Source organism: Spinacia oleracea, chromosome 2 (assembly GCF_020520425.1).
Source record: "Spinacia oleracea cultivar Varoflay chromosome 2, BTI_SOV_V1, whole genome shotgun sequence".
NCBI classification, from domain to species: Eukaryota; Viridiplantae; Streptophyta; class Magnoliopsida; order Caryophyllales; family Amaranthaceae; genus Spinacia; species Spinacia oleracea.
Genome location: NC_079488.1, coordinates 75836593 through 75906546, shown reverse-complemented (window position 1 = coordinate 75906546; position 69954 = coordinate 75836593). Strand labels below are relative to the sequence as shown.

Genomic DNA, 69954 nt, shown 5'->3' with positions numbered 1-69954 from the left:
ATAGTGGTTGGGGGAAGTGGAACAAAAGCGTCCAACACTAAATCAAAAACCTATTTCCTTGAAAATTATAAAGTGCAAAATTTGAGTGGTAAGTGCAATGTGATGAAAACTATGATGTTGGGATTAAAAGAAGGGGAGCACGTTAAGGTACATTGCACTAAAAGGACATTCAATATGGAAAAGGACTTTGAAATTAGTGTCACCGTTGAAGACACCGATCAACTTCTCTCGGGAGCATGGCTCAATATATCAATAATACAAGTTTTTGTTACGTGAGTTACCTAAATTCATATTTTGCCCCTAAATTTGATTTTTATGATTGTCTTAACGTTCTTACACTCTATATTATAGGGCTTTGAGTGAGTTGTGTTTTCACGATGATTGTCACCCCAATAGTATTGGATTCATGTGCCCGGAGATGATCTCGGCCACCATGTTAAAGTCCGATGCAGATCGAATTCTATTGTACATGACGAGGTCCATGAGTGCACTTAGTTCTAAGACATTCATCTTATGTCCATACTACGAAAAGTATGAAAATTACTTTGAACTTCGTTTTTAATTGATTGTTATAAATTTAACTTTTTTTTTTCTAACTACATACGTTTATTGTTTGTATGTAGGAGTCACTGGATGCTTTTAGTTCTTTGCTTGTCTAAACGTGAGGTCTACATATTTGATTCTCAACAGAAGAAGAGAAATTTGATGATTAAGGAGCCACTAAACAAGTAAGTAAAGTATGCATATGAAAATGCCATTTTTGCCTAAATTTTTGCCTAAGGTTCTTTAGTTCAAAGTTGGGTTCGAAAACATCATTTTTGCCTAAAAATGACCTAGGACGACCCAAATAGCCTTGAATGTGAAATAATAGATTGTAAAGGGCCTTAGAAAGTTATAACTATGCATATGAGACGTGTAATAAGTTTGAAAACATTCCTTAGGTTCTTTGGTTCAAAGTTGGGTTCGAAAACATCATTTTTGCCTAAAAATGACCTAGGACGACCCAAATAGCCTTAAATGTGAAATAATAGATTGTAAAGGGCCTTAGAAAGTTATAACTATGCATATGAGACGTGTAATAAGTTTGAAAACATTCCTTAGGTTCTTTGGTTCAAAGTTGGGTTCGAAAACATCATTTTTGCCTAAAAATGACCTAGAACGACCCAATTAGCCTTAAATGTGAAATAATAGATTGTAAAGGGCCTTAGAAAGTTATAACTATGCATATGAGACGTGTAATAAGTTTGAAAACATTCCTTAGGTTCTTTGGTTCAAAGTTGGGTTCGAAAACATCATTTTTGCCTAAAAATGACCTAGGACGACCCAATTAGCCTTAAATGTGAAATAATAGATTGTAAAGGGCCTTAGAAAGTTATAACTATGCATATGAGACGTGTAATAAGTTTGAAAACATTCCTTAGGTTCTTTGGTTCAAAGTTGGGTTCGAAAACATCATTTTTGCCTAAAAATGACCTAGGACGACCCAAATAGCCTTGAATGTGAAATAATAGATTGTAAAGGGCCTTAGAAAGTTATAACTATGCATATGAGACGTGTAATAAGTTTGAAAACATTCCTTAGGTTCTTTGGTTCAAAGTTGGGTTCGAAAACATCATTTTTGCCTAAAAATGACCTAGGACGACCCAATTAGCCTTAAATGTGAAATAATAGATTGTAAAGGGCCTTAGAAAGTTATAACTATGCATATGAGACGTGTAATAAGTTTGAAAACATTCCTTAGGTTCTTTGGTTCAAAGTTGGGTTCGAAAACATCATTTTTGCCTAAAAATGACCTAGGACGACCCAAATAGTCTTGAATGTGAAATAATAGATTGTAAAGGGCCTTAGAAAGTTATAACTATGCATATGAGACGTGTAATAAGTTTGAAAACATTCCTTAGGTTCTTTGGTTCAAAGTTGGGTTCGAAAACATCATTTTTGCCTAAAAATGACCTAGGACGACCCAAATAGCCTTAAATGTGAAATAATAGATTGTAAAGGGCCTTAGAAAGTTATAACTATGCATATGAGACGTGTAATAAGTTTGAAAACATTCCTTAGGTTCTTTGGTTCAAAGTTGGGTTCGAAAACATCATTTTTGCCTAAAAATGACCTAGAACGACCCAATTAGCCTTAAATGTGACTACTACGTATATAATTGCATTTACATGTGTAAATAAAGTATATAATTGCACTTACATGTAAAATATTCTTTGCATTTACATGTGTAAACAAAGTATATATAATTGCATATTTTATCGAATGTGTAGTGCTTTTCGGAGTTACAAGAGACTAGGTGGACAATCTAAGGGAACTAAATTAACATGGATTCCAGCACAGGTATATATATATATATAATTAGTTTATTATTTACCTAAGAAATAAGTTTTTCAAAATTATAACATACAATGTGATAGAAATTTTACTTGTGTTATTTATTTTAATGCATTTAGTGTGCTCAACAACCGGGATCACTAGATTGTGGCTACTACGTCATGCGTTTTATGTACGACATAATAATGAATCATGGTAATAGTCAAGATCTTACTAAGGTATGTTCTCATAAACTACGTACTTTATATAATAAATTGAAGTACACAAAACTATTATATTGATCAATCGTTGATAAATTGAATTATTTACACTTTTTTAGGATTTTTCAAGAACATTGCCCTATTCACCGGAGGAGATTAATGAGGTGAAAGATTTTTGGGCAGATTACTTCATGAACAATGTCGAATTTTTAGCTTAATTTGTAATATGAACTTGATCTCTAGCTAGCTACGTACCTTTGTTGTAATAATTTTATGTTTGTTGTAACATGTTGGTTGATCGATCTATGACGAATTTAATTGCCTTTTATTGGGAGCGTTAATTACGTTGTAAACTTTAGTGACAGGTATTAATTATAAATGTATTCCCGGTATTGGGAATGAAGCGTCTAATTTCAAAGACGATCATGTCGGAATTTCCAACTAAAATATTAAAAAACGAATATTTTTTTTTAAAAAATAAGTCATTTGCAACGCACGTTAGCTCAATATGCGAGGCAAATGACTTAATTTTTTGGCGCTAAAATTGTCATTTGCAACGCACATTTAGCTAATGTGCGTTGCAAATGACTTTTCAGCACCATGCCTAAAAAGTTATTTGCGTCGCACATTTAGCTAATGTGCGACGCAAATAACTTTTCAGGCATGGTGCTGAAAAGTCATTTGCAACGCACATTAGCTAAATGTGCGTTGCAAATGAACCTTATTTGCGTCGCACATTTAGCTAATGTGCGTTGCAAATGACTTTCAGCACCATGCCTGAAAAGTTATTTGCGTCGCACATTAGCTAAATGTGCGACGCAAATAAGGTTCATTTGCGTCGCACATTTGACTTTTAGTCATTTGCGTCGAGAGCTTTTGCCACGCACGATGTGCGACGCAAATGTGCTTAAAAGTGCGATGCAAATGACCCTTTTTCCACTAGTGTTGGGAACAACAAGAGACTAGAGAGTCTCGATGTAGATACATTAGCTAACTACTGCAAATACATCCACTAGCCCTTATAGGTACATCAATTATACATCACAGATACATCAACCATAATTAAAGTTCCGATCAACTATTGAAGCTATGGACGTGAAATGGAGAACAGTGGTGGGTAATTGAGCAACGACAATGGTGATTTGGCCGTTTGGGTTAGTTGTCTGGTATGGACTATAGAGGAGAGAGTTGGGTGAAAGAGAGAGAGGGGAGGAAGAAGAATGCGTACACCTGACTTTGGAGACAACAAACCCACGCACGCATATCTTCCAGTTTACAAACGATACCAACAATTACTATCCTGCCATTAATGAGGAACGTGGATTTTTAGCCACCAGATCTATTAAATCAAACGGTGTACGGTACTTCTCACGCTTCTCACACAACTTCCCCTTCTCACGTGAGCCTAAACCTATATATATATATATATATATATATATATATATATATATATATATATATATATTTCAATAAAAAATATGCTAATGTAATAAATTGTATGCCAACTAGGCTGTCATTAAAGCGGTATTTTCTGTAAGACCGTCTTAAATAAAAGTTTGTATTAGTTTAGATATGTTGTGATAAGTTCTCCTTGAATAACTCATTATTCCAAAAAGATTATCCAGGGTCGTCCTTAGAATTTGTTTGTTTCAACATGTTTTAACTTATATTTTGATTTATTTCATAAAAATAGTAATAAGTTAATAGAAGTTCAGATAAATTTACATAAGTTCAGTTCAGCAAAATTAAGTATTTTAAGACAATTTACACACAAATACTTGTAATTTTTTATCAATAAGAAAATAGTTTAGATAAATTGATTTCAGTTGAATTCAGTTGAATCAATCAAAGCTACCGTCCATTCAAAAAAATATATATCAAAGGTATAGGAGGGTTTCTCAGCCCATAATGGCTTGCGTCCAAAATGGACACAAGTACCATTATAAAAATATAAACTGCTTAAAATTTAAAGGAGAAGTGTCCAAAATGAGCTGGAATGGTACTTTTGCACCGTAACGGGGAACGGGATGTGCTGAAATTTGAGGGGGGAAATCATGGTGGGAAAATTTCGCCAAATTGCAGGAAAGATTTTCGCGAAAAGTTGGAGGGAAATATTTCCACGAAATTCCTTCGAAGGCAAGCGTTCCTCTGTTGCTTCAACAGGAGAGAGAAAGAAACCAGAACAAAATCAGAGAGAAAGATAAGGGGAGATGGAGATAAGGGAGTACCAACTTATAGAGAACCCCAATACTCCCAATTTTCAACTGATTGAAAATGTATTTGAAGTTTGGTTCTTCATTGAAATTAAAGTCGAAATTCAAAGAGTATTAACTTGAAGATGAAAATGTATTCATAAATGGAAATGTATCGATTTATGAAAGACAAAATATACTACATTTGGACGTAACAAGTACCATTGATTAACTGGTAAAAAAAAGAATATACTGTATGTGTACCAATATAGATATTGGTACTATATATGTACCATACTTTAGATATGTAACAAAGAAGTTAACATATGATACTAAAAACTTAGGTTGGTACTTCAGTTGTACCATTCCGTACCAGATTTTAGGGAACGGTATGATATATGTACCAAATTTACGACCCGACATAAATTCAGGTATTTTATTTATACCAAATGTGAAATGAACTATATTTGGTATTAAAATAATACTATATTCAAAAAAAATTATATTTGGTACGTATTATGTACCATAATAATTTTACGAAGAAAGTCAATAAGATAATACGAAATCTTGAGAATATTTTTTACCTTTTCAAGGTCCTATTGTCAGAGGAGATTGGTTCCCCTTATTCCGACACGTTATTGGCCTGCCAAAATATCCCAAAAAAAGGGGGGAAATTATGGAAATAGAAGGGCGGGAAAATAGAAAGTACAGTGTAAAAAGAATTTTAGGGGTTTATTGTTTTAGGAGAGATAAAGAAAGCAGAGTTGAATTTGGTATTCCTACAAAAATCAACAGTTGGTCGCACATCATTGAGCAAGTTTAAGGTATGTGCTTGTCTTAATTATGTAAATCAATATATGAATTTTGCATATTCAATTAATGAATTAGGGTAATCAGTTATTGATAAATTGCAATTAAGTTTTGTAATTGAGCAAAACAAATTATGAGCAAAACAAATTATTGGTAATTTGTAAGAATTGAGGCATGATTATTAATTAAGTGTGAATTATAATAATCTGTATTGATAATTAAATAAGTGGGAATGTATAAGCCTTGAGAATAGATAATGATTTTTAGGTACTGAAATAATCTTTGTTAGGGTTTTGAAAGGGGTTTTTACTTAATTGAAATGTAAAATGTTGCAGAAATATGGTTGAATTTGTTGGGAATGATAATGAGGATGTAATTGAGGATGTAATTGAGGAAGTACACATTACGGATGATGAAGAAGAAAATGGAGCCGATGATGATGTAGTGAGTCCTCCATTTGTTGGGATGGTATTCCAGAGTTGGGAAGAAGTGGATACGTACTACAAAAGGTATGGGAGACAACAAGGATTTGGCATACTCCGTGCTGCAGGGTCGTATGTGCAAAAGGGGGGGGGGGGCAAAATCTAAGGAACTGAGGGGATACTTGTGGAAGTGTGAATGTTATGGTCGTGCAGTGTATAGGCGTCGGGTTGAGGGGAAAAGGGTTTACTCAACTAGGGATGAGCTTGGCACCAAAAGGTCAAAGAAATGTGATTGCCCTGTTCTAATGTATTGCAACAGGACCAAGGATGGGGAATGGGTGGTTAAAAGGGCAGTTAATGAGCATAAGAACCATTGTCCAACACCGAGGAAATCTAGGTATGTTCCTAGGTATCGACAGGAAGACATCACCTCTCTTGTAAAGAGGAAGTTGTTTAATGACTACAACTCGGGTGCTAACGTTCCTCAGATATTTAACTGTCTAGCTAGCGAGAGGAATGGAGTTGAGAACGTGACATTCACCAAAAAAGATCTTCAAAACATCATTGCTAGGGATAAGGCAGAAAAGATGAAGGAGGGAGATTGGAATGCAATGTGGAAGTACTTTAAAGCGATGTCTACTGACAATGAAAATTTCTTTCACAAGCATAGGGTGGGTGAGGATAACATATTAAAGGATGTGATGTGGGTAGATGCTAGGAGTAGAGCTGCTTACGAAGAGTTTGGAGATGTTGTAGTGTTTGACTCCACCTACTTAACAAACGAGTATGACTTGCCATTTTCTAACTTTGTTGGGGTTAATCACCATGGTCAAACCATTCTGCTTGGGTGTGCATTGTTATCCCATGAAGATTCAGAGACCTTTGAATGGTTATTTACCGAGTGGTTGTCATGTATGTCTAACAAAAAACCCATTGGTTTTCTTACTGACCAAGACGCTGCCATGAGGAAGGCCCTACGAGAAGTAATGCCTGATGTCCGACATCGATGGTGCTTGTGGCACATACTTACCAAGTTCAGTCACAAACTTGGAAAATACAATGACTATGAGCTGTTCAAAGTTGAGCTTCATAATGTGATTTACAACAGCCTTACCAAGAATGAATTTGAAGTGCAATGGACTGATGTAATCAAGAAGTATAAACTGGAGGGTGAGATTTGGCTTGCAGGTAATTCCATAATTATACTTTTCATTATTTCATATATGGTACATTAATTAAAAAACCATATGGTACATTTTCATGTAGACACACATTTTCCTGCAGAAAAAACAGACCTTAAGATGTTCAAGACTTGTTTATGTTGATTTCCTTTTGCTACTATTTCAGGATTATACCATGGAAGGGAAATGTGGGTGCCTGCATTTATGAACGGGATGTTTTGGGCTGGAATGAAGAGCACTCAAAGATCCGAAAGCATAAACAGGTTCTTTGATGGGTTCGTTGATAAGCACACACGATTGTTTGAGTTTGCTCCATTTTATATTAAAGCAGTGGAATCTAGAGCTAACGATGAGCAACAGGCTGATGCAGCTGACCAAAGGGCAGTTCGCCCGTTGGCCACCCAATTTAGTGTTGAGAGAGCCTTTAGAAAGGTGTACACAGATGCAAAATTCCTCGAGGTTCAAGAGCAGTGCAATCGTGTACTGTACCTTACTTCTCTTGAGACTACTATGGTGTCAGCTGAAGTTGCACATCATAAGCTGGAGGACAGAGTGTGGGTGTTGTGTAAGGAAACCCGCAAGGAATTTTCAACAAAGTACAGGCGGAATTATATTGTGCAGTTCAATTTGGAGACTAAATTGGCGGAGTGCGAATGCAAGCTGTTTGGAAGTGACGGTATACTTTGCAGGCACATTATAAAAGTGTATGACATGCATGACATTCAAGATGTCCCAGATGTTTATATTCTTCGTAGATGGAGGAAAGATGTGTCAAGGAAGCACTCGCGCGTGAAGGTGGTGTACCATGATCCAAGTAAGACCGAAGATGTCATGAAGCATGATAAATTAATGCTAGCATACGAGCCAATCAGTTTGAAGGCGTCAACGAATCCCGAGTGCATTAAAATTGTGATGGATACATTGAAGGTGTTGGAGAAGCGGTTGGATCAACAGTTGATTGGTGTGGAAGATATGGATGCTGATGAGACACAGGATGATGTTGGTACTCCTGGTTTGTCTCAAACCAACAAGAAGAGGGCAACTACTCCAAAATCTGTTACCAATGGGTGCAGTCAAACCAAAAACAAGAGGACCACCAAAAGTACCCCTAAGTCTGTGAACAAACGAAACAAATGTGCAACACCTCCTGATAACGTCAAGGTGAATGATCCTGTGGCAAGAAATAAACCACATAGGACACCAAGTTGTAGGCACCGTTCTTGTGTTGAGCCAAAAAAGAAAACACCCATAAGGAGAAGGAGAAGCAAAACAAATGATGTTGCTGGTTGCTCACAGGAACCTCCCACGCAGGTATTACAAATGTATTTATAGTACTTGTTTCGTTGCAGTTCATATGTCCAAACCATTAACTTTGATTTGACTTATTCTTATTCAGGGCGCTGATGATGTTGAGTTGACACACACTTCTGCTGGGGGTATTGAGATGTTATCTCAAGATGGGTCAGTTGGGTATTTCACCAGCATAGTTGGAGGAGATGATGTTGGTGATGTTGGTGATGTTGGTGATGATGGACTTGGACTTGACAATGTTGATGATCTTTTATGCCGAAATTCTCTTGGGTGGGATAAGTGATTTTCGAAGTCAAAACTATGAAGAGGAAAATAGGTTTAACAATGAAATTGTTTATGTGTTGTTGTTCATTTCAGATATTTGAATGATCTATATGTATGTGTTTCTGTGTATGTGTTTGAATGGGATAGAATCTATATTTATGTGTTGTTATTACCACAACTTTGCGATCCTTACTGTCATTCTTCAAGACTTAAAAAGTACTAATAAACCTAATTTGGTACAAATACTGTACCAAATACAGCACACATAACCCAATTTGGTACAAAAATTCCAAAATCTTTAACAAAGATACCCTAATTTGGTACAACAAATGTAACAAATTCAACATGCGTGGGCTGTATTTGAATAACTAGGGTACCAATTTTTAAAAGTCCCTAATCCATACTTAATTTTTAAAAGTCCCTAATTAGTGTGCAGTAATCCATACTTAATTTTGTTGTATTAAATCTATGCCCTTCCATTACGTTTAATGTGTAGAACCGACATGTACAAATGAAATACCTAACCCTAACCCTAAACCCTCAAACCCTAAAGTAATTACCTATAACCGATATGTACAAATGACAACGGATCTATATCGATTTTCTTTTGTAAGCAATTCGGTTGGTGATGCGGGAATTCATTTCCGATTGATTGGGAGAATATTTAATAATTCCCAATTCATTTCCGTTTTCGAACAAATTTGTAATGTATCCGATTTTGACAATATATTTCTATTTCTGAATAAATTTCAATTTCCGGAAATATTTCCGAGGACTCCGGCAATATTTCAATTTTCAAAAATATTATCTGATACGTACCATGTTTCCGTTTCCGGCAACATCTACGTCTTTGATAGGATACGATCCATATTTCCGTTTTCTGGAATACAACCGGCCTCTAGCTAGGCATACGGTTCACCAACACTTATTAGACTACTTAACCTTAAATGGATACTTGGGCATTATTTCCTTCACATAACCCTTAGTAGTTTCGAAGCATTAGGGTGCGTTATGTTCAACTTATTTGACCTGAATTTATCTGAACTTATCTGAACTTACACGTTTCCACACCATTTTCGCACTTTTCTATAAATCATTAATTAAGGTTCAAATAGTAAATAATAAGTAATAATAAATTAATAATATTTAATAATTAATAATTAAAAAATAATAAATAAGTCGTTGAATATTGAATAAATAAGTCGTGCAAATAGTAAGTGTAAAGAACATTAAGGAATGTAGGTAGTAATAAATAATTATTAATACATAATAAATAATTATGTAGTGAATAATTGTTATTAATTATTAATTATTAAGTATTAATTAGTACTTAATAATCAGTAATTATTAAGTAATTAATAATTACTAATAAATAATTAATACTTATTTATTAATAATTAATAATTAATTGGAACTAATTGGAATTTATCTAAAGTTATTGGAACTTATTGAAACATATTGAAACTTATCTGAATTTATCTGAACGAACTTATTGGACTTGAAACTTATTTTTATAAGGTACCCTTAGTGAATTTATCTATGTACTGTTCTCTATGTCGAACGAACTTATTGGACTTGAAACTTATTTTTATAAGGTACCCTTAGTGAACATCTATGTACTGTTCTCTATGTCCTTTATTGTAATGGTACCTAGCGTTTGTATAGTTTTGTTAGATACTATCGTCATTTGGTACTTATACTTTTATAAATATGATAGATACTGGTGAATTTGGTACGTTAAATTTTACAAATATGTCAAGTTCGTACTTTGCCCTTAAAAAATGATCCAACCATTGGGGCTTAAAATTGTCCTTATAGTGTTTTTTTTTATGGGCGGGATATTTGACTAACACTTAAATTTCAAAAAAGTTATTATTCAAAACAAAGACACTTGTCGATTCGACAGTACAAATAACTTAATATTAAACCCATATTTTAATTTAAAAATAAAATTATTATAGGAAAATCCTTTCTCTCTCCTGTCATTTCTACTTGTGTATTTTCTCTCTCCTGAAGTGTCGCAGTTCTTCGACTTCCCCACTCCGACTTGCCTTGTCGACGGCGTTCACCAAATCCACCACCCAGGTATCAAAGTCGAAATTTTCTTTACAATTTCAGTATTTCAATTTGAATCACTACTTGTTCCCAATTCAATTGTTCCCAATTTCCATTTAGGGTTCCCTAAATAGAATTAACAAATCCATATTGAATTTTGTATGAGTTTTTGTCGTTGGTTGTATGGTGATTTGACAGTAGTACATAGTAATTGTAGTAAAGTTTATGAGAAGACCCAATTCAAAAGATGTTGTTTATAAATTAGGGTTCCTAAATTAGGGTTCTTACAAATTGAGTAATGTATGGTTAGTTTTTGCGTTCTTTGTTGGGGAATTGACATCAGTATTGAGTAGTTGTACTCAACTATTTCTAAAGGCCCAGTTGTACATTTCTCGTTTCTAAATTGGGTTTGGTAAAACTGAAGTGCTGTAGTCAAATTGATTACTGTATGGTACTTTTTGTGTCCGTTGTTGGTGATTTGAGATGCATATATAAAGTACTTGTAGTTACCCATTTTGCGTAATGTTTGGTTTTTTTGTGTGTTTGTTGTTGGTAATTTGAGATGAGTATAAGTATTTGATTTTGTGTCCCTATTTATTATTTTCACAGTGTCATGAGGAAGGGACTAGTTCATAGGCATACGAAGAGAAAAATGGGGAATAATGTCATTGAATATGAGGGAACTTCAAAGTCCAAATACAAAAAACATAAATCCTTCGAGGACTTTGGGGATGATGAACTGTGTAAGTACTTCACCAGTGACTTGAGTGTACTTCCTATTCATAAACCGCCAACGAAAAAGAGTAGGGCGGTCGTAGATGAAGATTCGTACGAAGACGAAAGTCAAGATGAGGGTGATGAAGACTATGAAGCTGAGGAGACTAACTATGATGAAGTTGAGAATTCTGATGAGGAGTACGATGAAGTGCCAGAGCGAGAGACACATCCAATTAAGAGGGGATACAAACAACAAGTGTCTCGGAAAGTATTACCCAAGCAAGGTCTGAAAAGGAGACGACTTCCTACCCCAAAGCCACGGCCACAGGTAAAGCAATGCAGCAGGAGTGAGTCATTGTAATTGGTTCCCCTGTTGATTGGTGAATTCTAAATATATCTGTTATTGGTATTCAGGAGCAGCAATACGTTGTGAGAAGAACCAAAGGTCTGTCAGGTCTGTCAAACGGGGAACAAGTTAAGAGGGAAGAGTTATGTGTTGCGACGCAACTACAAAAATGTCGCAACAAGGTTAGTCAGTGAACTTTATCTAAATGATGAAACTGTATTCATTAAAACTAAGTGTCCCATTATTCATTTCTAGTTGTACAGGAATGTTTTTTATATGACCATACGCTTTTCATGTTTACAGCAACCAGCGGTCATTTGCCGTGTTGATGCATTTTCGAAGTTGATCAAAAGGTTTGATGCTTCTAGAATTGAAGTTGTTAAACAAATGGGTTTTGGTGGGATGCTAATGTTGAAGTTGACCCAACTCTCGCGACAGTTCTGCTATTGGTTAATGACTAGGGTGGATGGAGTTGCCCAGACCTTGGTTGCAGGTGATGGCAGAGTCTTACCGTTGTCTCCAACACAATGGAAATGCATATTTGATCTCCCAATGGGAGGTAAGACGGTTCCCTTCGACGTGGTTGATAGTCCGGCGTTGGTTGTTAAGGCTGCGAAGGTGGCTCGGAAATTCACAATGGTGAATGGGGAGGGAAAGGAAATGGTTTCTTTACGTTCAGTCATCGATGCGTTAGTCGAAGAGGATGAAGATGGCAACGTCACCCAGCTAGAAACCGAATCGGCCCGTAGCGAATTCCGTACTGCTTTCTTGATGGCGCTCTTGGGTCTGGTCATATGTCCTTCGACTGATGGATCATATATGTCTAAGCCCTTGATGCAAGCGTGTACTGTGGCAGACATGTCAATTGAATATGATTGGTGTACGTTTGCCCATGAGTGGCTTATGACTAAGTCTTCTGAGTTTGCTGAGAAGTTTGACAAAGCTGGGTTCGTGGCGGGATGTGGTGGTTGTACCCTGTTCCTCTTGGTACTTTTCCAAACCTTTTTTCCCCATAGTGAATGTTACTTTTCGTATTATTTAAATAATTTTTGATTAAACATTTTGGTGAACAGATATTCTACCTAGATCATTTGAACAGGCCTCCTCTGTCGTGGAACGAGTTCCCAAGGATAGGAGTTTGGACAACTGAGCATGTCTTCCTGGCTAGGGATTTGGACAAGAAGGAAACTGACGACTACGGAAAGCTATCAGTAAGTTGATCCTTTTACAATGAATCACAACACAACATTAAAATCATGTGTAGCAAACTTATTCTGGTTATTGGTTATTATTTATGGAAATGTTTAATGTTTATTGTGGCAGTCACTGGACATTGCATATGGGGAACCACATCCCCGACTCGCCAGAGACAAAATTACACCCATCTCGCAGGAAGATGAAGATGAGGATTGCGAGGATACAAGGCTAGTAAATAATGTATGTAATTCATCTACGCATTTATATTTTTACATTGTATAAATCGTTCGAGTATACACACTAAAATTTGGTCATCTTCCATATATGGTACAGATTATGAAGTTGATCACACCTTACCTAGAGAGGCTGGAGGAGAAGATTGATAAGTTGCAAACGGCACGGGACAACACAAGACCCTTTGGCTTTCCCATACATGACCAGTTCCATATCCATTCTCCGGCTCATCATTTTGCTGACGATATACAAGATCTTGATCTTGGTTTGAATCAACCATTCACGTCTCTTGAGCAACTGGGAAGTCCAAGGATAATCAATCCAACCTCACAAAGAACCCAAACAGAGCAACAAGAGATCAACAAGAAGATGGCCGCTGTCGACGATATGTTGCACATTGACAATCACCATCAAGTATCAGGTACTGATGTCATTGGCAAAGTTGCAAATGAATCTCTTCAATCCGTATTAGCACAACGTCATGAAGAGTATCATGCCAATAACGAGAATGATCCTGGGAACAATAAGGAGTTGAATCAGGACGACCCATTGACTAGTAAGGAGTTGAATGAGGATGCGCGTGACAATGATGAGGAGTTGAATGAGGATGCGCGTGACAATGAAGAGGCCGCTGCTGGAGGAGGAGGACCAAGGAGGAGGAGGAGTTTAGGACACCGAACTCATATTCCATCTGCAACAGTATTTTCGGGAGATTTCGTGTCTGGTACAAACCAAAGGGTCACAGGTCCGGTTAATGACATCACTGCGTTCGTTAAGAGATGGAAAGATTTGAGAGACGAGGCTAAGTAAGTTAATCAACTTATAAGAATATGATCCCATTTCATTTAATACCTTAACTAAAGCAGTCCTGTTTTGCAGTCCAGGACAAGTCATGATTACCTACGATGGCAGGAGTGCAACCCAAAGAGAATGCTATGGGGTCTTGCATACAAGAGCGAGGGTCAGTGCTGACTATGTAAGGATGGCTTCGGAGATGTATATGAAAAAGTGGGCAATGGATTACGAAGGCAAGAGTCGGAGAATTATGCTTGACCCAACATTTGCGGTAATTACGCCTTGAATTGAATTATTACGCCTTAAATCACATTTTTTATTATTTAAATCACACTTTTAAGTTTGAATTCGTAAATCACATTTTTAATTATTAAAATCACATTTTTAAGTTTTAGGTGTTTAGGGTTTACACCAGAATATATTTATTGAACATCATTTTATATTACAGATGAGGGTAATTACGAATAAGGATCCTTTTGAACATCTGGCAAAGAAGCACGGCCAACCTCTTCGTGACATAACTGCATCCCAGATTTGTGTGGTATTTTTCCTAGTTTTAACATTCTCCTTTCACATGTTCTCTGAATAAACAAATAACTAATAATTCCTGTGGTAATATGATGGAATCAGATTTTTGTTCCTGTATTGGACGATGACCATTGGTGGTGTGCTGCATTTGAGTTGAAGGAGAAGACCATATGGTTCATGGATACTATGTACCCCAACCCCGAAGAGAAGCATAAGTCTATTCTGAAAAATATGGTATGTTTTGCTTCCAAAGTTTTTACGCCGATTGTCATTTACAAACTACAATTTCTGGGGTTGATGTGAATGCTTTACATCACAGATCCCGGCCATCGACACGATGTTAAATGTCCATGACCCCCAGTGGGAACTAGGCACAATGGGTAGTTGGGGAAGACAACTAGTCGAGCTTATGAACAACACCGACAAGTATGTGAACCAGAGGATTTAAATCATTCTGTGTGTCATTTAAAATTTATTCCCCCGTTTAATCACAACTAGTTTTCTTGCAGTCATAGCTGCGGCGTACTAATGTTGGGATGGATAAAGTCATCGGCCGCTCGTATCGTATCAAGATATGGAATGGTAAGTGGCTTTGTATTTAGCCCTCATATATATTGCTCCTTATTACCATTCATTCATCGTTGTAGGAAAATATTGTTGTGGCTCGAAAAGCGCTACTAATGGAAGACTTTCTCTCGGAATTTAATGAAGCAAAGGAGGAAGCATTGTCAGCAATCACCTGTACTTGAAAGGCATCTGATGATTCTCGTAGTAATATTATGTAACTCTTGGAAACTGTTTATTAGCCGGATTATCTAATGTTTAAGATTTGTGTCGGATTTTTTGGTGGTAATGTTTACTGCTGCTTTTGGATAATTCACTTTACTGCTATGCGGATAATTTATATCTAAGGGTCTTGTTAGTTGATTTTGGATTATTATCGTTTACTTAACTCTTTTCTTTGTAAGTGTTTTATTATTTGCCTATTATGTGTACGAAGTTTGGCAACTTTAAAATCTTATTATCACCACCAAAAGTGGGTCAAATGAAAGTCAAGTGTTTTATTATTTGCCTAAGTGGTGGTACCAAATAAGAAGTGTACGAAGTTTGGCAACTTTAAAATCTTATTATCACCACCAAAAGTGTAGCAAATATAATGGGTTTACTTGAAGTCGAAGTTCTTGGTACATCTAATGTACCAAATTCGATGTTCTGGCTACATTTAATGTACCAAATCGTGTTACGACATGAAAACGTACCAAAGTCAAAGTTCTGGTTAAATGTATTGTACCAAACTTGAATTTAGGACTACATGAACTGTACCAAAGCCAAGTTGGCAAATGTCATACTCATACCAAAGTTGACAAATGACATATACCAAAGTTGACAAATGTCGTATACCAAAGTTGACCTGCATTTCACTACCTGTGTGCATTTCACTACTTGTGTTCATTTATCTGATTGATTTCATACATAACTACAAATCAGGGATCTTAATTGGCGCATAAATATCTTATTTCTACCTGGATTCCTTTAAAACAAAAGACCCCTTAGTTCACAGTAGAAATATAAACATACAACATCAAATGTTTGGTCATAAACTAACTTCCACACAAACTTCCAAACTAACTTCCAAACTAAGTACCAGAATTCAAATGCAACAGAGTTGCCGAAATACATCCAAAATACATCCAAATTACATCCAAAAACTTAAGTTCAAGCACGTAAACACGGTCTACACACGGACTTGCCTCCCAGAAATAAGGTCGTACACCTCATGTCTCCTCACATTCAACTCGCACAAGATGTCATCAACAGCAAGTGATACCCTTGCATCCTCTATTGCACCCTGATGATGATAGCAAATAAATATGATAGCATTACTACAGGACTATTGTTTTCAAGAACACACACAACTAAACACATGGAACTAAATGAACGTACCGGTTGGAATGTGGGAGAAATTTTGTTGCGTTGGACTATGTCCTTTATCCATGCTAGCATTACAACACAACTTGACACACTGCATTACAGTGATCAAACCATATAATCCTTATATAAACAAACCAACTTATATTTACGCGAAGCGATTGCGTTGGGTTACTTACTCATCGCTTGGTGGGACAGAAACAAGGTCAACCCCCCATCCACTCAGTCCATCCTTTACCCATGACTCGTCTTTAGAGTAAAACAGGGTGTCCAAGTACTTGAACTACAAGAATAACAAGTCAATCATATGTATGAAATGTATGCGATAATTATTAAATGTTTTTAGATACAATCATTACCATGTGGCTAATCAGACGACCGTGCTCAGACAAAGGCTCGTCTGATGTAGGATCAAGGACCCAAATCCGCTTATCCTTCATGGATAATGCAACACAATACCAATGTGTGTGCGGTGGAAGTGTGAAGTACATGTGCAACACGGGTACTACAACCTGGCATGAATTGCAAAATAGATACGATAAGTTAAATGGTAAATTAAAAATTTACCAATAATTATCACAAATGTATTTAATTTAGAATGTGATGTTATCTCACATACCACAAACATTTCCCGAATGACGAGGTTTTCAAAGGGGGCACCGAATGGGGCTACAAGAGACTGAGGGGGTTCGTTTGTTTGTACCTTAACCTGCCACAATTAGAAGGTGTACTAATTACCTCAAGATACGTTTACAAAAAAATTATCAGATCATGATAACATAGATGAGAAATACGTCTGAAAACTAACCCCGAAACCAGGTTCAAGCATTACACTTCGTCCTCTACCGGCACCCAATTCTGCCTTCCACCTGCTAGTATACATCTTACTAGCCACCTTGACGTATTCTATCCCCGTATACTCATCCATTGCTACCATTCGATACATCTGATATTTGCTTAGACATAAACCATCGAACTCAATCAACTCTGGTCCTTCATCCCTGCATATATTGATCAATTGAAGGATAATCAACTGTCGTATTCCAAGTTAAAACTTGTAAACATTAACAAAATACAAATACATTAATAATCATAATTTACTAAAAAGTTTGACATTTACTTGCTATTTCCCTGGCACTCCTTGATGAAAGCAACCAATTCCTTCTCCATATCAGTACGACTCTTCCGGGAGCTCCTAAGAGGTGAAACTCCCTTTAAAATTTCAGTGGTGATTACCTGTGCAATTTGGATATGTATATAACCCAACATTAAAATTATCTAAGATAAGTATATCTTGGATTGTTCATTCACAGTAGTGTAAGAAAATGTACCGGCTTCTGAGCAGGAGATTGTACTTCAGTCTGTAGCGTGGTCATAGATTTCGTAGGGACAGAACAATCAGAGGAAGAGGGAGCCATAAATCCAAGAACATCTGAGGTAACCGCAGAAGAAGGACCAGGGGTTATAGGATCACTCACCAAAACTGGAGAGACTGAAGTGGAAGGAGGAGGGAACCCAAAGCCTCGGGTGCCAATACCCCGAGCTGAACCAAAGGCCGGTGCAAAACCCACCGGCGACGGAACTCCAAACTGCTGTGCAGTGGCCGTAGGAATTGTGGTCGGCCTCATTGTCTGCGTACCTCCGAGAGCAGGGCAAACAGCCACACCACCCACACTACCACCACTTGTACCTCCACTTTGAGTGTCCTTCAACCCACTATCTTGTTCCCTCACCCCTACTATTCTTGACAAATCAAGTTTCATACTTCTTAAAACCTCTCCTTGGTTGTGCATTTGCTCCTCGATTCTCTCAAATCGGCTTGTTAAAACATTCAGAACCTATATACAAATTTCAATCACACAATCAGAATATCTAGTGCGCGCGCGGGACAGAAGCCAGAAACTTATAAACTAATCAACTAATAATCTAATTAAACCAAATTGGATTAGAAACAATAGATTAAACCTCTTTTGCAATGTAGGAACCCCGCATATCTCTTGGCAATCGAGGATGGTGTCTCTCGCCGTAAGCAACATCAACAGACTGGTTGTGGAACATCAAAATAAAACATCAGTCCATATATGAATGAATCATTATACTGCTGAATCACTACTAACACAACAGAAATTTTTGGTATTCCATCTCATCTGAGTTCTTCCATAGTCACCTCCAGCTTTCTTGTCTGCCTCTATCAGGGCATCCACATCAGATTGGGACCACACAGCCACCCTCGGCATAACACACCATTGCCTAGGAACAACATTCAGGTGGTCCAGGTAGAACACCTACAACATTAACCAACTTGCTTCAGAATCAAATAAGAGCTTTGCAAAATTATACACAATAAATAAAAATATTTTCAGTTATACCAACCGTCAAAAATAGGCTGCAGCCCCCCAATCCAGAAACAACTCCATGCTGATCAAACTGATGTGCAAACATTTTGCACCATATCTTTAGCCACTCTAAACAGAACGTGCACCAATCATATGAATTTGACTCCGGTGCTACCGATGCGGCAGGTAACAACCTTCCCGCCAAGGTAAACCCGTCTGTGCTTGGGCACAACACCAGCTCCAGTATAACAATCATAAAGGCTATTCTAAATTCAAATTCCTCCTCTCTTGTTACAATTGGGACAATAGTAGCCACCGCCTTACCCTGTCCATCCCTCATTCCAACTGCAAATTCCCAAGCTTTCTGAACAGAAACCCCACCACTATCCCCATACATCTGAACAATATGGTCTGCTATATTCCTATGGCGTGTGTCTAGGTTTCCATTAAGAGATGGTACAGGCTGAGTACCCATAGGCAGCCCCAAAACACAGTTAAATTGGATGGGATCCAGGCTGAATTCCATATCGCCCCCACCATAAAACACCCCATTAGCACCATCTACCCTGGTCACTAACCAGTAGGCAAATTCTGGGGACAGGTTGCGCAGTTTCACGGTGAGGAGGGCTCCAAACCCCATTTTTCTAACTAAATCCCTTCGACTGTCATCCAACAGTGACACCAACTTTGAAAACACCTCAATCCTATCATTCTCATGCATGCCTTTCCTCAGCCTGGTGGACACAACAGTCTCCGATTTCTTCACCTGAGCACCTACACTCAACTAAGATGCATACAACAATGCCCACTAAATCAAAACCATGTAAGAATTGATCATAAACATTTGTTCTGATTAATTTTCAATCACAAAATAGATATCCATGAAATAGGTAGTTAACAATTCAACAAACCATCGGTCTAATAGTAGTGGTTAAGTTATGAATACTAACGACGTCCTCGTCATCGTTGCTCTCTGTACGTGGCTCCTCCTCTCCACTAATCTCCGCATCATAGACTTTTCTCTTATTTCCACTGGAAGAACCTTCCACTGCCTTTAGTCCACATGCAGTTGTTCTCTACACACACAACACAACAAGTTTACTTATGTCTGAATATTAAAAATAGAATTGGATTAGAATTGGATTCTTCTATTTAATACAATAGCATTCTTAATTACCGTTCGTGCTCCTGCCCTTGTAGACACGCCCTTTCTCTTAACAACGCCTTCCTCTGTTTTTTTCTCCTTTGGAAGTGGAGCATTACGTTTACCCATTTTCCTAAAAAATTATAAAACTTAATGACTACAATAACAACGTAAACTAAACACAAGAAATTCACAACATTCCAAAACTTCACACTGCAATTACTTTTAAAATGCACACATATAAACATCCACACATAATTAGACCAGTAATTAGACCTAGTTTGGTACAAATCTACCAATCCAAATCTCATTTGCGATACCAAACTGTCAAACACTTTCAGTACCATTTTAGGATCAATATAAAATTATGATCCTTTTTAAAAATAATTCTATATTTTAAGTACTATTCTCCATATTATCAACACTATTTTTAACAAATTTCCAAAATTTAGGCGACATCAAATATACCAAATTTGTTCAAATATCAAAACCCAGTTACAAAACAACCATTATTCATACTCCTAATTCCACCAACAGCCTACAAAACCCTAAACAAATATTAAAAAACGATTATTAATAAACGAACTAAAACATGCAGCAATTAAACCAGAAACCCTAACTAACTGAAACCCAGAAATTCTTAAAATTAGACGACTTTAACAATTAGGATTACAACCCTAAACCCTCCAATAAGCCTAAATACAATAACTTTTTAAATTTTCGATTTGGGTTTTAGGGTTTTACCTCTTGATGACAAATAATTCTTCCTCCAGCGCAATTGCTTTTCACGAATTCACCAAATTAACGAACAATCCTAGCTCGTCTTGAAAATGGAGGTGTGAATTTTTTAGCTCGTCTTGAAAATGGAGGTGTGAATTTTTTGCCCAAAATTCCCGAAATCTGAATTTCTTGCTCGTCTTCACTGCAGGAGGAGCACGAGGAAGAAGGACTGCTTTGAAGGAGGAGAGAGAATAACAAGGAGGAGAGAGACAATGTGAGTATTAAATACCTCAAATTCAAAAATTTTGAAATCTGAAATTTTTGCCAGCAATGAATAACGGAGTCCGTTATTTCCAAGTGGGCCTCTCTCTTTTTACGGTGAAAATACCATAATGCCCCCACTTGTGTCCAGATTGGACACAAGCCATTATGGAGCAAGACTTCCTCAAAGGTATAGTGATACTCTCATCATAGAGGATAAAAGTGTCATTTCAGCCCTGAGCACCATCTTTGATAACTCAACACTATAAAATGAAAACTAGGGTTTTACAGCACAAAACTATCATTAGTTTAAGAATGAGGCAGGGAGAGGCCTTGGGAGTTTTCCGAGGACCGTTTTGCCACTCTTCCGTGATAACCGCCGTAACTGGTGGTTCATCTTTAGCCGGTGATTTCTCCGACCACCATCAAAACGGCCCTCTGAGATATCGTAGAGCTTAATTTCACAGTTTCGCTCTCTTTCTCTGATACCCTTTTCTTTCTTTTTTTTCCTTTTCTGGGTGCTGAATGTCTGATCTTTGGCTCTGTTCTTGCTAATGAGCTATTGGATTCACCCTACCAAACTACGTACTCCGTACATATATATATACACACACAAATAATACTACGTACTCCCTATGAATGAGGCAGTGATGAGTTTAATTGCTAAATTAGTCGAACAATTTGGTTTCTGGAGCGTTTTACGAGGTGGGTGAGTTTTACCATTTGGCCTGGCAGCAATCCGTTGGGATTAAGGCTTTGTTTGTTTGATAGAAACCCTAATTTGTTAGGGGTGTTTGAGTTTGTGAGTGTGATTTTTGATTGATTTGCCGCCATGGTAGATCTTTCCCCACCTCGAATGTACCGCCAAATTGTTTGATGAAATGCAGATCTGAGCCTCCTCCTCCCTACCCCCAACCAATCAAACAAAACCCCAGATTCAATGCATGAAATTATTAGTTGCTTGTGATTTTTATTCAACATTAGTTGCTCATTAAACTGTGTTTTTTTTAATGAATTAGTGAATTTTAGTGGTAGTGAAGTAGTAATTTTTTTGGTTCTTTGAATTGTTTGATTAGGATGGAAAAAGAGTGGTTCTTTTTTGCTTGAAATTGGCAATGTAGCTGCTTAGTTTTAGGGAATATTATGTTGAATAGTGTGATACTTTTGGTATTACTTGTATGCAGTTGTTTCACAGATAGTCTTGCAAGATGAAAATTTTGATATCTGGTTGAGAAAGAACTATTGAATAGATGTAGAGGTTATTTGTATCCTTGTATGTGTCTACCTTGTTGAATTGGCAAGGAAGTAATAGTGATTCACTGATTTGATTGCTGAAGCTTTAATTTGCTGAACCGTGTGTTTCAAAACACCCAGTCGTAGTGTATTCATGTAATTGTTAATTGCTTGAAGCTTGGTGGGTTTAGTGTTGGAGGGATTATTTACATTTTGTTGTTTCTAATGTGAAAATTCACATTTTAGGTGGAGATATATTTATCTGCATAGTGCATAATATGAAATGTGAATAAATTTCTTGCCTTTTGCTGTTCTGGATAAGTGGATAGTACCTTTTTCCATGTTACAAGCTTAAGTGAACCAAGTAAGCCATCTGGGGTGATCTTTCTCCTGGAGCATGCCATTCTGTTTCACCAGCATCAATATTACCTGCTTTTATGGGTAGTCAGTCATAAGAATGATGTTCAGATAGAGTAAGAGTGTTTAAAGGGCTGCTGCAGTGCTGGCCTGTTCTCTGAGGTCTTGTGTGTGTCCTTTGGTATCTTCTCATGGCTTCTGTTTTCATGCCAAAGATAACTGCTGACTGTTCATTTCAGGAAGTATCGAGTTCTTCTATTACCTTTGGTATCCCCAGGTGTTTGTAGTTTGTAGTTTGGGTGACATACAATTTCCTGCTGTCTAGATACAGCAAACAAATGAATATCACCTAGTTGTTTCAGTTCATGGTTCAAACATCAGAACTTCAGAAGCTGTAAAAATGATCATGGACCTTCGACTGAGGGTCAGTTGTCTCTTTTGTATCCGCTACATATACTAGATCGTTTTGTACAACATGAGGAGATCATCAGGTGTATTTTGTATTTTGGTTTCATTTCAACTTAGTTATATACTGGATCAGTAGTTGCTTTCATTGGTTGTGTGTATACTGACTACTTTCAAAGTCTGTATTTCTTCAATAAAGACGGGGCTGGAAATCTAAAAAGTAGTTATCTTTGTGGATTATGTTGTTACTTATTTGTTCAATTATTATTATTATTGTAATTCTTTTTTAAGAAAGAGATTTCTTTAGTTAGTTTATCAAGCATGATTATGTTTTATCATAAACCATTTTCGATTGATGAAAGCTGCTCTCAAATGTTGATAACTTGATATTGCCAACATTTAATCCTTTGTAGTGTTGTTACATTACATTATCAATTCAAATTACTCCCACCATTATTGTCAAGCAAATATCCAATAGAGGGCACCATGAGTCAATTTGCACATTCTTAGATACACCGGTATTTGGAGTACACTACCTGGGTTTAGGTGCAAATTCTTAGACGCACCGGTGTTCGGAGTAAGACTAGTTGCTCAACCGGTGTTCCGAGTACGATTGCACTATTTATCATGCTAAATACTTTGTATCCAAAAGAGGGAATCACGAGTCAAGTTTTACATTCTTAGACGATGCACCTGAAGTACACTATCCGAGTCAAGGTGCATATTCTTATGTGCATTGGTGCCACGGTCTGAATGTTTTGACACCGAATTCGTGCTACATTCTTGCTTTTTAGTAGCAAGGATATGTCCTTCATAAAAGATTAATTTGAATTAGCTATAAACTATAATAAACACTTGATTGATAGTAACATCGTAATTCTATCTAAAGCTAGAAAACTACTCCTAGGTTGGATCTTAACAACTCGTGTCCAGAATACGATTACATTACACTACAAGTCTACTCACACTCTCACAGTTTTTCTTTGCCAGGTGAGCTAGGTGCTATAGACGTTATTGCCCTTAGAGCATCTCCAATGGTTGTAGCTAGGGACTAGCTTGAAATTTATAAAAGTTTCAAGCTAATAGCTAAACCATTGGAGTGAAAATAACAAATTAGCTTTGCCAAGTAAATTAGCTTAAACAAGCTAATTTGCTTGACAACTAGCTCTCAAAATTGCCAAATGAAGTAATTAATTGACAAGTGGACAAGTGGAATAAATTTAAATAACAAGCTAGTTGCTAGCCATTGGGGCACAAATTAGCTAGACAATAAAATAGCTTGAAATCTTATGTGGCATAATAAGCTAATTGTCAAATTAGCTTACCATTGTGGATGCTCTTATGGCCTTAGTCCAGTGTCCCTCCTAAAGCCAAATTTAAAGGGTAAAGAATGTCAAATTCACAAGCACCACCTTCCCGTCTTTCCCAAGTAGTCAGCACTATAAAAGGAGCAAAAGGGCAGAGATGATGGTTTACGGTTGAATGAGGCAGGGAGAGGCCTTGGGAGTTTTCCTAGGACCGTTTTGCCCCTCTACCTAGATGATCGCCTCCCCCGGCGGTCATCTTTAGCCGGTGATTTCTCCGACCACCGTCAAAACGGCCTCTCTAAAGGAGATTAAGCTAAGCTCAAATCTCTGCACCTTCATTTTCTCTCTCCTCCTCAGTCCACAACTCCACACTCTGTCTTTTTCTATGCATGCATCTATCTATCTACTTACCTCACAAGTCACTACATAACATCAGACATTTGGAAATTGATCAATAGCTGTTATTTAGAGGCTGTGATGAGTTTAAACCGTTCAAAGTAGTCAATTTCAATTTGGGTTTGGAGAATTATTCCGAGGTGTGTGGTAATTTTCCCTTTGGCCTGGTAGAAATCAAATGATGGGAGCTGTAAAGGGCAGTGATGTATACGGGATTCGGCCCCGGGTCTCGTGTACATTAGCTAGCTATCAAATTGAACTCTGTTTGGTTCAGGGTTAGGGTTTAGGGTTTTGGTTTTTGCCTCCAATTTGATTGTTTGCCGCCATGGTAGAATACCCACCTCGAAGTTCTTCACTCAATTGTTTGATGAAATGTGGGTCTGAGCCTCCTAAAAAGAAAAAGAAAACAAAACCCAGATTCAATTTCAGGGGAAATAAAATTGGAAGCTAGCAATGGTGAGATTGCTGACAAGGTAATATTTGTAAAATTTTACCCTTTTTGTTTGTAGTTTGAATTTTGTGAATATTATTGTTAAATAGACATGAAATATTTGTTTGCATGTGATTTTTAAAGTTTGATTTGAGATAGTTTTAAGGGGTTTCTTGTTCTTCGGTATGAAAGTTTCAAGTTTGTCGCTGGATTCCTAAATTGGCGAATTCAGGATATTATTTAATCAGTTTAAGATGAATAGAATTGAAGTTGAAGTTGTTGGATTCTGCATTATTGATTACATAAATGGTAAAGGTTGGTTCTTTTATAATTGAAATTGGGAATGTCATTTGTATCAAAGGTATAAGAACTAGACTAAATTGTAGCAACTAGTTGAGTAATAATAGTGGTAGTTTTGATGTTTATCGCTTTTGCATTTCAGGATGTTTGTTCAGCAACATGGAAGGGCATATGATGTACGAGTAACGACTAGTTGAGTAATAAACATGGTTAGTTTTAAGAATGAGGTTTGGAGAGGCCATGGGAGTTTCCGAGGACCGTTTTGCCCTTCTCCTTTGATGACCACCTTCACAGGCGGTCATCAATGGTCTATGATTTCTCAGAACACTCAAAATGGTCCTCAAAGAGAATGTGAGGAGTTCAATGATCGATATCATTAATTTGAGCTATGTGTTATACTTTTATGCAGCTTCTCTGGAATGTTATATTGCTGTTCGGACCAGAACCTTAATCTGGCGCATTAGACCAACTCGGCCATCTCAACTTAATCAAAATTCTGTTTTTTTTGGGGTGTCAGTTGAGCTCACTGAACCACCACTGGGAGAGGATGTGGGAGTTTTGTGGACCGTTTCCCCCCTCTCCTTTGATGGTTGCTCCATATTCACTTTTACCGGCAGTCATCTGTTGCCGATGATTGCTCCAAACACTCAGAAAACGGTCCTCTTAGAGAATGTGCTAAGCTGAATATCTTCAATCAAGTTCTTTCTTATGCAGCTTTGGTAGACTCTCTACATTACCCCCATAACAAATAATTCATACGAGGCTGTGATGATTGTATGTCGTTCTACATAGTCATAATCAAATTAGGTTCGGAGCTTCTTTGAGGTGTGGATAATTTACCATTTGGCTTGGCAGCAATTAAATGATGGGAGCCACAAAGGGAAGCAATAAACATTAAACACCACCCATTGAGAGCTATCCCCGCTGCATGTTGTGGTTAATTTGTTATGACTGCTGGCACCCTCTTAATTGATTTGCCGCCATGGTAGTTTCTCCACCTTAAATTCTCCACCAAATTGTATGATGAACCGTAGATCTGAGCCTCCGTAATACCTCCCTCCTGAAAGAAAGAAAAACAGCGGTTTAAGAAAAAAAGAATGGGAAGCTAGCAATGTTGACAACTGACAAGGTAATAGTATACTCCGTATTACATTATTTTTTGTGTGGCTTTATTTTGGGAGAATATGCCATTTAAGTTACCCATATGAGTAAATATTTGAAATTGATTCGAGCATTTCTTGTTTTTTTTGGATGTGAAAGTTCCTTGCTTAGGAGTATATCATAAATTGTTGAAAGAAATCGATTCTGTATTTGTTTACACTTAACTGATCGTGAAGAAGATATTAAGGTGGACAGAATTGAAGTTGTTGGATGTCTGAATTGCTGGTTTCAGGTGGTGAGATTGAATTAAGCTGGTAAAAATTGGCTCTTTAATGGTTGAAATCGACATATCAGCTGTATCTAAAGGTCCAGTATAAGAACTAGATTAATTATGCGTAATTGAGTGCAGACACACTTAAAACTATGATGGGTAAGATATGTCATGTTTTATGGAACAGTACGTGTATCGGTACATCTATAAAGTCCATCGTGGTCTTAAATTTGAGGTTCTTGTTTGGGGGAATCCTGGGTCTAAAAGGAAAAGGTAGCCCAATTTAATGTGTATACTTATTTGTGTTGTTTTTCTTCATTAGTTTGAAAAAATGTTTTGAATATGGGAACATTTTGAATTATTTGCAGGTTTTCCCAGTACTAATGCATCCACTGAAGAAGGCCTCCATGAGCCTGCTTTTGAGCTAAGCTTCAATACGAGGTCTCTCCTTTGTGCTTTTTAAATTCTCATATCGATGTATCCTTCTGGCTAATGTTGCAAGATATGAATTTCAGGTATTTGCTCTCACCAACTGAGCTATATCAGGGGAATCAGGAGTCGTAGGCTCATAGTAGTATTCGATCTACATTGGGTTTATTTGTGGATGAGATGATTATGTAAAAGGCTGTGATGATTCCATTTTTTTACTTCATTTATTCGCTTACCCCCCTGTCCTGCCCAGGATTGCTAAAGATTTACCTTTTGCTTTTTCCAAAGTCAAACATCTCAAGCTTTGACCATAAATTCTCACCAACAAAAAAAGAACATAATCATGTGGGATCTTGTTAGATTCGTCCGAGAGTATATTATTTAGAATATCAACTTTTAGTTGTGTGACTAAAGAATTAATGGTCAAAGGTTTGTCTTGAATTGTTGACCGTGAATGAAGCAAATGGGGAATCTGTTGGGAGCATCCTTTGGGGGTGGTATGAGTAGTAAATGAAGGGGAACAAGCTTTTGCCATTGGCTTGGCAGCGTGAGCTTTGCTTACTTTGCCGCCATGGTATTAAACTTATGCCCAATTAAAGGTGTTTCTGAGCCTGTCAACTCGTGTAAAATGTGTATGCATGCAATTGATGGATGATTCACACATTCGAATTAAAGCTATCCCTCCTTTCCGCTTGTCTATATCAAGGCTAGACCTTTTATTTTTTTTATATAGAAAAGGCTAGACTGTGTTACTGATAACACTAATGGCGTTGCTGTTTTCAACTGTGTTTTGTGAAATAAACCCAATAGAAGTGAAATGTAGGTAGAAGAAAGATTGGTCTGTTGAAGTGTGCTTGGCATCGGCATATTGCAGTTTTATTATAGGAGAGTCGCAAATGCTAGATAATAATCGGTATCTGAGCATGGAGGACCTTATAGGTTTTGGTTGATTTTCGCCATGGCTCGACTTTGGGTCCCTTCCCGATTCCTATAACAGTATAACTAATGAAGGGTGTATCCCTTTCTCTCTCATGCACATTTGAATTTTGTATGAATGCATTGCAGATATTTGATGAATGTTGATTGAAATATCTAATCACAGAATTGGGGAGGTGCAACACCAGCAGGAAGGGGCAAAAGGTATGAACCAGACTGTACCTTGCTTCTGTTAATTATGTTTGTTTGTTTGTTGTTTCTGGTCATGAAAGATCCCTGAGGTCCCTTGTTGAAATTGCGTATTTTATTCTGGAACTCCTTATATAGGATTATGCTGCTGCTATAAACAAAGACAACAGACCACCAGCGTAGGTAGTAACATGGTGCGTTGAGTAGATAGCATAAACATTAAGCTTAAAACATAAGATTTTCGAGGTTTGGAAATTTCATTATTAAAGCTGTACCATAATAATGGTGCCTACCATTATCATCACTCTCCTCTTTGTACTCAATTCTGACATTTCAATGTGCTTTCTGCTGACTTCCTGATTTTTTTATTCAAATGACTCCTTTATTTGGGGGGCGCATTTGGACTTGATGCTGATCAAAACTTTGCAGGTTGGCTTACATACTTCTTGCAATCAAAATAGCTGCATCAAGTATTTTGTTGGTTCAGAGGCAACTTCGTATTTTGTAAGGGTACTAGTTGCAACTTACAACTCTAGTACGTAGTGATTGTTGATTGTTCTTTCATGTGTATAACGTCAAAGAGGGTAGAAATGTGTAAACCCTCCTAGGCATTATGTTGATTAGTAGATATATAGCGATGTTGTGCTTGTTGAAACAAACGGAGCCTACATTGCAAAAATGTTGTATTTTGGTTTACATAGTTAAAAATTAATGGTTAGCTAAAACGCTTTCCATATTTAGGTATGTAAACTCTCCTATCATGGTCCTTCCAAGCAGTTTTCTCTTAGGACTAGGGCAAGCTGAGCCATTGCTACTATGTTTACTTGTATTCAAAGGTGATACAACAGAGCTATTATCCCATAAGTACTTATGCTTGCCCGAATGCTGCGTGTAAATGTGTAGTAGAGTATTGTTGTGTGATATTTCAAGGGATTTTTAAATTCTCCGATCACTAAAAACAATCTACGTACGTCGTTCAAATATGGTTCACTGCTACTCCTTCAATAGAAACATCGTGGTGGGAATAGAGATCCGTAATGCTTAAGTAGATCACCTTTTAGAACTTTCATGTAGAGCTATTAGAGCTTGGCATGCAAACACACGGGCTAGCTGATCCCGACACGGCATGATGATGAGTCGTCGGTCGTGTATGAACATCATGAGCACGACGGATCGTCCCGTAAGTTGACATAACTCAGGAGCAACATGTGTCTTAATTAGGGACTATCTGGGAACACAATATAGCTAGCCGCTCCTACAATACGTGGGCTACTCCCTTTCTAGCAGAAGTTATTGCACTCAGCAATGGATTATTATTGGCAATGGAAAACAATATTCAAAATTTTCATCGAGGGTGATAACTTACTAATTCATATTTGGCAGCAACGTGTTCAATGTCCGTGAAAAATACAATTGCTTATGGATGACAACAAACAACTTCTTTTTAATTTCGATAGTCATATTTTGCTGAATGTATATCGAAAAGTTAACCGCTTTGTTGGTTACGTTGCATCTATTGGCCACCGGCACCGCACTGAGTATAACTTATGTGTACTTTTCCTGTTGTTTTAAAATAAAAAATTACTCCGTATTTGCTTCGAGAATTTGCTAGTTTACCGAGGAAGAAAGGTTTGTAAGGGAGATGCAAAGACATTAATGCCCTCAGTTCGTTCAACAGATCAAAGGGGCTAATGGGCTATCCAAAACAATGAGGGCAAAAACGACAATTTTGGTGCGAATGAGCTACAAAGGCAATATAAATTACAAATGAGGGCGGGGGATTCGAACCTGAGACATATCGTACACAGGCCTTCAATCTTAACCATTGGGCCAACACATCATTGGTAGGGCAAATACGACAATAGACAAACAAGAGAAAGACAACTCCATAAAAGATCAAATTGGGGGAAAATTAAGGGTTCTAACGATAGAATGAGGCCCGGAGAGGCTATGGGAGTTTCCCGAGGGCCGTTTTGCCCCTCTCCGTGATGACCACCTTAACCGGTGGTTCATCTTTAGCCGGTGATTTCTCCGTCCACCGTAAAACGGTCCTCAATCAAACATCCTTAACCATGAACCCAAAACCCTAAAGAGAAAAGAAATAACAAAAATGAACATGCAGTAGCAGCAACCGCAGTAGTAGTACTCGTAGTACCAATAATGAGGCAGTGATGATAAAGAATCGTTTCACAGTATTCAAACTTTCAATTTTGGGTTTGTGGGCATTTCTTATCTTGGGTGGTTTGCCATTTGGCTTGGCAGCAATTTGATGGGTGTTTTGCATGTTGGTGGGTTGAGATTTTTCTCTCTCCTCAAATGTGCCCCTTTTCAGTTTTGCTTTGCCGCCATGGTAGATTTCCCCTTGCTTGATTTGCCTCACCAAATTGTTTGTTTGATGCTATGCCGATCTGAGCCTCCTTTCCTTAGAAAGATTTTTAATTGTTTTTCCTCCCACCCCCCCTCTTTTTTGGATGATTTGACGTGGAACAAAATTGAGATGATTTGAATGCGGGGAAGATTGAGGTTACAGTTGGGTTTTTGAATTGTTGAAAGTTTGATGGTAAAGTTTAGTTCTTCTTTAAGCTTGAATTTGGTGAACAGAACTAGAGTAGACCACTGAAAAATGGAGCTAATTCTTCTTACAATAATAGGATTTAGGTCTTTTGTTATGCTTGAATTTGGTGAATAGAACTTGAGTAGACTATTGCAGTGACGAATGGACTAAATTCTTCTTATAATCATAGGATTTAATGAGAATTATATTGTTTATGGTTGTTTAGGCTCTGAATGTGGGGTTTAATGGTGACTATGTTGTTGGGGTTCTGAATTGTTGATTCTTGTATATGATTGAAGTGTGCATGCCATTTGCTTCAGTTTGGTGTATAATTGGAGTAGAAAATGGATGTTATCACAATATGAAAATGATATTTTGACATGATTTTGCATTACTATCTGCTATTAACAATGAATTACTAAGAATTTTTCAATCCTTTTGGTTGATTGCAGATGTTATTTTATATTCGACCAGTAGAACGAGACTTCACTGCGAATTTTTTATGATGAGTATGTTCCTGCCTTGTAAGTTTTCATGTAGAGGTATCTGTGTATTATGCTTCGTTATGCTTGATGTTCTTATTTTACGGTCTTTGTGTATTATTGTGGGACAAACTCTTTGCTTGTAATTGCGGATATTAAGCTGCAAACCAACTGCTTTTCTGACCATCTTATCATCCCGTACACTAATAGTTTAAATCTTTCCTAATAAGCAATCTCCAACTCCAGTAGCGTGTTCATGTATGAAGCTTGTGTCACTTGTAAATTATGCCCTATAGCTCTACTTTAACTAATAAGATAAAAGGTTGTATATATTACATTACCAGCATTTCTTTCTTTTTTCTTGCATTACTTTCTCACCATCCTTTGTTGCTACCTACAATGTTTTAGTTGTCAAGGACAAGTATACAAATGGGAATCTGAGGGTTTTGTGTACAGTGAGTCAGTGATCTGGTTCAAGTACCAACATAAACCACCGTCAAAGTACTATACTACTGAGTACTGAAGTCCTGTCTTATTTAGCTTCTTATCCCATTTTGAGAAACTAAGGATTTAGCAAAAAAAATTACCAGAAAGGGGTAAAGGATGTGATCAAGAAGTTCCAATTGGATTTCTCGCATATTCTCACATAAGTAGCAGCTACAACTTCTGCAAAACTAGTTATTGAAATAAATATAGAGCCAGGATATCACCTCAGTGGTTAAATGCATCTAAGAAGCAAGAACGGTAAAATTTTACTCAAATCATTTCTTTTATCGTTGACCTTTTAAGATTTAGATCAACAACATACGGGCTTGACGTTGGGGCTTTATGAAAAGTTGTGTTTATTTTATTCCATCCGAAAATAAAAAGTTGACATACATTGTATTTTCCCTCTTACAATCTTACATATTGAGGGAGAGAGCTAAAACAATATAAGAAAAAGATAACTCGTCCTTAATTTGGAGCTTCAGATTATAGGTTATACTATTATAGGTTCATCTTATAATTTGCAAAAGAAAAGCCAGCGTTCTCAAGTTTTTCTTGGATTTCATTAACACGCTTTGCCATTGGAAGAGTCAAGTAATTGGTCCAGTCTCCAACCTCCCCTTTCCTAAAATAAGCCTTGTTCTCATACCATTGATTGACCCTTCCACTCTTATTGACCTCCATTTCTTTCAAATTCTTAAGGCTGCACAGCTTTATTATCTCATCTATAGCATCTCCTTTTGCTTCCTCTTCCGAAAAAGGGCAGTTCAAAAATTCAGCTAACCTTATTATATGTGCTTTTGTGTCCTTCTTCAGCCCTTCAAATTCCAAGAATAACACCTTTTGTGGGTTTTTCATGCTCTCGTTCCAGTACCCCAACAAGTGATCTTCATAAGGCCCATATGGTAATACCCCCTTGCAATACTTATCTAGATGTTCCTCTATCATTTCCGTATCCAGCTTAATGCCCTTGTTTCTGTCAAACTCAAGCCAAAAATGACATGCTGAGACAAAATTGTCTAAAGGATTTCGACAAACATAAACGATTCGACATTTTGAAGACTTAATTGATTCAGGCAATGCCAGATATGGTATGTGGGTAGCAAAGAGCCGAGGCGAAGGTATTTCATCTACGTCTTGCTGACTTTCTTTGTAAACTTTAAACTCAAGGTGAGGGATTAGTTCATGAGGGTTTTTGGAATGCAAAGGGTGTTGAGAAATATGAGATATATTTTTCCGATTGATAATGGTGAATATGAGGGATTTTAACCATGTTGTACCAGCTTTGGGAAGACTGGCTAACATTATATCTGTATCTTGGGCATTAAAGTGGGTTTGAGATGCAATTATGCCCTCGAAGATAGGATCAACACACCAAAAACCCTGATATAGGTGCATTGGAAAACCAAACCATTTATCTTTAGGGAGGGAGAGTAGTAGCTGTTGTAACTCACCTTCCAATTGATCATGATGAGGTTTTGTGTTTTGGGATGAGGTTGCCATTGTAATGAAGTGGATACGTTAACTAGAGAGAGCATAAAAACAAGGGTGTACATTGTAGGCTACAAGCTTACAAAATATATATAGTTGGTTGTGGTAGTTTTGGATATCTGATCTGATAATGATTCTGGATATCTGATTTAATAATGATTCTGGATATCTAATCTAATAATGATTTTGGATATCTGATCTGATATTTATTTTGGAAATCCGATGAGATATTGATTTTGGATTGGATATCGGATATCCAATCTTTAAAAGTTGAGTATTTGATATCAATTCAGTTATCGCTTTTGGAATTTTGTACTTAGGATGTTGGATATTCTTTACATGAAAGTATACAGAAACGCAAAATTATACTCCGCCGTGCTTGCGAAGCTTAATGTCTTATCTTTCTTATTACTCCGTATTACTATTACTACTAATAATCTTGTTAATTTTCTCTCCCCCCCCCCCCCCCCCCCGATAAATAAACTGGGATCCTTTGAGGCTGTGATGAGTGGGAATCTTCAGGGCAATCAAATTTAATTTGGTTTTGTGGGGTTTTTGAGAAGTGGGGTTGTTTTGCAGATGGTTTTGCAGCAACTTTAGCGTTTAGTTTGCCATCAATGGGTATATATTTTCCCTTTCAAGTTCTTCCCCGATTTGTCTTGGTGAAATGCGGATATGAGCTTCCTTTGCTTCCACCCTTTTTTTTGGATTTTCAGTTAGTTTGACTTTGGAAGCTAGCATTGTTGATATGGTAATAAAATATATGACATGTTTTTTGTCCTGTTTACTTTTTGGAGCTCACTTGTGATCTTACACCTTGCTCACAACACTTTGCTCACTTACACACTTCCTTGCTTACAACATAATATTCTACACACCTATGAAACTGCATGTCGGCTAACAATATCGTGCACGATATTACTAGAGGGGAGAAAGTGGGCTTTGATAATTTCAGCATGGATAAGCTATAAAACTTTTAAGGTAGGATTGTTGCCCCTTCATCAAGGTGATCATCATCAATTTTGGTCACTAATGCTTGTGCTTTATCTAATAGTTGATTAGTTGAGCAACTTCTTGTGCTTTTCATGAAGCTTTTATTGCGTTGGTTGAGTCTCTCTATTGATAGGATTAAGGTTTTTTTTTTGGGAATTCTTTTTTCCCTTTTTACTAGCTTAGGTGTCATTAACTTAAGATAGGAAATGGAGAGGATCCCCCTGTTGGTCCGGCATCATTTGATGGTGTTGCCTTTTCAGTTTTCTTGTTTCCTTCAGCCTTTGCTTGATTTGCTGTAATGGTCCTCTTGGTGTCCCCTAATTGTTTGTGAAATGCTTGTCCGATCTTTCCCCTCTCGTCATCCCTCTCCTTGAAATTATATTTGACAATTCAATGTTTTTGTTTTGCTGGAAGATTAAGCACCCTTGAATGCCTATGGTGGTGGTGCTTTTGCGCGATCTGTTGTGAGCTTGGGGGGAACAGAGTTTGCTATTGATGGGCTGCATCAAGTATTACAGACTCGGGATTTAAGAGCTAGAAGCATTGTTTTTATCCGAAGTCACAGGATTAGACTTAGACTTGAAGGCAATTGTTGATGTAAATTGTTTTGTTTTGTATCTGACAAAGTTCCATACGATCTTGTTGCATTTTGTATATAATTATGCAGAGTGCATATTTCAACTGGTTATATGTCAACCAAAATACTCAATACCGGTTCTAATTTCTGACTTCTGAGGTTGCTTTCGGATTGAAACCTTGATTTTAGGATTGTGAATATGCAGGGAGAAGAAATCAGACTAATCAGTGTCCTCAAAAAACAGAATGTTGCCGTAAAAAAGCGTCAGAAAGTCAGAATTAAGTATAGTCAGCCGGCTCGGCCCTTGCAACATTTTCACCATGCCTGTTAAATGTTAATAGGACTATTAAAACACATTTAATGATAATATTCTTCAACATTCCACATTACTAACAGGGTGCAGGTAAGATTGTATCCTAGATCTTGAGTACCACCCTTGACCCATCAATTAAAACCATAACTGAAATTGGGATTGCTCTTGTCATTATAACCTTTGTTACTTAACTTACTTGGATTCAAATATTCATGTTTGACAAGGGTGTCCAAACTGTTGGACTCATAATTTTTAATACAAAAGGTCTTGCGCGCAACAGGTGTACAATAAATTTATTGTACACCAAAATAACTTTAATCTATTTTTTTTGTAACTTTAACCTAGTTTTGATTAACTTTTATATTAGTAAAAAAAATGTTGATAGATAAACATTTTAAAGGATTAAATGATTAATTTTATACATTATTAGTGATTTTGATGAAATAAGTTTTATTAAAATGAAAAAATTTATCACTAAAAAATACATAACTTTTACATATATAAGCCCAACTTTTAAGCATTTTGAGTTAATTTTTACTCCGGTGTACAATAATTATTGTACAACCCTTGTAAATAAGAATTTGTGTTTTTATGTGATTTTAGCCGAAAATAAAGTGTCGATATTCTTGAAGTGTTTGAGTTACACAGAAGTATTTTTTTTTTCCATCGGTGAAAACGTAGAAAGAGAAACTAAAGAAAAACTAAGGTGCAAAAGTAAAAGATGCTGAAGCAGAGCGAATAACTTCCCCATTCCTTACATCATGTGCCAAATCGTGAGCTTGTCGAACCTGGTCACGAGTCACGACCGACCTTGTGGATTGAGCACCTGATAAAAGACTTACCTTTTTTCAGAAATTAAACTTAATCATGTGCCTTTAAGTTCTGATTGCGGAGAAATTCCGAGTTAATCTCAGAGATTGGAAAAAAATTCCAATCAAATGGCATTTTCGTAAATATTTTACCCGAACACTGTAGGTGGTATAAAGCTAAGTGATTGACGGTATATTTATAGTTGTAGATTGTTTGTTAGTAGAAGCTTATTGTATATTGTGAGCTGTTGACTGTATATTATATAGTTGTTGATGTGTTATGAAAATACAATAATGACCGTACATGTGGTCCACATTTGATGACATGTCACTGTACTTTAACCAACATTTAATGGCATTTTCAAAATAAAATCATCAATTATTTACGAAAATTCCATTTGATTTTCCAATAAATGAGACTAGTATTGAAGCCCGTGCGATGCACGGGTTTGTCAATTTTCATACATATCATCGTATAGAAATAGGTATTTTATAAATTATAAGTATAATAGAAAGTAGAATTCTATTGTATGCTTAATAATAGTTATTATGATTTAAATTTATGATATGAATTAATCCAAATATTGAAGGTTTAATATAAATAAAACTCTATTACATATTTGATAATTATCTAGGCATAGAGTGTTTTATAGTATTACGAATATGCATAATCTCTATAACGAATATGCATAAGTATGTAATGGTATAGAATGAAGAATTGTATAGAATGGTCACATAAACTCTATTAAGGATATGCATACGTATGCAATTGTATAGAATGAAGAATTGTAATTATATCTACTTTTCTTCGTTGACTATTCTATCCACTCCCCATGGTATTTTGTCTTTGTGAAAATTCACTATTTGTAATTCTATCTTATTTTTTTAAATAGGATAATTGTATTTTTTTCTGTTATTTACTTAGTACTTATTTATCTTTTTTATTCTTAGTAAAATTTATCTCTTATTATCTTTTATTAGGTGCTTATTTATCTATTTTTATTTTAATAATCTGAAATATATTATTCAGAGATTTGATGACATGGAAATAACGCATACCCATCCAAAATAGTCCGCTATACTACGTATCAAAACTAAACAACGCTTTCTAATACATATGAACCTAATACAAAACACAAATACGATAACTACTCAAGACATAGGCATTTAAGTTTATAGACATAGCAAAATCATGATTGACCAAAAATGTGTGATATGCCAATAGCCCATAAAGAGATTTATGAGAACAAAGCATATAAACTTAGACGACATGGTTAGCAAGATGTGTCACAGAAAAACCATCAAAGAAACAACACAACATATCAACTGTTTCCCACGAATCAGAATTCACACCTTAAGCTTCATCCTCTCATGTTTTGAAACAATAAACAGACACCAAAAAATAACAATACTGGATAATAATCTCATCTGTCCCCGGGGTATAATTAACACCACATTGCGTCACATTGCATATTTTATCACAAAAACGTAGAAAGGAAGTAGGATAAATTCCCATCAAAAGCTTATATGTATATATATAAAAAGGTTGAAGAGAAGTAGGATAAATTTAAGTTGGAATCTATCTTATCATATTATCTATCATCTTATCTTATTAAGTGGTCAATCATGGCAAGACTCTAATATTCTTTATTTAATTAATTAATAAGTTAATAACATGTGATGACGTGGAAATCCTACGTGAACGCTCTAAATGTTCTCCAAAAAACTCCCCTTTATATATATATATTAGATTAACTCGAAAAGGCTCCTGATTGCGGTCTAATGGTACCTGATATCATATTTAGAGCTTGGTTTTTTTTAGTTTTTATTTGTCCTCTTAGGCTCGGTTCTCTTCACCTTATTTTCACTTATTTCAGGTCTGATAAGATAAAATAAGATAAAATAAGGGCCAATAAGATAAGATAAGATAAGTTCAGGGCCAATAAGATAAGATAAGATAAAATAAGATAAGTTCAGGGTCAATAAGATAAGATAAGTTCAGGGCCAATAAGATAAGATAGATAAGATAAGACAAGGTGAGGTAAATATTACTTAAAGTAATACTATAAGTTTCAATAAGATAAGGGTCAATAAGATAAGATAAGTTTCAATAAGATAAGATAAGATAAGGGTCAATAAGTTCAGATAAGATAAAGGTCAATAAAATAAGATAAGATAAAATAAGATAAGTTCAGAACCAACAAGATAAGATAAGATAAGTGGAATTCAGGTGAAGAGAACACTACCTGAGTCAAAGAAAAGACGAAAGACGTTAATGACCTCATAAATTTTCACTCAAAAGCCTAAATCCACGAGCGCACAAATCCACGAGCTCTCTTTAAAAAGAGCCCAAAGGGGCAAAATAAACCAGGGGTTCATATGAATGAGGCAGGGAGAGGCTTTGGGAGTTTCCCGAGGACCGTTTTGCCACTCTCCCTTGAAGACCACCTTCTACGGTGGTCTTCTTCAGCCGATGAGTTCTCCGACCACCGTCAAAACGGTCCTCATCCCGCGGGAAAGATTAACGGCTTCTCTTTCTTACTACTACTACGTACTGTACTCCGTATTAATTTCTATTCTACTACTACAACTACTACCGTTTCATCATGATCTTTATTTTCACCCTTCAAAATAAATAATAAAAAAAATATTGGGACCCTTTGAGGCAGTGATGAATGCGAACCGTTCAAAGAAATCAAATTCAATTTGGATTTGTGGGGATTTTTAAGAAGTGGGGTAATTTTCCATTTGGCCTGGCAGCAACCTTAGTGTTCAGTTTGCCGCTAAATGGGTAGATTTTGCTCCCCTTGAAATTCTCCCCCGAATTGTTTTGATTAAATGCAGATCTGAGCCTCCTTTCCTTCCACCCTTTCTGGGGAATTTTAGTTGCGAAGCTTGAAATGCTGTTATGGTAACGTTAGCTCTCGTGATTTTTTTCTCTGGGTAAGTACTTTTTTTCATATTGTGAAATTAGATTCTTGATCCATTTGCATGTAATTTCATGTCATTGATATGGGTAAAAGTTTGTTTTTTTCAATTTTGGGGTGTGGGAATTTCTTGCAGATTATTCAGAAGATTGTATGAAGTTTAATTCTAAGTTTGTTTTGTCAATGAATTGCTAGGGTTTGAAATTATTGATTTTAGATGGTAAATGTTGATTCTTTTATGGTAAAATTTGTTCATGTCAGTCTTAGTCAGGTGTTAAATTAGAGTTTTGATATTGCATGTTATAATTTATCACTTAATTTTGTATTTTTGTTTGCCTTTAAACAATGGATTGCTTAAAGTTTTGCAATGCTCTTGGGTGATTGCAGATGTTAGGTATATATCAACTAAAGAGGGGGCTTCACATCGATTATCTGATGATAAGTATGTTCCCTGCCATGTAAATTTTCATGGTGAGGTATTTATCCTGATTTTCGTCCTCCATGTGGCAAATTTCGAGTCTTTGTGTATTGCTGTTTTAGTATATTCTCTTTGCTCTACATGAAAATGTGTGAATTATTAGTCATCAAACTGTTAGACTGCAAAGAACTACTTGATGAAATGGTTATTTAGTTTGATTAGACATCAAAGAACTACTTGATGAAATGGTTATTTAGTACTTTAACGTTAAGGTTTTGGGATGCTACAGGTACTCAATACATCCACAAGCAATTTTTTCATTGTTCTTAATATACTTTTCTTACTTAAAGTGATTGAGGCTGTGTTAATGCACACTGATTATTAAGCTATTGCTTTCATATGGGTGATCCGGCGTTGAAGTGTTGATGGTTTGTTAGTTAAATGTACCAGGATCTCAGGGGAAAAAAGACTAGACAGTTCTTTACATTTTCTAAAATATTTCTGGCTTGAATTTTGAGAGGATGTTATGTGAATATTATTGCTAAAAAGACATTAAATATTTGTTTGTATTGGATTTTGAAATTTTGATTTGAGAACATCTTGGTTTTGGTTGACAGTTTTAAGTTTGCAGCGACAATAGTACATTTTTTGCCTAATAGAACTAAACTATTATAGTGACCGGTTGAATAATGGTAGTGATGGTTTTGATAATTGTTGCTTTTGTATTTCAGGGTCTTTGTTCGGCAACACAGAAGGGGTTTATGATTTATCAAAAACATGATGAGTTTAAGAATGAGGCTGGGAGAGGCTATGGGAGTTTCCTAAGACCATTTTGTTCCTCTCTTCTGATGACCAACTCTACTGGCAGTCATCAATAGCCCATGATTTCTCCAAACACTCAGAAAATGGTCATCAGAGAAAAGGCTGCTGAGCCAGTTTCTTTTATTTGAGCATTCTTCTTCTCTTATGCAACTTCTCCGGAATCTTATATTGCTCTGTCTTTTCCAGTTCCATCTAAAGAGGTTGTCCTTCCTCCATCCAAATTGAGGATTGAGGATCAAAGTTTTCCAGAAATCCAATTTCGTAGTTACTCGCTCTGTCTTTGGTGAATCTTGTCTCAATTTCTTTCATTGCTAACTCTTTCAATTTGGATTGATTATTAGAAAAAAAAAAAATCAGACCCCCCTTGGTTAGGAACTTATGACAGAGGCTGGAGAGGCTATGGGAGTTTCTGTGGACCGTTTTGCCCCTCTCCTTTGATGACCACTTTTACCAGCGGTCATCTATATTGCAAATGATTTCTCCAGAACCAGAAAATGGTCCTTCAACTTGAATAGGGAGTTCCCAGTTGAGAAAGATGAATACGAAGCATGTGGAGTCTAGTGTCGTTTTTAAACTAATTGGAGGCAGTGATGATCATAGACCAAGGGCCTGTTCTTTTCACCTGTGAAACTTTTACTTATCTGAGCTTTCTGAACTGAACTTATGTATCTGAAGTTTCTGAACTGAACTTATATATCTGAAGTTTCTGAACTGAACTTATATATCTGAACTTTTTGAACTGAACTTATATATCTGAACTTTCTGAACTGAACTGTATGAACCTATTGAACATGGAACTTTTTAAGGTGAAAAGAACAGGGCTGCAGTAATCAGGCTCTTGAGAAACGGCCTAGAGGGTCTTGCATGTGCTTGGCAGGGCAGCAAATGGAACTCTTAGTTTATGAGTTTTGCCTGCTTTGCCGCCATTGCTTAACCTTAAGGCCCCTTTCTATGCCTGATGAAAGCGAATCTGAGCCTTGTTTTTCTCACAAAAAAATTTGTGGGGGATGGTTTCATTGGTTTAGTGGGGGCATAGAGGTAGAGGTTGTTTTTTCTCTTTTCACAAGTTTTGTGTCTTCATGAAATTTTCATGAAATGTTCCAACTGTCAGCCAAAGTGCTAACCACGGAACTAACCAGTGTCTAATTCTGATAAGGGGAATTCAGGTGAAAATAAGGAAGCCTCTCTTTGTGCATGTTTGTATTGGTTCTAATTATTTCCTGCCCTTGTTATGATTTCATCATGTATGAAAAGCTTATCTGAAAATCTTCCCTTCTCATCTCTCTTCCCTTACACTCATGTCTCACCCTTTCATTGCGCTGATTTCTGAGTTTTTGAAGGCGAACTGCAAACCACATCAAGGATTGTGAGTTTTATAGTCGGGACATCTGAATGTAGAGGGGAAAGATGACACTAGACACAAAAGAACAGGTGAATGTTTGCTAGGTTCTCAAATTTTGACTTTAGATGGTAATGGTTGATTTTCAGGGATGTTAATTAACAAGTTACATATGCATTTTTGCAGGTGGATAATTATTGGATACATATTTGGTTGTAGCTCACTCAAAAATCGTACAAAAGGGAGTTTCTGTTAGAGCTCTTAACCCTAATTCTGGAATGCTTGGCTCCAGTGGTTGAAAAAGGGCTTCCACCTCCTGCAAGTCTACTTCCTCCTTAGCCCATGCATATACTCCGTAGAAAGAATGATGATGATTAGCAAGAGAGATAGGGAGCTTACAGAAGGCGGCGTGTGTGCTGTTTTGGTTGAAACCGTGTCCGTGATGTATAATGAAGATTGACATCTTAGCAGCACTTACCAGCACAGAATGAACGAGGTATAATACTGTGGATTAAAACATATTTCACTCTTGGATCATTTTCCCATTGATCAAGAAAGCTTTTGTACTTAACCTGCATTTCTGCAACAAATTAAATACACACGAAGGTGGTAAATCAAGTGGCATAAGTCGCGGTTAGCGTTTTTACTTGTAACTGTCCAAGTCCATATAATTCAACTGCAAACGTTGAATCCATGGCATTGAGACCTTTGGGACGATGAAGATTCAAGAGTAACGCCATTTGGGTAAATGGTTGTCCTTGATGAATTCTTCCGCAGCAGAAGCGGAAGCCATGTGCAAAAATGAGCTAAATAAAGATGATTTTTAGAGACAAATTATAATAACTGCTAAATTTCCACTTTTTTACCATCTTTAACATAATCACAAATTTAACAAAATCTTATTTCATACATCTTAATAACTCTTTTTATATATGTATTAATTATAATAAGTTACATGCTTACATTGAAAGTTTATAAATTTTGTTCTTTGAAAGTTTGAACTAATTTTGTAATTTTAGTGAAACGGATGAAGTTTATGTCAAGACTCAAGTCAAGAGACTAGCAAATGAAAATTAGCCGTTTGCATAAAGTTCGTGTCGAGTCATAGGATGAACTAATTACAAGACACATTGGTAGGAAGGCCAAAATTGCTATGATTTTTTCAGGCAGAGTTTAAGTTTCAAGTTAGGTATGTGCACAATTGTACAAAAGTTGGTTCAATCTACATCAATTGATGTTCCTACTTTTTTTTTTTTTTTTTTGATGACGTGTTTTTCCAAATTCTCAATATTCACGGAAAATGACCAAAAAACAAAGTCATTACTGTAAGGGTACGTTTAGTTCGCACTGGGTAAACGGAATGAAATCAAGAATGAGATAGAAGGGGAATGGAAAGCAAACCCTTTGACATACATTGTTGTTTGGTAACCATATTTTATCTTCCACCTAATTCCTTCTCTCACAATTGCTCAAAAAATCCACAACGACCATTTTTGTGAAACCACCCATACCCTATTTCCGCCGCCGCTTCCCCCATCTCCTTCCGCCGCCGCCACTCCATCTCCTTCCTCCGCCGCCGCTGCCGACCTTCTCTTATTACCGTTGTCGACTACTTCATCTTCTCTACATATGTTGCCGCCCTTATCTCTTCATTATCTTATTTCTCACCATTTTCCATGGCAAATTTGATGTTTTAATGGTGTAATTCGACCATAAAAACTCCAGATCTGGAATGTTTATGGTCGAATTTGACCATTTAAATCATTATTATTGACTAAGAAAGGTAAGTTTTTGCGACCGAGGGGGGTTTTCGCGGAGGAGGGGTTTTTTTTTGCGGGTGGGTAGGCTTTTTTCGGTGAGTTAGGTCGGGTGGGTCGGCGGAAGTGGAGTGGCTCCGGTGGGTGGGTCGGCAGTTTTCAGTCTGGGATGGTGGCTGGTAGGTGGTGCGGTCGGGTGGGTCGGCGGCAGTTGGGTGGTGGTGTGGTGTATAAATTGGTCAATGTTGGTAAGGGAAGATGAGTTGAAGAGGAGTTCGGGGGTAAGGTTGATACCCTAGGGGGGGTGGGGAACCAAAGTAGAGGGAAATTGGGGAATGAGAGGGGTAAAGAGAATGATTGAAATGGACAAACAAACAACAACAAAGGGAACGAAGGGTGTTGATTCCCTTTCCCTTTCATGAATACCCCAACCAAACGCCCCCTAAAGACAATGACATCACCGTGACTTTTGTAAACAGTTGATATTTTGGCTGATTAAAATGTTGTGAAAATATCAACATATATACATTACATTTGCCCTCTTACACATTGAGGGGAGAAACTATAGTCTAGAATAAGAAGTATTATTATTGTTTTTATAAAGGGGAAAAATTGAAGTTTGAACAATATAAAAATGAGAAAATCTTGTTTAATTTAGAACTTTATATCATAAATTATTATAAATCCGTCTCATAGTTTGCAAAAGAAAAGCCAACCTTCTTAAGTTTTTCTTGGATTTTATTAATATGCTTTACCATTGGAAGAGTCAAGTAATTGATCCAGTCTCCAACCCCCCCTTTTCTAAAATAAGCATTGTTCTGATACCATTGATTGATCCGAAAAAGGGAAATTCAAAAACTCAGCCAAGCGTATCAAATGTGATATTGGTTCCTTCTTCAACCCTCAAAATTCCAAAACTAATCTTGTTTCGGTCTATTTTCTTGTCCGGACTGGATTTTGACCACCCCTATTAGATCTAACTTACCTCTCTTTGCCCTTTTCTAGATGAGTCAACCAAGTAGCTAACTATTATCATATTTCTAAGACATTGTGTTTCAAACAATTAAAATGTTGTGAAAATATATATCAAACATATATACATTGCATTTGCCCTCTTACACATTGAGGGGAGAAACTATAGTCTAGAATAAGAAGTATTATTATTGTTTTTATAAAGGGGAAAAATGAAGTTTGAACAATATAAAAATGAGAAAACCTTGTTTAATTTAGAACTTTATATTATAAATTATTATAAGTCCGTCTCATAGTTTGCAAAAGAAAAGCCAACCTTCTTAAGTTTTTCTTGGATTTCATTAATACGCTTTGCCATTGGAAGAGTCAAGTAATTGATCCAGTCTCCAACCTCCCCTTTCCTAAAATAAGCATTGTTCTGATACCATTGATTGATCCTTCCACTTTTATTGACCTCCATTTCTTTCAAACTCTTAAAGCTACAAAGCTCTATTATCTCATCAATAACATATTTTTTCGCTTCCTCATCCGAAAAAGGGAAATTCAAAAACTCAGCCAAGCGTATCAAATGTGTTTTTGGTTCCTTCTTCAATCCTTCAAATTCCAAGAATAACACCTTTTGTGGGTTTTCAATGCTCTCTTTCCAGTACCCTAACACGTGATCTTCATACGGGCCATATGGTAACACCCCCTTACAATACTTTTCCAAATGTTCCTCTATCAATTGTGTATCTAGCTTAAAACCCTTGTTTACGTCAAACTCAAGCCAAAAATGGCATCCTGAGACAAAATTGTCTAAAGGATTTCGACAAACATAAACAATTTGACATTTTGAAGACTTTATTGATTCAGGCAATGATAGATATGGTATGTGGGTAGCAAAGAGACGAGGTGAAGGTATTTCATCTAATTCACTTTGACATGTTTTGGGAACTTTAACCTCGAGGTGAGGGATGAGTTCATGAGGGTTTTTGAAATGGAAAGTGTGTTTAGAAATGTGAGATAAACTTTGGCGATTGATAATGGTAAATATAAGGGATTTTAACCATGTCGTACCAGCTTTGGGAAGACTAGCTAAGATTATATCAGTATCATGTGCATGGAAGTGAGTTTGGGTTGCGATTATGCCCTCCATGTTAGAATCAACACACCAAAAACCATGGTAGAGGTGCATTGAAAACCCAAACCATTTATCTTTTAGTAACTCATCTTCCATTTCGTCTTCATTATGAGATTTTGTGGTTGCCATCTAAATGAGGAGCTAGTAAAAAAGTTGTTTGGTACATTGGAGGCTAAGCCTATACAAACTATATATAGAGTTGTGTTGGAAAGCCTGAGCACTATTCAGAAGTCTGTTATCTACCAATGATGTTTGTGCCTAGTAGTTCAAATTAAGGGTTTGTGTACTAGCCACTAGGGTGAGTACAACAAGATACCATGACAAAATTTTATATACTAATATTTGTTTTCATATACTTGAAATAAAATAGGGTTAAAGTGAATTATGTGTGTTTGGGCTCCCAATTGGATACCAATTGGGCCAGCAGTCCAAAGCCCAATGGCTCTATACAACAACATCAACCCCATTCTAACCTACTTGGCTTGTCAGTCACCAGCAAAGGCCCAAGGCCCAATTACAATAAATGACCTATGGGAACATTTATTACACAAACACTATAAATAAGCCGCCAAGGCTCACACCTCAAGGTACGTCCAATCTAGTGCATTAAGACTACTCTCTAGAGAACTCTCTCTAGAATCCGAGCATCGTTCTTACTTAGGCATCGGGGGGGCTTTCCTCGGAAGCAACCCCGAGGCTAGTAACATTGTTAGTGTGCAGGTAAATTCGGACACGACTCACTCAAGCAAACAAGATCTTCAACAATAACGAAAAGGGTCTTCATACGAAGTCCATTGTTTCAACACCGAAACAATGTAAATAGTGCAAAAAGTCAAAACGGTGCGAGTATTAAGGGACAGAGGGAGTTACTCCTTAAAAACACGAAAGAAATACTTTTAATTAGAACTTATTGGACTTGATTGAAAATTATTGGTCCAGGTTGAATTTTTTTTGGATATTGAACCTATTCGATACGGGTATGAAGGTTGTTTTCTAGGTGAAAAGAATACACTATCATTCATGGTTTTTTTTTTTCTTTTTCTTTTTTTTAAATATACTTCGTACATTTTTTGTTTTATCACATGGGTTAGCAACGTAATTGCATTCTCACCAAAAATTACCTTGACATAGTGGAAATGATTTCACCTTCCACCCAAAAGGTCGGGGGTTCAATCTCCATTACGGACACTTTGAAAAAGGGTTCCCCTTATCATTCCCTCACTCTCAAACATGCTAACCCGTGCGAAGTTCCAACCCAATAGGCCAAAATTGAGTGTGATTTTAGATAAAGTTTTAATTTCAGTTGAATCTACGTCAATCGACATTATCACTATTGTTTGGCCTTTTAGGCCACGGAAGAACGAACGAGACGCAAAACTCTCTCATCTACGTGACTACGTCTATTGACATTATAAATGCTAAACTCTTTTAGTTTTCATTCCTCATTAAGCTACGTCTGAGTCTTGAAAGAAGACGGGCTTATCATCATTTATTACTTTACTATATTAGCTTTTTTTTAATAATATAAAAAGAAAAGTTAAAGGAATACCTAAAGAAAGAGGGCAAAAATGACAATACGTACACGGTACACCGAAAACAAAAGGCAAAAGGCAATGCACCATTATAAAATCAACTCAACGCGCAAAAATTAGGGTTCATCTCATTAGTTTAAGAATGAGGCAGGGAGAGGCCATGGGAGTTTCTGAGGGCCGTTTGCCACTCTCCCTTGACAACCACCTTCATTGGTGGTCATCTTCGCCGGTGATTTCTCTCAACAACCAAACGGCCCTTGACCCCACCCCAACACAATAACATTAGCTGCTCAGTTTTGTTAATTCAAAAATGGCCACCATCTTTGTTGTTGTTGTTGTTGTTGCTTCTGCTGCTGCTATTCTGCTTATACTTCCTCTTCCTCTTCTTCGACGTCGTCTTTGCTTCTGCTTATACTTCATCTTCTTCATCTTCATCATCTTCGTCGTTTACGGAATACTCCGTAATTAATTAATACTACCTCCGTCCCTTAACGAGGCTGTGATGATACCAAATCGTTCAAATTAGTCGATTTCAGTTTGGTTTTGAGGGATTTTTTTACAAGTGGGGGGTAATTTGTTTATCCATTTGGCTTGGCAGCCACTTCTGTGTTGATTTGCCGCCATGGGTATACTTTTATCTCGCTGCTTTTGACATTCTCTCTAACCAAATTGTTTTTGATGAAATGCAGATCTGAGCCTCCTCCTCACCCCCAAAATTTTCTTTTTTCTAGAATATAAAGATTTTGAAGCTGTGAAATAAAACTTTTGTTTGTTGGGATTATGACTTGAAATTCTAGCATCTGTGTGTGAAAATGTAAAATAGAAATGTTGTTTTCTTGGTTCAAAATTGGGAAATTTGGATAATAAGGTTTTCTAAATTGTTCAAGTTTTATATCCGGATGATTAGTGTTTAATCTTGAAATGGGACGTTAAAGATGCATTTGCAGGTGTGATTAGAAGGAGAATGGTTGATTTACAGAGATAAACATGACTTAACTGACAGATATCTACAATGCTAAACCAGTACCAAAGCTTTACCCGAACATTGGAAGTAGATTTAACGTTTTCGCCCCGGTTGCGGGTTATGACAAGTTGGCAACACATTGATACGAAAACTTCACCAATATGCAAAGCAATAAAATGGACATTGGAAAATAATCAGATTTTTGGTGAATAAGAGTAAGAAACTGGTCTAAAGGACTTGCAATTTCCATTACAGAAGGTTTATGTTTTCGATCAATTCTAATGGTTTATTCATTATTTGATAGGATAAACAACAACACAAGTCATTCTAAATGACATAACATTAAGCCCTAATAGTGTAAAGGGGTTTCCAGTTAGGCACTTAGACCTTCAATTCTTCAATGCTTGGCTCCAATGGTTCAAACAGGACCTCCACTTCTTGCGCGCTTACTTCCTCTGCAGTAGGTGGTTTCCACTTTGGATTCTGCAATCAACAAGTTTGTCATCTACGTAAAACATTAAAATTAAACAACAAACACTACAATAATAACAATCCAGCCGGAACATTTCTCTAGTTTCTTACGAAACAAATTCTAAAATTTCCCTGAATATGCAAACAGCACCATAGAGGATCACTATGTTCATGTTTTAGCAAGAAAATGAATCAGCAAGAAAGACTAAAGAATAAGGCTATCCTTTTGGTGTAAGTTAACAGGCTTGTAAATCATCATGATTAAGGTTATCTATCCTCAGCGAGTGGTATTGATTCACTTGCAAATTGTGTAACAAAGAACATAATTCAAATTTATATAAGACAGACCTGATCCTTGTCGACCAAAACAGCACGGACACCTTCAGTGAAGTCCTCTCTCAGTGAAGATCTAAGAGCAATTCTATACTCCAGTTTCATCACTCCGCTCAACTACATTTCAATTAGCAAAGGAGAAAACAAAATTGAGATATGCACAGAATATGCATGTCAATTGCCAAATAAATTTTGAATGACAAACATCTTACTCACTTTTGACAAATTTGCATCATTACTTCTGAGGCCTGATGCAACTTTTTCAAAGTACTTTTGTGTTAAGCTGAGAGAGAATGGAGCCCCTTTGGCAAGTCCTTCCAAGGCCTCCTTGGCCCATCCAGCCACTACTCACAGAACCATAATTGGTCAAGAGCGCCATAAGGGTTACATGATGGGGAAGAAGCGTAACAAATGTACACAATGAGCAATGAACCTCCTCCATATACCACAAAAGAACAATTGTACACATTAAGTAGCTTACCTATGCCATCAGAACTCTGCTGATGCTTTCTCAATTCCTCGATTATCTCACTGATTGACTTGTTTGCATCAAAGGCAGACACAATATGGGGTAAAAGTACTTTCAGCTGTGGCTCAGACTCTAGTTCGGAGCTGTATTTTGACACTATTGTTTCAATGTCCTGGTGAGGATCCTCCGAACTGTCCAAAATTAAAACAGAACAAAAGATTATCATAAATAAGGTAAACTGGTAAAGTCTTACAAATTGACTAACATGTACACTTCAGACGGAAAAAAAGTACATAGCTAATACTTTAGATACTCTGACTTTTATTTTTATAGACAATTCTAAGAACTTTTGATGTTTTTCAAATTCGAGCTCAACATTGCCATCAACTAGATAGTGAAGATACCAATTAGGAGTTACAAGAATAAGTGACAGGTTCAGTTAGTCAAGTGGTCGGAACTTGTAATTATCCGTGAATATGGTACATGCAGAACCTCATGAAAGCGGGTCATGAGAATAATACTAATTCTTATGACTTTCCAGATACTCAAACAAATAAAGCTCCAATTCGGATGAATAAAAGTAAAGGCAGACTCTACATACAATGAGGATGCCAACAATGATTCCTTCAAGGAACCAAGGTTTCCTGATGGCACATAGTGTGTCCCCAAGCCAACATATAAAGCATCAGCCGGATTATTAATTCTTTTACCAGTCATACCCAGATAAGCACCTGCAAGAAGAAAAAAAAAAGATTGAAATCATTCACAAAGCATCAATAGAACGGACAAGAAGCAGATATAATAGAAACAGAGGTAGATGTCTGAGAATTAATATGTTCTTGATTGAATTACTTGTTGATATGAGATGTGCTTGTAATAGAGAATAGTTTTGCAACAGTGCTGTTTTAGCTTATTCATTATTATCAACTATCAAGCAATCACCTTCGACTTGTTTTTCAAACCTGGGAAAGGGAGGTATTTCCCTAATAGCGTCGCTTACTCCCAAAAAGAGATCCATTATTGTTGCACAACCTATCCATCCATATGATAAGCTTTGGCATTTTAGTGGCCTAACTTTTTTTTTCTCAAACCAAGAAGAGCTGGGCATGTTGACCTTATAGTAGTTCCTGACTATCCCAACCAAAGTCCAATCATTGTGTAGCACATGTGCCAAAAGGCACTGTATATCCATACACTAGTAACCTTGCAAAACATCTCTCCCACTCTGTCCAAAAAAAATATCACCTTTCTAACAGTCTATCATTTTGGAACTCCTAGATTTTAGAAGAATAAAGAAGCAAATCTCTTTAACTCCCAGTTGCATCTTCATGTATGAATTATCAAGCTTGTGGCACTAACATATTATGATTCCCTATTGGCAATAATATCTTATGCTGCACTACAGCTCCAATTCAACCAATTATGTTTAAGGATATTTACATCACGTTGCCAGCATCATTTTCTTTTAGCATCACTTTTTCACATTGTCCTTCTTGTGTTCTAGGCTACTATTCTTTGGCAGTCGAGTGTCAAGTACAAGTATACAAATGGTGATCTTGGGGTTTTAATTAGCCATATAATGATATAGACTTATCCTGCACATCATATATGCAGGTGTATAGATTTGTCTTAGAAACTAAGGATTTAACATTAAGAATACACACGGTGAGAGGGGGGAAATGTTATCATGAGCTTTCAATTGGACTTTCATTTTCTTGCATATTCTCACATCGTAGAAGCTGATGTTTCCACACTGCAAATCAGGCCAACTATTGCACAAAATGCGTTCTTTTTACTTCTTTTAACGAGGGACCTTTGAACAATTTGATCAACATAACAACGAGAGGGCCTGGGGCTCTAACAAAAGTGCTAGAAGATCATAACTTAATTTCACTTCATCATACTGGCTCACCAGATAGGCAGATACCTCTGCTCAGAGTAGTCATTTGGGACAACATTTAAAACTCCCACTAAGTTCCAAGTATGTAATTGAAAATGCTAAGAACCATTTATAAATAACTATCTGACCTTTTTTTTGGCAATTAGCAGAAATTTTATTACCAAAATAGGAGACTTTTTTAAATCTCTTGTTAGTTTTGACCAACTATCCTTTCTTTTTTTGGCAAATTACTAACTACAATTTCAAAATGCCTAAATGTCTAGTAAATCCAAAAGGCTAAAGCCATAATATAGTCCAGGTGTTTCATTAAGCCATGTTAAGAAACATTAGATGCAACTTTTTCCCATTATTTTATCTTTCTAATTATTTGACTCGAAGTTGCTGGTGAATAATGAACAAGCTTACCCACTGATCCTTCTCCTGGACTTTTTGCAGCTATGTATGAGAACCCCACATCAGGGAACAAACCAATGCCATTTTCTGGCATGGCAAGAAGGGTCCTCTGTAAACAATTACGAAGGGAAAGGTGAGAATTCTGCAAGGCTGTAATAATTTCGTGAGATTTGGTAGAAAAACCAATAAGTTGAGTACCTCTGTCACAATGCGGTAACGACCATGGCCAGATAAACCAATACCAAAACCCATAGTTATGCCATCCATCAAGCTGATATATGGCTTTTTGTACTCAGATATTTTGCATATCAAAGTATACTCTGCAGTGAATATCTGCCAAATATGCAACATGAAAAGAAAGAGTCAAATAAACAGCTTACCACGAAGAAAGCATAAGGAAAACCAGAATCAAGTCAATCAACAACCCAGCCTATGTCTGGTAACTCAAAAGCATGAAGCGAATACTAATATGCACACACAAATAACACGATAAATTTGGAGCTCATACAGAAGGATGTAGGTCAATATTCCTAGGAATATGATATCCCCGAAGGAAAGTAGCACCAACAAGTTAATTGGAGAAGGTTTAAAGTATTTAAGACGAAAGAGAGAAAGATTCTACTATATTGAAAAGCATTGACTCGGGGAATAATAAATAGAAAATAATAATCGAAACACCACCATATACACATGTCTCTACACTGAAGACGATGTCAAGAAACCCATTCTCCTTAAAACATGAGAGAAGTGTTAGCAGTATTAACCTCACCCACAAATCATGAATAACCAGAAGTTAACTTCTGTGCAAACCAAACCCACACCTAAAACTCTACTGAAACTACTCTTTCATGTAAAGCCTCAAGACAAAAAGTACCACGTGAATACATCTGGTTATGCATATTTTTTGTTACATATTTTTATACCATAACTTTTATTCATTAGGCCACATATTCATCTTCTTCATTAAGAAAATTGTTCATGTTCAATTGATATACGCTGGCTGACTGAAGTGCGTAGGCAAAAACATTTCCATGCATCTAAAAATTTGCATAAGATAAATACAACATAAAGAAAAGACAATCGAAATATAGATTCAGAATATTACTTCCCTCACCTCAAAGGCTTAACGCTGTGAACGTAATAACAGTTTTGGTATCTACTACTATATGAATATCAAATTAACAACCATTTCAAGTTTTTAAACCTCGTTTTACTTATTCGCAAACCGAAAACACAACATTTTCTCTGAATCATACAAACATTAAACTACGACGAGACAAACACTTCTGTAAACTGCAACAATCATGTAAATAACAAGTAATGACCATTTGCCCCTATAACAGTCCAGATAATGTAGCTCAATACAACATAATTTCATTTGCAAAACCTCAAATTGCAGACGCATATATATCCATAGCATGATGTTCCCTAAGTTGTATGTTATTCAATAAATTTATTTACACCAGGATGCAGAATATAGATTGTAAATCTTTGGTTATGTACAATGAGGCAGAGTCAGTTTCAATACAACTACTTCAGAAGAACTTAGACCTACTATCTGACCTCAACAATACCATATATCATAAAAACAATAAACATAAATGGGAAACACACAAGACCTCAATCACATCCGCTAATTTGTTATTTGTAATGATCTGCTTCACATCACCACCTGCAGATCAACTGGTAATTTCAGGTTATAAAGCCAATGAAAACTTCAGTTTTTTTACCATAAGTTTCTTAAACATGTCCCTCGGAGAACAGCATATAGAAGCATAGAAACCATCAGCAACATTTATCAATCACCCTTGTCCAGACCATGATGTTGCAAGAAAATTAATATCTGAAAATTAAAGAAACCTTCTGGACAAGAGGGGTGCTTTTATCCTTCTGAATTTCCGCAACAACACCTTTAATATCCATTCCTGCATTTCGCACGAATAGGTCACCTCAAAACCTTACCCAATTGCTCTGAAACTAGGGGATGTAACCTTAGAGCAACTATCATAGGTAAGCAATGACCTCATAAAAGCAAATGCTAGGCATAAAAAGGGGGGAAATGATCAAAATAATTTTTACTGTTCATATCAATTACCAGCACAAAATGCACGAGGTGAACAACCCTCAATTAGAACACATTTCACTCTTGGATCTTCTTCCCATTGATCAAGAAAGCTTTTGTACTTAATGTCCATATCTGCACCAAGTTAATTGAGAGAGTGACTAAAAGCACAAAAGGTAGGATTCTTCAGAAATGACACATTATACAGGAATAACATGTTAAGTCAATTCAGCGCAGCTTATTACAATACATGTTTAGTCTAATAGGTTGGCCAATAAAATTATAGTTATCACAGATCATTTCTGACTTAAGGTTATGGTACCAAAATATGTAGCTCAATGGACACTAGGTACAAATAAGTAACCATGGCTATCAGGTTTGCTTTCTCCAGCACAATCTTGTGAGCAGCACATCATCCATGATGTGATGAATAAAGGAAGAATCATTAATATCCGATTGTCATAAAAATTCGTATTAATTGAGTATAATCTTCAAGTTTTAAAGCTCCGGGAAACTGTAATGAAGGTTACTTCAGAGTATGGTTAATTAGGCAATTATGTAGCCCTTGAAACCCAAAATGTTTTAGCTTTCTTTACACACCACAATCCTAGTTATTTATGTCCAAATGGAAGTGTGTAACGTCAAATTCTCCACAACAAGTTAGCAATATAGCACTTAGAGCTTCAGTGACTTCTGCCATATGGACAGTCAAATCAACGCCATAGCAAGTCATAATAAGTGCATGTCCTAACAACTTCATAGTTCCCAATGTAGAACAAAACGTTGGGAAATAAAAGTGGGATTCATGCTTGAATGATCACCACTCTCATTCATCACTAAAACCGATTTCCATAGGGATTCGCAAATTCACAAAAGTTATTATTCCGTTTGATCCATCTTGTTAGGGATTCTCATTTCCACTCCCTCCGCATTATGTAAGCTTAATAACACATTTTAAACCTAATTACTTGAACACCTTAGAAATTTCAATTTGATCGACAAGAGAACTTATTATCAAAAGATACACTAAAAATCCACTGAATCGACACCGCCATCAATTCTGAAATCATTACACTATAACAGATACGCCAAAGCTATCCACAATTCAAACATATAATTCCCAGTCAACAACCCTGAACCCTCCATCAAAATTAAACCCATTCATCCCATTTCAAGAAATTTTCATACTTCCCTACTAACCTAACAGTCAATTTTGGAAAACTAACTTAATTTCTCACTAACTTAACCTTCGTCATCAATTTAAATACGTCGATATTTCCATTCTAACTTATAATTCAATCTCTCCAGTTCATATACACAAAAATTCAACTTCATTTCTTTCCCTAATCTTCCAATTCTATTTTGAAGTAATAAGGAGTAAATTCGAGCAGATTCAGGACCACAAAGGCTAATAAAACCTTCAACTGAAAAGCAATTAATAACAATAATTACTCAACTACTTTGAATTGTGATCCAACAACATAAAAGTGAAATTACAGTTTTAAAAAAGATAAAAAAAAAAACAAGGTAAAAAGTAAGGGAAATTGACCTAAATTCATGGCGTTGAGAGCTTTAGGACGATCAAGAGTGATGACGGCGACGCCATTGGGATGAACATTGCCCTTGACGAAATCGTCGGCAGCAGAAGCGGAAGCCATGATCGAGAAGGTCCGAGGAGATAGAGTAGAGTGAAGTGATGCAAAAGAGAGATGATTTGCAGATAAGAGGGAAGAAGACGATCGATTGAGGAATCGGGAAATATCTAAAAGCTTCAGCATTTGACGAATTTAAGGAGAAGAGGAGTGGTGAGGATAGTGATTCTTTGTGTGTGAATGTGTGGGGTTTGGTGTGTGGCGACAAATGAGGTCTTCAGAATGGAGACAGCTCAAATTTCACCATTTACCGCGGTGTAAACCGTAAATAATGGTTTATCAGATTTGCGACTATCAGTGACGGATCTTAATCCGTTTAATTAGGCGACTAGAAAAGTTAGGTGAAATAAACGATTTAGGTGCATTTGAAAAAAAAAATTGGCAAAGGCTAGCCCCTTCAGGCCACAACTAGAAAAGTTAGGCGAAATTATAAGATTATAAAAGGGGCTTACTATAAGTGATTTTCTAGTAGTCGTATTTTTCTCGGGATTTTTCTGGAGGATAATTGTATTTTTATCGATCAAATTTCAACCATGAGTACTTCATAAACCTTTGATGAAGAAAAAGTATCATTATGTAGGCCTTTTCATTAGCTAGAACTCTAGAAAATATGAATCCTTCAGTAGTATCACCAACATTATTCACATCTTGATGATTTCAACCCTTAAAAAACTTTTAACATGAATTATGACACAATTTCAACACTTTGAAAATTAGCAGTTTGAACATTCCTCATCATATAACACGCACATGTGGACCATTATTTAAATACTAGTTTTAGAGTGTCCATAATTTCTAAAAATAAATAAATAAAATCCCTATAATGTATTCACAAGAGTTTCCTACAAATAAAGCAAAACTGAGCTAAAATCGTAAGTTAACCTCCTAATTGGGTTCAAATTACTATTTTAAACACTTAGATAGTTAGTCATTTTGAACATTGATCATAAGATAACATGTGCATGTGGACCATTATTTTTTACTTTTTATTTTGACAAGAACGACTAACGAAGAGAGAAATGAACAAACCAAGTTAAAAACGGAAAGAAAGAAGTTGACAACTGAAGGAAATAGTGCCCTTGGTCCAAGTATGCATATAATATTAAGTCTAATAAATGCGGTTCAGTATTAATTAACAAGTTAATAATTCAGTGAGATCAAGTGAGCTGAATGCCTAGCTAGAGGCCGCTTCAGTTCAAGTGGAATTAATGATATTAATCCACAGCTTACTCTTGACTGAACCCGTAGGGTCACACAAATAGTACGTAAACGGATCAAGTATTTAATGGCATTAAATACTCTATCTATGGATATTCGGAATCGACGGATCTTGGTTTCAGTGGGAGCTGAGATCGTCACAAGCAAGAAATGAATACTCCGGAAACGATGATATTGCCGGAAACGGAAATATGGATCGTATCGGAAATATAAATATTATCCAAGTCGTAGATGTTGCCTGAAACGGAAACATGGTACGTATCGGAAAATATTGATGGAAATGGAAATATTGCCGGAATCGGAAATATTGCCGGAAACGGAAATATTGTCTGAATCGGAAATATTATCGAAATCGGAAAATAATTCCGGAAACGGAAATATTAAATATTTGTTCGAAACGGAAATTAATTCCGGAATCGGAAATATTAAATATTGTTCGTATCGGAAATGAATTCCGGAATCGGGAAATTAATCGGAAGCGTATCGTACGAATTAGCATCGGACGAGGCCTGCCGGACGAAGGCCCAGCACGAAGCCGGGCCATCTCCCACCAAGCCAGCGCGCCACAAACGCACCAGCCAAGGCTGCGCCAGGCCCACCGCAAGGCAGGCCCAGCGCGCGCTAAGGCTGTGGCAGCGTGTGGGCCTCGTGGCATGGGCTGCGAGCTCGCAGGCTGCGCGCGCGCGCATGGCGCCCCTCGTGGGCTGCTGTGCATGCGTGTGTGTTTGTGTGCTATACGAATCCTAAAACTATTAGGTTTCGATATATGATTAAATTCCTAATCCTAAAAGGATAAATTAATTAATCAGAGTTCTACTAGGATTCTAGTTTAATTAATTCGTATCCTAATAGGATTCCAGTTGCTTTTCCATACCTCTATAAATACAATTGAAGTATTCTAAAGGTAAGATTTTGAAGAAAAATCAGCCATACACTTGCACCATATTAGCCGAAATTCCTAAGCTACCTTAAGGGCGATTCTAGTTGGTCAAGCTTAAGGCGGATCTGGACGTGCTGTGGACTATCTACGGAGGGACGACACTTGGAGTCCTAAAGACTTGTTCTTGTTCGGTTCGGGCGCAGCTAGGGAGGGCACGCAACAAAGTGTATGCATCTAAACTATGCTAAATGATTATGTGTAAATAATATGCTTTCCTGGCTTTATGGTTTTTCCGCATGATTTATGTTTTGTCATATGTATCATTACCTAACAGTGGTATCACGAGCCTCTTATTATTTTCATAGTCTAAATTGCATGAACATGGTTAAATATTACAAATTTGCAAGGAATTAAAAGGGGTGATTAATTTTCGTAATTGATAATTAATTGCAAATTGCGTTTATTTAATTATATGTACGCAGTTTTTCGGCAGTTTCTTCGTTACTCATCCAAATCGAGTGATTTTTGTGTCAATTCCGCATGTAAAAGACATTCTAAAATTTTGACAAAAATAGCGATTTTCGGCCGAACCCACAATTCCCAAATTCGAAGCCTAACTATGACTTTTCGGAGGTTTTAGTTTTTCGAACGCAAAAGTTTGTAAATTTAAGATGTTAAATTAAATCTTTGCGATTCTTGTTGATAAATCTTGAATTTTTTATTGACCTACAGTATATGTTTAACAAGTTTGAATGCCTAGCCTTGTTAATTATACAATCTAATTTGTAATTTTGATTAATTTGTTGAAATTCGAATAAATTTAGAATTGATTTGTTTTTCATAATTAATTAATAATTTAATTAGATGCCTATGATTAAAAACCACCATAAAAATTGTTAATTTATGTTAAATTTTAAATTTTTATGACCTAGATTTGAATCCATGATTAATCGGAAATTAATTGATTAATAAATTTTCGATTTTTCGCCCAAAAATTATGAAATTAATATGTTTTATTAATTGTCATTAATTTTGAATTAAAAATTTAAAATTTTTATGCAATCGCTCAAAAAACTTGCACCCACAAAGCAATGGACGCTACGTGTTACCCTTAAGGGGTGTTGTATAGTGCGGGCATGCGACGACGAGCAATGGAGCTCGTCGCCCATGCGGTACGAATGCAGCGAGCAAGGCAAGTGGCGCACGAGCACAAGGCAGCAGCCCTGCCTTGTGTCGAGTGCTGCGCGCATGTGGACGATGGGCGAGCAGCGATGGCATGGCACAAGCAGAGGCGCGCGCGCGCGCGGGGGCGAGAGCTGGTCGCCCAGCGATCGCAGCTCAGTGCGCCAACACGCGTGGCCTCGAGCGCTTGCTTGCGCGAGCGAGCAAGCGAGCACCATCGTAGCTGCTGCGTTTGCGCGCGGCTGCTGCGATGATGTGCCATGGGCCAGCGATGGTCGTGCAATCGATGGGGCTTAGGCGCAAGCCCAAGTGCTCGTCATATTACTATTGTCGAGTTTTAAATTTTAATTTGAAATTTTTCAGTTCATGTAATTTTAATTAATTTTAAAATTAAATAATTTCAATTGTTTTCTTGGATTTTAATTTTGAATATTATAATTATTATAAATTTTATTTATTCTAATTATTTTACTAAAATTAAAAACCTTGAATTAGTTTAAAATTTGACTGAAAAATAAATAAATTTATATGAGCTTTAAATTTTAATTAAATTTGTATGTTTCCGGTTAGACTAGAAATACAATTTTATGTTTAAAATTAGTAAAGCATATGAATTTATTGGTTTAAGTGGGAGACCTTTTTAGTCATAAACTCTTGATTAGGTCTACAAAACCTTTAAGGTTAAACAACTTGATTAGAATTAATAAGGACTGAATAATTGGTAGATTATTGGTGCCCTTGATTAATTGCTGCAAATGTTTATATGATGCATACAATGTGTTTTAACTAACCAATTATGTGGGCCATTCATGATAATGAATGGATGAATGTTATATATTGTACATGTACTGTTTTGCAGGTTATGAAGTGACTAGTATGGCCCAAATAGGATAGAAAATATGGTCTGCGTACCATTAATTTGAATATAATTGGTCTAAAGTACCAAATTTGTTTTTGAATTTAAATATGGTCTGCGTACCATCAAATAGTTGTAATCAGTTTTAATTATAGCTTATCCTATTTGGAGAAAATGGCGCCTCCCACGGTGAAATTCAAGACGAAGTTTCCATTTTCGTGACGGACTTTGAAGTTGAAGCTTCAAGATGAAGTCGGGCCATACTAGATCACATTTATCTTATGCATGCTTTAAGTTATTTATTGCTTTAAATATGTCTTAATTATGCATGAGATTGTGGCTTGATTATGTTGCATGATTAAGGATTTTAGTTCACTTAAAATCTAACCAACATAGTAAGAGCCTTAAGTTCCAAACTTAAAAATTGAGTTAAAAGGTGCCATGCCAAAATAACACTTACTTGGATATCCTTTACATCGATCTTAGTAATAGTTTTCCGCCATAGCGAGGTGTTACTTATCGATACTAAAGGGGTAAGGTGAAGGAAATAATGCCCTTGGTCCAAGTATGCATTCTATGTTAAGTCTAATAAATGCGGTTCAGTATTAATTAACAAGTTAATAATTCAGTGAGATCAAGTGAGCTGAATGCCTAGCTAGAGGCCGCTTCAGTTCAAGTGGAATTAATGATATTAATCCACAGCTTACTCTTGACTGAACCCGTAGGGTCACACAAATAGTACGTAAACGGATCAAGTATTTAATGGCATTAAATACTCCATCTATGAATATTCGGAACCGACGGATCTTGGTTTCAGTGGGAGCTAAGATCGTCACAGGCAAGAAATGAATACTCCGGAAACGATGATATTGCCGGAAACGGAAATATGGATCGTATCGGAAATATGAATATTATCCAAGTCGTAGATGTTGCCGGAAACGGAAACATGGTACGTATCGGAAAATATTATTGGAAATGGAAATATTACCAGAATCGGAAATATTGCCGGAAACGGAAATATTGTCAGAATCGGAAATATTGCCGGAATCGGAAAATAATTCCGAAAACGGAAATATTAAATATTTGTTCGAAACGGAAATTAATTCCGGAATCGGAAATATTAAATATTGTTCGTATCGGAAATAGATTCCGGAAATGGAAATTTAATCGGAAGCGTATCGTACGAATTAGCATCGGACGAGGCCTGCCGGACGAAGGCCCAGCACGAAGCCAGGCCATCGCCCAGCAAGCACGCACGCCACAGCCCAGCGCGCACAAGGCCGCGCATGCGTGGGCCGCGCTGCGTGGGCTGCTGCTCGCATGCGTGGGCAGCCCTTGTGGCTGCCGTGTGTGTGTGAGTTTGAGCTCATGCGAGATTCCTGAATCTGCAAGAGTCAGTGTATGATTAAATGTCTATTCCTATTGGATAAATTGATTAAGTAGAATTCATGTAGAATTCTAATTCCAATTAATTCGCATCCTACTAGGATTACGATTCCTTTTCCATAACTCTATAAATAAAGGCCTAGGGGTCATAATTTAGACATAAGTTTCAAAGTATTCAAAAGTGAGGTTTTTGAGAGAAAATTCAAACACCCATCTTGCCCCAAAAGTGCCGAATTTTCTGAGTACCTTAAGGGCGATTCTAGTTGGTCAATCTTAAGGCGGATCCGGACGTGCTGTGGACTTTCTACGGAGGGACGACACTTGGAGTCCTAAAAGACTTGTTCTTGTTCGGTTCGGGCGCAGCTAGGGAAGGCACGCAACAAAGAGTATGCATCTAATTATGCTATATGATTATGTGTAAATAATATGTTTCCTGGGTTACTGGTTGTTTCCGCATGATCTATGTAAATGTCATATGTATCATAACCTAACAGTGGTATCACGAGCCCCTTATTATTTTCATAATCTAAATTGCATGAACATGGTTAAATATTACAAATTTGCAAGAATTAAAAGGGGTGATTAATTTTCGTAATTGTTAATTAATTGCAAATTGCGTTTATTTAAATATATGTACGCAGTTTTTCGGCAGTTTCTTCATTACTCATCCGAATTGAGTGATTTTTGTGTCAATTCCGTATGTAAAAGGCATTCTAAAATTTTGACAAAAATAGTATTTTTCTGCCGAACCCAGAATTCTCAAATTCGAAGCCTAACTATGACTTTTCGAAGGTTTTAGTTTTTCGGATGCAAAATTTCGTAAATTTAAGATGTTAAATTAAATATTTGCGATTCCTGTTGATAAATCTTGAATTTTTGATTGACCTACTGCATATGTTTAACAAGTTTGAATGCCTAGTCTTGTTAATTATGCAATCTAATTTGTAATTATGATTAATTTGTTGAAAATTAGAATAATTTAGAATTAATTTGATTTTCATAATTAATTGTAATTTAATTAGAAACCTATGATTAAAAACCACCATAAAAATTGTAAATTTACGATAAATTTTAAATTTTTATGACCTAGACTTGAATCCATATCAATCGGAAATCAATTGGATAATAAATTTTCGATTTTTCGCCCTAAAATTATGAAATTAATAATATTTATTAATTTGTCATTAATTTTAAATATAAATTTTAAATTTTTATGCGATTCGTTCAAATAACTTGCACGCACGAAGCAATGAACGCTTCGTGTTACCCTTAAGGGGTGTTGTATAATGCGGGCATGCGACGACGAGCAAGGGAGCTCGTCGCCCGTGCGGCACGAATGCAATGAGCAAGGGCGTAGTGCACGAGCACAAGGCAGCAGCCCTGCCTTGTGTCGTGTGCCACGAGCAATGAACGGATGGGCATGGGCGAGGGGCGAGCCAAGGCAGTCGCGTGTGGGCAGCAAGCGAGCTGCGCCACAGCGCGCTCTGCCTCGCACAACAGCGCGCAGCCTCGTGCGCAGCGAGCGCAAGCTCGCGTGCCACGAGCGCTGCGCACAGCATCACTCGCGCGCACAGCGCGCGACGTCGCCCGCCCAGCGAGCGATGTCGCGCACCAGCGAGCGATGGCTCGCGCGCGCGCAGCGAGCGATCTCGCGCGCCAGCGAGCGATGGCTCGCGCGCCAGCGAGCGATCTCGCGCGCGCACTGCGAGCGATAGCTCGCGTGCGATGGGGCGCTGTGCGGAGGCTTGCGTATGGGACAGCAGCAGCTATGCAACGAGCGCATGGGCTGCGCGCACATGGCCAGCAATGGCTGTGTGCGTACAGCCCATGGGCGTGCAACGCGTAGGGTGTTTGCGTTTCGATTAGATCGTTTTGAATGTTTAATTTGAAAATTTCAGTTCACGTAATTTTAATTAATTTTAAAATTAATAATTTGAATTAATTTCTTGGATTTTAATTTTGAATATTATAATTATAATAAATGGAATTTATTCTAATTATTTTACTAAAATTAAAATCATGAATTAATTTAAATGCGACTGAAATTAAATTAAATTTTGGATTCAATTATAAATTTATATGAGCTTTAAATTTTAATTAAATTTGTATGTTTCCGGTTAGACTAGAAATACAATTTTATGTTTAAAATTAGTAAAGCATATGAATTTATTGGTTTGAGTGGGAGCACTTTTTAGTCATAAACTCTTGATTAAGTCTACAAATCCTTAAGGTTAAAACAACTCGATTAGAATTAATAAGGACTGAATAATTGGTAGATTATTGGTGCCCTTGATTAATTGCTGCAAATGTTTACGTGATGCATAATGTGTTTAACTAACCAGCTATGTGGGCCATTCATGATAATGAATGGGTGAATGGTATATATTGTATATGTACTGTTTTGCAGGTTATGAAGTGACTAGTATGGCCCAAATAGGATAGATAATATGGTCTGCGTACCATTAATTTGAATGTAATTGGTCTAAAGTACCAAAGTTGTTTTTCAATTCAAATATGGTCTGCGTACCATCAAATAGTTGTAATTAGTTATAACTTATCCTATTTGAAGAAAATGGTGCCTCCCACGGAGATTTTCAAGACGGACTTTGAAGTCAAAGCTTCAAGATGAAGTCGGGCCATACTAGATCACAAATATCTTATGCATGTTTTAAGTTATTTATTGCTTTAAATATGTCTTAAAATGCATGAGATCAAAAGCTTGATTATGTTGCATGATTAAGGATTTTAGTTCACTTAAAATCTAACCAACATAGTAAGAGCCTTAAGTTCCAAACTTAAAAATTGAGTTAAAAGGTGCCATGCCAAAATATACACTTGCTTGGATATCCTTTACATCAATCTAGTAATAGTTTTCGCTCAGCGAGGTGTTACTTATTGGTCCTAAAGGGGCAAGGTACACAAATAATTGTGAGTACATGTTAGTTTTGGTGAAACTCAACGATATAAGTAAGGAGTCCTTTTATGTCGTGGCAAATTCGATAGGTTTACCTAATAAGTTCTTAGACGTACCTATCAACCAAGAATAGTTTCTAGACTATTAGCAAAAGGCTTTTGCTTACCTAAGATGTTCTAGGATTAAGTCGACAAACTGTGCTTAGTTCTTCAATGATTTTAGGATCTTGGAATCATTTTATTCACACCTGCCGGAACACATAACTTGAATAAAATGCTTAATAAACATTGAATTATGCATGTATGCTAGAATTTAAGTTTATTAAGAGAAACTGTGAATGGTTATTTATTTGTTTATTCTTTTCAATTGTAGTTTTAATATGGCAAACAACAATCAAAACATCATCATGGGTTCTGAGCTTATGGTCAAGCTGAACCTGACAAATTTTCTTGAATGGGAAGCTAAGCTAGTTGAAATAGTCAAACTCAATGGACTTGAGTATGTACTATCACATCCCATGCCAAGCTACTATGCCAGAGACATGACCCCTGAGAGATTTTACGCCTGGGATGCGGATCTCAAAAAGGTTATGAGTCTCATGCTGAACAATATCCCTGATGATTGGGCTAGAAGGTTTGTAGCCTATGAACCTTTTACGCTCATCAAGAATCTGAGGGATATCTGTCGTGGAAGTACGGAGGACAGGGACCTGAACGTCCATGAGTTGATTGAATCAATGTCTGGGCTAAAGGTTAGTTCTCCCAACAGGTGTTATAGGATGGAGGTCCAAGAAACACATGTTCAGCTCCTTCGCACTAAACAGAGGGTAGGCGTCCCACTGAGGTTCCATGTGGATCTTATGTGTTCATATTTTGATCGCCTAAGTCTACTAGGAACACCAATAAGCGAAAGGATGACAGTCTCTGTCTTGCTCAATTCACTACACAGTGGGTTTGGTCGCTTCAAGCAACAATACCTAAGTGAACCAAGAGAAGAAACAGTTGCAGAATTTATTCACCTTGTCAGAAAGGCTGAAATAGTACTGGACTGTGAAGCCAAAGATTTACTCAAGGCTAGAAAGAGACCATTCAAGAAAGGTGGAAAGTCCAAGGGCAATGCTAAATCAAAGCAGGACAAGTCCACATCAAGCTGTCTTTATTGTGATGGAATAGGCCATTACAAAAGAGAATGTCCAAAGCTAAAGGAAGATCAGAAGAACGGAACAGTCGTTCCATCTTCAGGTATTTTCGTTATAGACTGTATACTTGCTAATTCAACTTCTTGGGTATTAGATACAGGTTGTGGCTCACACTTATGTTCCAATCCACAGGGACTAAGAAGAAGTAGAAAGTTAAGCAAGGGTGAAGTCGACCTACGAGTGGGAAATGGAGCACGGATTGCTGCATTAGCTGTAGGAACATACTATTTGTCGTTGCCCTCCGGGCTAGTTTTGGAACTGGAAGAATGTTTTCATGTTCCAAGTCTTACTAAAAACATCATTTCAGTTTCTTGCTTAGATGCTAAGGGATTTTCCTTTATAATAAAAGACAATAGTTGCTCGTTTTATTTTAAAGAGATGTTTTATGGATCTGCTAGATTAGTCAATGGACTCTATTTATTAGATCACGACAAACAAGTATATAACATAAATACCAAAAAGGCCAAAAAGGATGATTCAGATCTCACCTATCTGTGGCATTGTCGATTAGGCCATATAAACTTGAAACGCTTAGAAAGACTTCAAAGGGAAGGAATTCTAGAACCATTTGACTTAGAGGATTATGGTAAATGCGAATCATGTTTACTTGGCAAAATGACAAAGCAACCTTTCTCTAAAGTTGGAGAAAAGAGCAAATGAACTATTGGGTTTAATCCATACAGATGTATGTGGACCAATGAGTACAAATGCTAGAGGTGGTTTCAGCTACTTTATCACTTTCACTGATGACTTCAGTAGGTATGGTTATGTCTACCTAATGAAGCATAAGTCTGAATCCTTTGACAAATTCAAGGAATTTCAGAGTGAAGTAGAGAATCAATTAGGCAAGAAGATCAAGGCACTGCGGTCTGATAGAGGCGGTGAATATCTGAGCCATGAATTTGATGACCATCTGAAAGAATGTGGAATTCTATCAGAATTGACTCCTCCTGGAACACCACAATGGAACGGTGTGTCAGAACGGAGGAACAGAACCTTGCTAGACATGGTCAGGTCAATGATGGGCCAGGCCGAACTTCCATTAGAATTTTGGGGACATGCACTAAATACAGCTGCACTCACTATAAATAGAGCTCCGTCTAAAGCTGTCGAAAAGACTCCATACGAATTATGGTTTGGAAAGCCTCCAAATATGTCTTTTCTTAAGATTTGGGGATGTGAAGTATACGTCAAACGATTAATTTCAGACAAACTTCATCCAAAATCTGACAAATGTATCCTTGTGGGCTATCCAAAGGAAACAAAGGGGTATTACTTCTACAATACATCTGAGAACAAAGTGTTTGTTGCTCGAGATGGTGTCTTTTTGGAGAAAGATCACATTTCCAAAATGACAAGTGGGAGAAAAGTAGACCTCGAAGAAATTCGAGTCGAACAACAAACTCTAGAGAATGCTCAAGATGACATTCAGGATGAAACTCAGAGACCTTTAGAAGAATCTGGTGAGAATCATGGTCAATCTAGAAATGTTACCCCGCGTAGATCGCAAAGATATAGATCTCAACCGGAAAGGTACTTAGGTATTTTGACGAACGAGAGCTATGACGTTCTATTACTTGAAAGTGATGAACCTGCGACTTACAAGCAAGCTATGACGAGCCCTAGCTCCAAGCAATGGCAAGAAGCCATGCAATCTGAATTAGACTCCATGTCTGAAAACCAAGTATGGGATTTGGTCGATTTGCCAGATGGCTACCAAGCCATTGGAAGCAAATGGGTTTTCAAACTGAAAAAGGACAAGGATGGGAAACTTGAAGTTTTCAAAGCTAGATTGGTTGCGAAAGGTTACAGGCAAGTCCACGGTGTGGATTACGATGAAACCTTTTCACCAGTTGCAATGCTAAAGTCTATTCGAATAATGTTAGCAATCGCTGCATATTACGATTACGAAATATGGCAGATGGATGTCAAAACTGCTTTCTTAAACGGCGTTTTAACAGAAACTGTGTTTATGACACAGCCTGAAGGTTTTGAGGATCCAAAGAATGCTAAAAAGGTATGCAAGCTAAAGAAGTCAATCTACGGATTGAAGCAGGCATCCAGGAGCTGGAATATACGTTTTGATGAAGCAGTCAGTGACTTTGGTTTCATCAAGAACGCGGACGAATCTTGTGTATACAAGAAGGTCAGTGGGAGCAAAATTGCTTTCCTAGTATTATATGTCGACGACATATTGCTTATCGGAAATGACATTCCTATGTTGAACTCTGTCAAGATTTGGCTTGGGAAATGTTTTTCGATGAAGGATCTAGGGGAAGCACAGTACATATTGGGCATCAAGATTTACAGAGATAGATCTAAAAAGATGATTGGACTTAGTCAAAGCACTTATATCAATAAGGTGCTTGATAGGTTCAAGATGGCGGACTCCAAGCGAGGCTACCTACCCATGTCTCATGGAATGACTCTAAGCAAGACTCAGTGCCCAAAAACACTTGATGAGCGTAGACGAATGAATGGGATTCCATATGCATCATTGATTGGTTCAATAATGTATGCTATGATATGTACACGCCCGGATGTTGCGTACGCACTCAGTGCTACGAGCAGATACCAGTCAGACCCAGGAGAGGCGCATTGGACTGCTGCCAAGAATATTCTGAAGTACCTGAAAAGGCACAAAGATGACTTCCTGGTCTATGGTGGAGATGATGAATTAATTGTTAAAGGCTATACGGACGCAAGTTTCCAAACCGACAAAGATGATTTCAGATCACAGTCTGGGTTTGTCTTCTGCCTCAACGGAGGAGCAGTAAGCTGGAAAAGTGCTAAGCAAAGCACCATTGCGGATTCTACAACTGAAGCGGAGTACATTGCTGCACATGAAGCAGCAAAGGAAGCTATATGGCTAAGGAAGTTCGTAGGAGAACTTGGTGTAGTCCCCTCCATTAAAGGACCAATAGCCCTGTATTGTGATAATAACGGAGCTATTGCACAGGCAAAAGAGCCTAGACACCACCAGAGAGTCAAGCATGTACTTCGTAGATTTCACCTTCTACGAGAGTTCGTTGAAAGAAAAGAAGTCGAGATAAGCAAAATTGGAACTGATGACAACATATCAGATCCATTAACTAAACCTCTGCCGCAAGCGAAGCACAACTCGCACACTGCAGCTATGGGAATCAAGCACATTGGAGAATGGCTTTGATGTCTCTGTTTAATGTTTTAAAGTTTTAGAGTTTAAATCTTTGTAAAACATTATTGGTTAATCATTCACAATAAATGAAAGGAATTCATTTTTCCATTTAATTTGTGGTTTATTAAATGATGAGTCCCTTCAACTTGACGATATATTCAAGATAGACTGTCAGGACCAGTCCTGTGACTAAGAAATGTCTATCAAGTGAACTTGAATGTCAAAGGTTGAAAATGGTCCCTAGTCGGAGTTTTCTATAAAATTGGACGCATAGAAAACGTTAGACGATTAGAATGCAAGATGACTAGTAGTTCTGTTTCTTGAACTATGTGGACATGGCAATGTCATAATCATTTGCATAGATACTTACTTTGGGAAGACTAGTATCGGACAAGACCTATGAAACTTTACTGTAAGAGATGAAAGTCTGTCATAAGTAAATTTCATTAAAATTATTAGACACTAAATCCTCAATACCTGAGTGATTTGAGATTACTTGTTTGAGAACTGGTTGCTTTGACGTTGACCAACCGTCGCACCGTAAAAGGAGGCTATAAAGGCAACGCTCAGGTAATCACCTATCAAACGAAGTCTAATCTCAAGATCGCAAGATTGGGATTGTCCTCCCATAAATCGGGATGAGATGCTTAAAAGTTGTACAAGGCCACTCGGAGAGCTAGAAACTGTGAAATGCATGGCCGTGCTCGGATGAATCATAGGCTATGATTATCTGTTTATTTGATCAGTTGAACTCTGAAACCGAGGAACACCTCTGGACATAATAAGGATGACAACTCTTACCTTATGTTCAAGAGCAAGCATCGAGCGACAAAGGAATTAGGAAATGCACACTTGTCCCTAAGGACAAGTGGGAGACTGAAGGAAATAATGCCCTTGGTCCAAGTATGCATTCTATGTTAAGTCTAATAAATGCGGTTCAGTATTAATTAACAAGTTAATAATTCAGTGAGATCAAGTGAGCTGAATGCCTAGCTAGAGGCCGCTTCAGTTCAAGTGGAATTAATGATATTAATCCACAGCTTACTCTTGACTGAACCCGTAGGGTCACACAAATAGTACGTAAACGGATCAAGTATTTAATGGCATTAAATACTCCATCTATGAATATTCGGAACCGACGGATCTTGGTTTCAGTGGGAGCTAAGATCGTCACAGGCAAGAAATGAATACTCCGGAAACGATGATATTGCCGGAAACGGAAATATGGATCGTATCGGAAATATGAATATTATCCAAGTCGTAGATGTTGCCGGAAACGGAAACATGGTACGTATCGGAAAATATTATTGGAAATGGAAATATTACCAGAATCGGAAATATTGCCGGAAACGGAAATATTGTCAGAATCGGAAATATTGCCGGAATCGGAAAATAATTCCGAAAACGGAAATATTAAATATTTGTTCGAAACGGAAATTAATTCCGGAATCGGAAATATTAAATATTGTTCGTATCGGAAATAGATTCCGGAAATGGAAATTTAATCGGAAGCGTATCGTACGAATTAGCATCGGACGAGGCCTGCCGGACGAAGGCCCAGCACGAAGCCAGGCCATCGCCCAGCAAGCACGCACGCCACAGCCCAGCGCGCACAAGGCCGCGCATGCGTGGGCCGCGCTGCGTGGGCTGCTGCTCGCATGCGTGGGCAGCCCTTGTGGCTGCCGTGTGTGTGTGAGTTTGAGCTCATGCGAGATTCCTGAATCTGCAAGAGTCAGTGTATGATTAAATGTCTATTCCTATTGGATAAATTGATTAAGTAGAATTCATGTAGAATTCTAATTCCAATTAATTCGCATCCTACTAGGATTACGATTCCTTTTCCATAACTCTATAAATAAAGGCCTAGGGGTCATAATTTAGACATAAGTTTCAAAGTATTCAAAAGTGAGGTTTTTGAGAGAAAATTCAAACACCCATCTTGCCCCAAAAGTGCCGAATTTTCTGAGTACCTTAAGGGCGATTCTAGTTGGTCAATC

The 69954-nt window shown here is 37.0% G+C and overlaps 8 protein-coding genes and 2 long non-coding RNA genes across 22 annotated transcripts in view; 5 read left to right on the top strand and 5 right to left on the bottom strand.

Moving 5' to 3' along the window:
* Nucleotides 1-2630, top strand: part of LOC130467008 (ubiquitin-like-specific protease 1) — a 3034-nt gene extending 404 nt beyond the window's left edge. The window contains exons 2-6 of the mRNA XM_056835521.1: nt 1-272; nt 352-531; nt 624-728; nt 2271-2340; nt 2454-2630. The exon at nt 1-272 is cut by the window's left edge and continues 54 nt beyond it. Of these exons, the coding sequence (XP_056691499.1) occupies nt 1-272; nt 352-531; nt 624-728; nt 2271-2340; nt 2454-2615 (789 nt within the window). The 3' untranslated portion in view covers nt 2616-2630. The remainder of the gene's footprint in view (nt 273-351; nt 532-623; nt 729-2270; nt 2341-2453) is intronic.
* A 3245-nt stretch (nt 2631-5875) lies between these two features.
* On the top strand, nt 5876-8733 carry LOC110784407 (protein FAR1-RELATED SEQUENCE 5-like). Its single transcript, XM_056836083.1, has 4 exons — nt 5876-6045; nt 6179-7146; nt 7306-8450; nt 8536-8733. The coding sequence occupies exons 1-4, from the start codon at nt 5876-5878 to the stop codon at nt 8731-8733; spliced, it is 2481 nt and encodes an 826-aa protein (XP_056692061.1).
* A 5825-nt stretch (nt 8734-14558) lies between these two features.
* On the top strand, nt 14559-15335 carry LOC110784408 (uncharacterized). The gene is made up of 4 exons (XM_056836082.1): nt 14559-14820; nt 14906-15012; nt 15096-15168; nt 15234-15335. Exons 1-4 carry the CDS (start codon nt 14764-14766, stop codon nt 15333-15335), a joined length of 339 nt encoding a protein of 112 aa, XP_056692060.1. The 5' UTR covers nt 14559-14763.
* Nucleotides 15336-15986: 651 nt separating this feature from the next.
* On the bottom strand, nt 15987-18648 carry LOC130467007 (uncharacterized). Of its 2 annotated transcripts, XM_056835520.1 has the most exons (10): nt 18481-18648; nt 17994-18353; nt 17847-17876; nt 17636-17751; nt 17324-17516; nt 17135-17224; nt 16875-17027; nt 16695-16798; nt 16531-16609; nt 15987-16435 (listed from the first exon to the last, which is right to left on the bottom strand). In XM_056835520.1, the coding sequence occupies exons 1-10, from the start codon at nt 18571-18573 to the stop codon at nt 16322-16324; spliced, it is 1332 nt and encodes a 443-aa protein (XP_056691498.1). In that variant the 5' UTR covers nt 18574-18648; the 3' UTR covers nt 15987-16321. The 2 variants fall into 2 exon arrangements, with proteins under 2 accessions (XP_056691498.1, XP_056691496.1); XM_056835518.1 differs by having other exon boundaries at nt 17847-18353; nt 18481-18635.
* LOC130467542 (uncharacterized) lies at nt 18609-19902 on the bottom strand. Its single transcript, XM_056836081.1, has 3 exons — nt 19763-19902; nt 18889-19635; nt 18609-18800 (listed from the first exon to the last, which is right to left on the bottom strand). Exons 1-3 carry the CDS (start codon nt 19763-19765, stop codon nt 18609-18611), a joined length of 942 nt encoding a protein of 313 aa, XP_056692059.1. The 5' UTR covers nt 19766-19902.
* Nucleotides 19903-24370: 4468 nt separating this feature from the next.
* Nucleotides 24371-35064, top strand: LOC110777588 (uncharacterized). Of its 10 annotated transcripts, XR_008928016.1 has the most exons (8): nt 24371-25147; nt 25547-25613; nt 25814-26533; nt 27145-27217; nt 27292-28345; nt 28469-30890; nt 31337-31393; nt 34751-35064. It is a non-coding gene; the product is annotated as an uncharacterized lncRNA (long non-coding RNA). The 10 variants fall into 10 exon arrangements; XR_008928018.1 differs by having other exon boundaries at nt 25547-26533; nt 28271-28345; XR_008928017.1 differs by having other exon boundaries at nt 25547-26533; nt 27145-27291; nt 28271-28345.
* Nucleotides 32110-33452, bottom strand: LOC110777590 (cytosolic sulfotransferase 5). Its single transcript, XM_021982189.2, has one exon. It carries the CDS (start codon nt 33353-33355, stop codon nt 32354-32356), a length of 1002 nt encoding a protein of 333 aa, XP_021837881.1. The 5' UTR covers nt 33356-33452; the 3' UTR covers nt 32110-32353.
* Nucleotides 35065-38356: 3292 nt separating the features above from the next.
* On the top strand, nt 38357-42535 carry LOC110777587 (uncharacterized). The gene is made up of 4 exons (XR_002530481.2): nt 38357-38978; nt 39350-39438; nt 40112-41633; nt 41728-42535. It is a non-coding gene; the product is annotated as an uncharacterized lncRNA (long non-coding RNA).
* Nucleotides 42536-44482: 1947 nt separating this feature from the next.
* On the bottom strand, nt 44483-45911 carry LOC110777592 (cytosolic sulfotransferase 15-like). Its single transcript, XM_021982190.2, has one exon. The coding sequence runs from the start codon at nt 45517-45519 to the stop codon at nt 44548-44550; it is 972 nt and encodes a 323-aa protein (XP_021837882.1). The 5' UTR covers nt 45520-45911; the 3' UTR covers nt 44483-44547.
* Nucleotides 45912-48063: 2152 nt separating this feature from the next.
* Nucleotides 48064-55394, bottom strand: LOC110777585 (3-hydroxyisobutyryl-CoA hydrolase-like protein 3, mitochondrial). Of its 3 annotated transcripts, XM_021982187.2 has the most exons (11): nt 55064-55394; nt 53548-53649; nt 53333-53377; nt 53072-53124; nt 51651-51785; nt 51465-51561; nt 49761-49890; nt 49172-49350; nt 48907-49034; nt 48706-48807; nt 48064-48369 (listed from the first exon to the last, which is right to left on the bottom strand). In XM_021982187.2, exons 1-11 carry the CDS (start codon nt 55290-55292, stop codon nt 48268-48270), a joined length of 1302 nt encoding a protein of 433 aa, XP_021837879.1. In that variant the 5' UTR covers nt 55293-55394; the 3' UTR covers nt 48064-48267. The 3 variants fall into 3 exon arrangements, with proteins under 3 accessions (XP_021837879.1, XP_021837878.1, XP_021837877.1); XM_021982186.2 differs by lacking the exon at nt 53333-53377 and having other exon boundaries at nt 55064-55393; XM_021982185.2 differs by lacking the exon at nt 53072-53124 and having other exon boundaries at nt 53313-53377; nt 55064-55390.
* Nucleotides 55395-69954: the final 14560 nt, after the last annotated feature.

What these genes read in the sequence shown, in the direction of transcription:
- LOC110784407 (XM_056836083.1), top strand. Translation starts at nt 5,876, where the DNA reads ATGGTTGAATTTGTTGGGAATGATAATGAGGATGTAATTGAGGATGTA. An exon ending in GTGGATACGTACTACAAAAG is followed by an intron (nt 6,046 to 6,178) that starts GTATGGGAGACA and finishes TGCAGTGTATAG; the next exon opens with GCGTCGGGTTGAGGGGAAAA. An exon ending in GGGTGAGATTTGGCTTGCAG is followed by an intron (nt 7,147 to 7,305) that starts GTAATTCCATAA and finishes CTACTATTTCAG; the next exon opens with GATTATACCATGGAAGGGAA.
- LOC110784408 (XM_056836082.1), top strand. Translation starts at nt 14,764, where the DNA reads ATGGATACTATGTACCCCAACCCCGAAGAGAAGCATAAGTCTATTCTG. An exon ending in CTTATGAACAACACCGACAA is followed by an intron (nt 15,013 to 15,095) that starts GTATGTGAACCA and finishes GTTTTCTTGCAG; the next exon opens with TCATAGCTGCGGCGTACTAA. An exon ending in TCGTATCAAGATATGGAATG is followed by an intron (nt 15,169 to 15,233) that starts GTAAGTGGCTTT and finishes TCATCGTTGTAG; the next exon opens with GAAAATATTGTTGTGGCTCG.
- LOC130467007 (XM_056835518.1), bottom strand. Translation starts at nt 18,573, where the DNA reads ATGTTCCACAACCAGTCTGTTGATGTTGCTTACGGCGAGAGACACCAT. An exon ending in GAGTGCCAGGGAAATAGCAA is followed by an intron (nt 17,517 to 17,635) that starts GTAAATGTCAAA and finishes CAATATATGCAG; the next exon opens with GGATGAAGGACCAGAGTTGA. An exon ending in TCATTCGGGAAATGTTTGTG is followed by an intron (nt 17,028 to 17,134) that starts GTATGTGAGATA and finishes AATTCATGCCAG; the next exon opens with GTTGTAGTACCCGTGTTGCA.
- LOC130467542 (XM_056836081.1), bottom strand. An exon ending in GCTGCAGCCTATTTTTGACG is followed by an intron (nt 18,801 to 18,888) that starts GTTGGTATAACT and finishes TTAATGTTGTAG; the next exon opens with GTGTTCTACCTGGACCACCT.
- LOC110777590 (XM_021982189.2), bottom strand. Translation starts at nt 33,355, where the DNA reads ATGGCAACCTCATCCCAAAACACAAAACCTCATCATGATCAATTGGAA.
- LOC110777592 (XM_021982190.2), bottom strand. Translation starts at nt 45,519, where the DNA reads ATGGCAACCACAAAATCTCATAATGAAGACGAAATGGAAGATGAGTTA.
- LOC110777585 (XM_021982187.2), bottom strand. Translation starts at nt 55,292, where the DNA reads ATGCTGAAGCTTTTAGATATTTCCCGATTCCTCAATCGATCGTCTTCT. An exon ending in GCAGAGTTCTGATGGCATAG is followed by an intron (nt 49,035 to 49,171) that starts GTAAGCTACTTA and finishes TTCTGTGAGTAG; the next exon opens with TGGCTGGATGGGCCAAGGAG. An exon ending in ATGATGCAAATTTGTCAAAA is followed by an intron (nt 48,808 to 48,906) that starts GTGAGTAAGATG and finishes ATTGAAATGTAG; the next exon opens with TTGAGCGGAGTGATGAAACT.